General features: G+C 35.3%; 3 long non-coding RNA genes across 3 annotated transcripts; all 3 read left to right on the top strand.

Moving 5' to 3' along the window:
- The first annotated feature begins 21,482 nt into the window (after positions 1–21,482).
- On the top strand, positions 21,483–26,493 carry LOC135295427 (uncharacterized). Its single transcript, XR_010357520.1, has 3 exons — positions 21,483–21,914; positions 22,907–22,996; positions 26,136–26,493. It is a non-coding gene; the product is annotated as an uncharacterized LOC135295427 (long non-coding RNA).
- A 403-nt stretch (positions 26,494–26,896) lies between these two features.
- Positions 26,897–31,875, top strand: LOC135295428 (uncharacterized). The gene is made up of 3 exons (XR_010357521.1): positions 26,897–27,306; positions 28,252–28,383; positions 29,837–31,875. It is a non-coding gene; the product is annotated as an uncharacterized LOC135295428 (long non-coding RNA).
- A 15,833-nt stretch (positions 31,876–47,708) lies between these two features.
- LOC135295429 (uncharacterized) lies at positions 47,709–51,095 on the top strand. The gene is made up of 3 exons (XR_010357522.1): positions 47,709–47,886; positions 48,594–48,742; positions 49,121–51,095. It is a non-coding gene; the product is annotated as an uncharacterized LOC135295429 (long non-coding RNA).
- The last annotated feature ends 20,994 nt before the right edge of the window (positions 51,096–72,089 follow it).

The following is a 72,089-nucleotide window of genomic DNA, read 5'->3' on the forward strand; positions in this document are numbered from 1 at the left end:
TGACTTTCAGAAAAGACATTAATTGCAGAAAGGTCTCATAATAATTATAGTATCTTGAAACATTTAAGTTATCTTGGCTATAAAACGGGGCCTACACAATCAAATTATTACAGGCACAATATTAAACTGCCTATTTTTTTGTAGTTTGCTCCTACTATTATCATGTTCTCATTAGCCAAGTAAAAGTATTTCATTTCTACAGATTTTGTAGTAGGTGGGGTTTATATTGTACTTTGGGAACTGCAGGACTAATAACACATCTCTTCAAAATGTGCAGTGAAGCAGCAGCACCTTAACTACACCATGTGTGCATTCCTGCATTTTGAGAATAACATAAAATCAAACAGACCCTATAGTAAGAAACCTTCTGAGCTTACTGTCCCATTAAGAAAAAATTATGTACTTGTCTTTTTTTTTTCTTTTTTAATGTTTCTTTTTTTCTTCTTTTATCCTTTTGTCCTTAAAGGTAAGGCAGAAAACAACGAGTTAACTGATAGACTGACATAAGTGGGTGACAGGGGTAGTCTATAGTGGTCCAGAACTGTCATGAACTTCTGGAGCAAAAACCTCTCATTGAGCTGAGGATTAATCATGATAATGTTCATGATAACACACAGGAGATTTATAGCCAGGTTAGACCACTACTGTAAAATCATCCTGGTTATTTCCATTCAGGAAACAGATTGAAAGAAATATTTTTCTTCCAAAATAGCAGCCATACAGAAAAATCACCTTTTTTTCTTTTCCTCCTCAGAAGGTAGTAAAGCAACTAGAACAAGTTTTTAGCTAAGAGCAAATGTAAAATAATTCAACCAATTTGACAATCAACTGCATTTTATTCCGGCTTTCCTCTGTGCTTTTTCTTCCAGGATAGCTACTTATGCTACATTGAGCTCTACTCTTTCCCAGCTGTACATCACTTATGTTAATACTTCTGCTTTTTTCACAACTTTTAAAAAGTCCAGAAGATTTTAAAGACAGCTTTTTACCTCCAGCTAGGTCTTACAAATCAGGGTGATTTTGTAAACACAAATATATTTTTCTTATAAAAATCTTTTCTACTGAGGTAAAGAGCTGCAAAACTACACTAATAATAAATTTTCATACATTTTTTGATGCTGTTATGATTTCTTTAAAGAACTGTTTAATGCAAAAATTCAGAGAAAAGCATTACTCTTTAAATCAGTTTTATTTACAATACCATGATATTTGAAAAAATCTCTTGAGAATGATTTTGTGATATGTTCAATGTATTAATTCTGAATGAATTGTTTTGATTTACAGACTTGTGAAAAAAATGAATTTGCAAAAAAAGGTCAATATTATACCTAATGTCATCTAGAACTAATTAATGTTTCTGCTTAACCAAAGCAATTTCTTTTCAGTTCTTCTCTGATCAATTGGTGAATAAAATTATTACCTGTTTTTACTACTAAAATATAGAGCATACCTTAATAGTATTCCTCCTGAGTTAGTTCTGAATATTATTAAACTATAAACAAAATAGTTCAATTCAATTGTAGGTCTTATCTTTAGCTGAGTATTGTTCACACAGTGATGTTGTTTACCATAACTTTAACAAGAATTTTGACATTGTCTTTTGTAGCATCTTTATAGCAAAAATGGTGAGCTATGGTTTGGACATGTGGCTTTAAGAGAATTCAATGTTTGGCTTAAATTGGGTGTTCTAGTAATCTGAGAACAAAGTCCACCTGGAGGCCAATAATTATTGATATTCTTCAAAGGTATCTAGAACTCTTTTTGATACTGGCAATTATAGGGTTTTTATGTCTGTATCAGGGTAATGTGAAGGAAATCTCCCTCAAGGAATTTGTGGATAGTATCAAAAATTGCTGTCAGTGTGAGCATTAAATGCTGCACTCTTTGAGGAAGGGATGCTGCAATGATAGTCCGTGACAGAATAGAGAAATTACCTATCAGGAACTTCAAGAAGCTTGACAAAGTAAAATGCAGCTATGACTGTGAAGTGGGTTGTGTGCTGGCCAAACACCAGTACACTCATTAGAATTATTTACTCATTTTTCATTATCTGCAAGATAAGGATTAGGAGAAGGACAAAAGCAGGCCAAAGCTTTAAAGAGTATAAAGAAAACTTTATTAAACAGAAGAACTAAAGAAGAACAGAACTAAAAGAAGAATAATAATTATCAGAATAAACCTTCAGAACATTTCTCCTCCCCTCAGCTTTTCTTTCCTCTCCTACTGACAACATAAAGAGAAAAAATCTGGTATTTTCAGTCAGTTTACCACTCTAAAATAATCCTTCTTCAGTTCATTTAGGGAGAGGAGTCTCTCCTGCCATGCCATGGAGACTTTTCCACAAGACACAGTTCTCTCATTATTTTAATTTTCACTAATAGCAGCTGCCTGGAAATCTGCAATTGTGAAGTCCCTCCCACAGTTTAGTAGTTTTCCCACATCTACCACCGTGGGTCATTTCAGCTTATTGTGGTGCAGCTTTAAGAATGAGATGTTCTAGTATAGAAACAAAAGTTCTCTTATTTCTGGGAATAGAAGTTTCCTTCTCCCATCCATTGGGCAAGGTTTCTCATCCCTCTCATCTCTGTTCAAGATTCTCATTGGATCACAGCTGCTGCAACATTTGCTTGCTTCAACAAGGGTGTCTCTGCTCACAGCTGTGGTTAGAATGCTACATTCCCCCGATGCATTCCATGAGTTACAGGGGGAAAAAAAGAGTCTGATGTACCAATTATATCTTACAAGAGAATTTCAGCCCAAAACTAAGGTAGCTCCTCATTCCTCTCCCATCTGAGATTTGACTCCTTCTTCACTGACCCTGGTGCCTCCATGTTGTTTTCTTTATGTGTCTTCAGCCTTTCCTTTTTCTCTCACTCAAGAGAGGATTGATGCCTGCAAGTTTCATCTGTGCACTGAAAGACTTAATATCTCACCCCGACTTGCAGATGGTTATCTGATCTCTGCCGAGAGGCAGCTGCCCTGGTTGCATGGCTGTTTTCCAGCTCGTGCTGCAGTCAATCCCAGCTGCAGGGCGGTTTTCTGCATGGGACTGCAGGGCTGCCTCTGTTCTCAGCTGCATGATTTTCCACAGTGCCAGCAGCAGGATGGCTTGGCGGCTTGCAGCCAGAGTGAGGCAAGGCTCGGCTTTGGGCAGAGCGAAGCTGGAGCCAGCTTGGCCCTCTGGCCCTGGTTAGAACTTGGCAGCAGCAGAATCTCAACGGAGCCGCACCATGGGCTGAGCCAGCTGGGTCATGCAGTGGAGCAGGACCCAGCCCGGCCAGAGCTGCAGCTCCCCAGCCCATGTGGTGGAGCCAGGCCTGGCTCTGCCAATGTCAAGTTACTTATTCAAAGGCTGGAATCAAGACAGTTTTTCCCAGGGTTTGTTAATTTTAAAATGTGATTTCACAGAGGTGTGTTCAGGTTTCTTAAGTGCAGGGTGTCAATGTTCAAAACTAGCTGACTAGTTCTGTTGGGTCCAGAGGAAGCTGGCAGCAGTCCTCACTGAGAATCACTTCCGTAACTGTTGGATTTTCTCATTAACTAAAAACGAAGCTATTAAACCATGATGTACTGAAACACCCCATACAACAATATAGGCCGAATACTTACTAGGCTCAGTGGTGAAATTAAAGCAGGTTATGCAGAGTCTAAGCCAGACAGGACCAAAAACCTGACAGAGATGGATACTTCAAAACCTTCCTAGGCAAACTCCTTTACTCTTTGTCCTCAGAGTGAGAAAGTTTTTGTTCATGTCTCTTTTGAAATTGTCTTGTTTCAACTTATGCCCTCCTACTATGCACTTTTGTGAACTGCCTGGCTCCCTCTTCTTGCTAAACTCAACTAAGTACTGTAGGGTTCCTGTTAGGTGCTCCTAAAGCCATCTGTTTCTCTTCTAGAGTCACCAACCCCAAGTCTTTTTGTTCACATAAGGCAAGAGTTCCAAAACAGGGGCATGGGACACTTTGCTTGTGAATGCTGACACAAGTCTTTCAGGCACTAAAAAGACAGACATAAATTTATTGAGTGTGCATAGGTAAAAAGCAGAAATAAATATGTATCATGACAAGTTCCAGTTAGATAATAGGAAACACTGTGTACCATGAAGGTGATCTATCAGAGGCGCAGCGGGTGCACTGTTCTTGGAAACCTTCAAATACTAATTGGTTAAGGGTCTGCACAATATGATTTGCTTTAGTTGGACCAGATAATTTACCCTCCATCCTTAATAATTCTACAATTTTTGGAGATTAAAGTGAACAAAGCCATTGTTATTTCTCATTTTTCATTGAGATTCAGATTTATTTTTGTGCTTATATTTTTAGAGAAATCCTTAGAAAGAGACAGTGAATTGATGAGGCAGGTGCTTCTTTTTCCTGTGTCAAAAGCCAACTAACTGTGCTGTGCTGCTCTGCCATTTGGGAACTTGCATTCAGGTGAAAAAAATGCATCTCCACAGCTCTCACTTTTGTGTGGATGATTCAGCAAAACTTTTGAGGAAAAGAGCGAAATGGTCGTTATTTGGGCACAAATGTAACTATATTGGAGTCCGAATTCTAGAAGAGAATACACATTAAGAAATTCACTCCCATACATGCATAGTTCATTTCAAAGGGCTGACCAGCATAATTTTAGAATGTACTATTTTAACTAAAAGAGAGAAAAATTGTAGCATTCTCTGACTCCTGTTTTGCTAATTCAGAAGTCAAGCTTGTACTTGTTCAAAGTTAGCCAAATACTTAGACTGATCCTTACCATTATAATGCCACCTACATGTGGATTAGACTCCGGAGAGAGTATCATAAGGTATTGTTTGGACACATATAGTTTATATATTTCAAAACACAAATTCTTTTCTAATTAAAGGTTTAAATAATTAATAAATAATATAGAAAATTATTTGTTGTAGTTACAAGTCAAAAGTTGTGCATTACTGCTCAAGGACGTATTTCCTTTTATTTAGTGTGCCTTACAATGCTGAATGAACTAATGACTGAATTTAGAGACAATCTAGAACCACTTCATGCAAACTGTATTGGCTGATTGCAGCTGTTAATGATCTGTAAAAGGAAAGTAAATTTACCCTTGATAGATATTACTGTACCAAATGCAGTAAAAAGCTAAGTGAAATGTGAAACAATTCCTGCTCAGTGGAGAAAGATAGTATTAGTGTGTCCAGTTTCTTTTTTAGAGGCAAAGAAAATAGGTCTGTGTTCTATTAATTTGCAGGTTTGTTTTTTTGGCTGTTTACTAATGCAAGCATTATTTTTATACATGAGCTTATTATTATGTATACAATTTCACAGTTTATTTCAGCTGTATTTACCACCTCTTAGATCAATAAACTATTTAAATTGAGAAAAATTTTAGACATGGTTGGTATACTCTCAGACTGATTAATTTATTAAAGAACACAATATTCCCACATACCCTGATTGGCCTACCTTGTATTTGTAACTTTTCTTCACTTCTGCTAAGCATAATGTAGTTCTTTGTAGTTTTGTATTTTAGTCTTGGATTTTGTATTTTAGTCTTGAATTTTTCACTGAAGTTAATTAATGGAAAATATATTCCATGTTTCTCTTTTCACGTTCTCTGGACTCCAATTTTGATTTTTATTTGATGCGGGGTTTTTAATGAGGATATCTTATATTGGTCAGAGTAGTGAGGTAGATATGCTGACAATACTTTTTTTCCATAGCACCACAAAATATACTGAAAGAATTTTGAATCTTTAGAGCGAGCTCTATTTAGCAACAACTAAAACATCCGTGTGTTATCAGCATTATTCTTGTTCTACACCCAAAGCATGATAGTGTCCCAGATACTATAAAGAAAATTTGCTCTGTCCTATCTGAAACTAATGACAGTGTGGAATAATGATCATGTAAGAAGAATCTTACAGACAGTAGAGCTTTGGGACCTTCCCTTCCCTTCCCTTCCCTTCCCTTCCCTTCCCTTCCCTTCCCTTCCCTTCCCTTCCCTTCCCTTCCCTTCCCTTCCCTTCCCTTCCCTTCCCTTCCCTTCCCTTCCCTTCCCTTCCCACTTCCCGGAACTTCCCTTCCTAGAACTTTCCAGAACTTCCTTTCCTGGAACTTCTCTTCTTTCCCCTTTCCTCCATCTCCCTCCCTCCTTCATTCCTTCCTTTAATTCCAGCTCTGTCTCCTCTGTTTTGCTTACAAACACTTATGAAAGCTATGACTCATAATTAGCTTTTTTCTAAGCTAAGAACTAATTGCTGAGTCATACTGCAACACTAGAGACAAAGTAAATATTACAAAAGTTCATATATCTGTATTACATTTGCATTTTGGTGAATACTCGGCTGTTTTGAAAGCCTTGAAATACTGTGTCTGCTCTTGGATCAGTTTAGGCACTTTACATAACAAATATGTAATGTCAACCTACTCTATATAAATAGAACTGCTGCAAAATACCACTTCTGTATGTATAATCTCATGAATAAAGTTTGTATTTTTTTAACTTCTCTCCTCTTCTTTCAAAATAAATTAAATTTGGGATATACTTCACATGTAATATACTGTCAACAAATAAAACTTGCCAGTATAGTACATTGTAGACAATCTTATTTTTCTCAGCGCACATTGTCATTTTTTACATCAATAGAAATGTTCCTGCAATGGGTTTTTGCAATGTTATGCAAAAAAATAAGAAACAAGTTAGTGATAGACTTTGATATTTCAATTCCTTTCCCTTTAAAATTGTCTTGGTTGACTGACTGTATTCTTAGAATATCCTCAACATTACTTTAATGATTTAATTCATTTGCCATGATGATATTGTCAAGCACATTTATAAGTTCTATTTCTACAATGAATTAATAAGTTTTTTTAGGTGTTTAAATATGAACTATTTTTACCAAGTGCTGAGTATTTTTTGTATTATTTGAAAAGGGGCTGATAATTTATAAGTATATCACTCCATGGCCATGAGTTAGAGGTTACATCTCTTTTCTGGTATGTCTTTGTTTTGACTTAAAACCTCATGTCATGAAAGTTGGACAGTGCTTATCAAATTATATTTATTACAATTATCAAATTTTTATGACCTTCATATGCATGGAGTAAGTGATGAAGCCAGGAAGTGTTTTACTACAGCTAGAATCTGAATATAATGATATTGACTGTCTGAGGTCATTACTGACACTGCTTAGTCAAAGTTTTCATATCTGCTCTTTTAGAAATTCACTGTTGTGGTTTAAACCTGACCATCCACCAAGCCCCCACACAACCACTTACCCATTCCCCACACCGGACACCAGAGGAGTTAGGGAGAAAAGGGGAAGGGTAAAAGCCATAAAACTCATGGGTTGAGATAAAGACAGTTTATTAGGGAAAGCAAAAGCTGGGCACACAAAGAATGCAAAATAAGGAATTAATTCAGTGCTTCCCATGAGCAGGCAGGTGTTTAGCTAACTCCACGAGAGCAGGGCCTCATCACATGTACCAGTTACTTTGGAAGACAAATACCATCATTCCAAATGTGCCTCTCCTCCTTTCTCCTTCTTACCTCTCTTCATATAATGAGTATGATGTCATATAGTCTGGAACATTCCTTTGGTCAGTTTGGGTCACCTGTCCTGGCTGTGCCCCTCCCAACCTCCCACAAAACCCGAACTTCCTTTCCAGCATGGCACTACAAAAACCAGAAAAAGCCTTGGCCCTGTGTAAGCCATGCTCATCAATAACAAAAACATCTCTATATTATCATTATGTTCAGCACAAATCCAAAGCATAGCCCCAAATCAGCCACTGTGAAGAAAGTTAACTCTACCTCAGCCAAAAGCAGTACCCACATTTGTTGAATATTCAGTGTTGTACACTTACAAAGTTTTAGCATCCCGGGTCTGTGAACTCAACTCTGAAATGCCCAAGAGTGATTCTGTACTACAGCAAAGGCAACCCATTTCTTTGGGCAGCAGTCTGCAAAAGGAAATGTGGTACAGAGTGAAAATGGGGGTGGAGTGGAGAGGAATTTAACTACTCAGAATGCCTACTCTGAAAATCAGTATGTCAGAAAGCTTCCATTTGCAGGTGGGAAGAAACTAAAAAAAACCCAGGACTTGTTACTGATATTCACCCACAGAAACTAAGGAAAGAGGAAACACTTGCCTCCTCCTAGGAGTCTTCAGATTAAAAATAAAATAACCCTCATCACCTTTTTAGAATAAAATAGAACACAGTGAAAGGGTAGATATTCTACAATCAGGAGCGTGACTGAAGCAGTAGGCTGTCAAGTCATGTTTCATTTTGCTTGATTTTCTATAGATCAATTCCTTACAGAAAGCTCAAATTACTAGACAATTATGTTAGAAGCGGTAGAGGGGTGGATCGTCACAGAAACACCATCTTCTCTAATTTTGTTTTGACAAATGCTCTCAGTATGACGTGTTCTTTTAAGATGTCTAGCAAATTGAATATTTCAAAAGATATAGGGAGACCGTCAACATAGCATTCAAATTGCTTACCATTTTACATGTAGGCTTTACACATCTCACTTAGACTAGTCAATGCAAATAAATAAAGGTTTCCAATGCATGATTTGAGAAGATAACTAGTTTGAATGTTGAGATGTACTTTGTAGAACTCAAAACTTGGCTGAGATGATCCTGTTTCTCTCATCAGCCATAGCTGTTTACATGATTAACACGTGCTTCTGGACATGTTTACCAGTGGGACTACAGGCTTTTGTTTGTATAGGCTTTGTTGGGACACTAATTCTTAGACTGCTCTTCTGAACATAGACATTAAGTTCTGCTTTAGTAGTCCATGTAATTTTCCGCTTTTTTCCCAATAGCTTCTTTGATTCATCTTCTGGCACAACTTTTTGTTTCCCCTAAAAAAAACTATACTAAAATATGATCACATCCTTGTATCATAGCTCCAACAACCTTGCAAGCAGAGAACCTAATAATGATTGAAGAAACTCTGGGAATAGAGCACTATAAAATTTTTTTTTTTTTCTGAAATATCTGAGGATTCCATTCCATTTTGAATAAAATAGAGGTATATTCATTGGGATATTTCTTCTCTCCAGCTGGGATCTCACTCTGGATCTAGGTGTATTTAATTATTGCACGCAAAATGGAAATCCTTGGGAGAAATGTTTGTCCCAGATTAGTCAAAAGTCATGGGACTGCTACATCTTCCTCAAATTTAGAAATTGTATACCATAGTTACCACAGAAGTGGTGGGATTTTTTATTTAATTCTCCAGATTTTCATAGAATTGCTCCAATAATTTATGAATTAGAAGAACCACTTCCATTCACCAGTCTGGTGTTCTCAAATAGCTAATTAAACATGATTTATCAATATGATCTAATAATATCTCTAAGGTGTGCTAAACAGAAGAATATGTATTTTGCAAGTCATATCTGTTTATTTTGTGACTGAGGTAGTGAAATATTTTGATGTTGTTACTACTTGTCTACTTCTGCAGATGGACAGATTACCTGTATTGACAGTTCAGGGAATTTGTTAATTTTTATTAAGGCAATAATAATAGTGAAAATTGAAAGTTAGTTGCTATTGACTCCTTCCACATTTCAACTTAGACAATATATGAAAAGGTTTTGGGCTTTTGTTTGTTTGAGTTTTTAATTTTATTTTTAAATTTTAATGTATTTTAAGGATATTTTGTTCTCTTTTTTGCTTTTAATTTCTAGTGGCTTCTGTCATGACAGCAAATCCTAATGAATATTGAAAATAATTTCTTGGTAAGAAGCAAATTATTTCTCACCTGCAAAAGTTCACATTGAGGTTTTAATTTAATTAAGGAGAGAATTAACTAATACTTAGGATATTGCTATAATTTATGAGCACTTTTTTTGTGCGTGTTGATTCCAGTCCAGATTACCAAAATCATTGGATACTTGTATTTGTCACTAGAAAACTCATAGAATGGTATCCCATTTGCAGATTATTCTGCTAATAGTGACACTGGATCACCATGTAACAAGATTTCTGAAAACATATTCATATGTAGTCTAGGTAATTTGGTTTAGACATTCTCCCAGTCCACAGCAGAGGAATAATTTTAAATAAAGTCAATATAAAGATGATTAAGAATAGAATATCTATCCCCCAAGACTGAATTCCAAAACAGCCCCAAAATTTTTTTTTTTTCATTTGTAGGTTTCTTGTCATGTAATTGCCAAGTTGTTTGGATAATGGAATTAATAGAAGGACATATTATTCATGATACCATAGAATTGATATTGGAAAAGATTTCTATGATCGATTGCAAGTGTTAACCCAGGCCACCATATTAACCAGTAAACTGTGTCCCCAGGTGCCACATCCAGGCACCTTTGGAATGCCTCCTGGGATGGTGATATCCTCACTTCCCTGAGCAGCGTATTCCAATACCTGACCACACTTTCAGTGAAAATTCTTCTTGACATCCAATTTAAACTTCTCCTGGTGCAAATTAAGGCCATTTCCTCTGGATCTCTCACTTGTTAACTGGGAGAATAGACCGATCACCACCTCACTAAGACCTCCCTTCTAGCAGTTGTACAGAGTGATATGGTGGTGTGTGCACACACATGATGATGTTGTGCACACACACACACACACACACACACACCTACACGCTCCTGTGAGCCTCCTTTCCTACGTGCTCCCGTGAGCCTACTTTCCTCCAGGCTAAAGTTCCCTCAGCTGCTCCTCATCAGATATGCACTCCAGACTTTTCACCAACTCCACTGCCCTTCTCTGGACGTGATCCAGAACCTCAATGTCCTTCTTGTAGTGAGGGGCCCAGAACTGGGTTGCAGGATTTGAGATGCAGCCTCACCAATGCCGATGATCACTGCCCTGGTACTGCTGGCCACTATTGATGCTAAAAACTATTACAAACATGGTATGCTAGAACTCTTCTGTCAGGAGCTATTACTAATTTATCAATTAAGGCAAAGAACAGGTATTTTATTTCTATTTAAAAATGCACCTGATGGAAACATAGGTTATAAATAAATTACAAGAGAATCTTTAACTCTTAATGTGCTGGGGATACAATCATAGCCACAAGGTGAATAAGCCCAAAAATTTTGGGGGTTATGATCCATAAATTTTTGATAACCAACTTTTGAATTTGCATAGTAGGAAGATGGATTAAGTATATGGGAAAACACTTTGCAATCTTTGCTACTGAAAATAGAAATTTTCACTTCAGAATTAACTCATATTTATCTTATTTATTGTACCTCCTGTTTGATAAATCAGATTCTCTCTTATAAGTAGAATCAAAATCTGGCAGATATTTCATCCGGAATATGGAGGTATATATCTTTATTTAATTAAGTATTTGACACTTACCTATTATATTTAAAATATAATATTTAATGCAGCAACATGGGTTAACTTTAGAAACAGAGTCTGCATAAGAAACTTAACTTCTATTCAACAGAACCTTAAGCAGTTGGCAATTTATGTGAGAAATAAATGGCAGTATTCTTTATTGGGCAAAGATTGTATCTAGGTAGATATGTGTACATATGTATCCATCTTCACTCTCCTGTTTATTCTTTGAATTTATATTTTAACTTGTGAAATATGAAACAGATGTTACCCCTTATATATTTTAATTAGTATGCCAAAGAAAAGACTGATAGTCATAGGATAAGCAATATCACTCTGTACCCACAACACCTACACAGCCCAGGAAGTTCCAGAGTAATAACAGATTCCTGGTTCTCCAGATAAGATCTATGCAAGAAAATTAATAAGAAAATGCCTTCATTTCATCATGATGGCATTTGGGAGTTTTAGTACCCTCTAGTCCATTAGTCAGTTTTGTTAATGATTGTGCTCATCCTTTTAATCATGTGAAACACATTGACTGAGCTTCATTTAGTTCAAAGTGCCTTTCAGAAGCCTGAAGAGAAACTGGCTGGTGTGAAACTTTACCTTTCTCATTGTAACATCAATTTGCTAACATATAGGTAGCTTGGTTTATGACTTATAAGAAGATACAATATATCCATAGTTTTTGAGGAAAAGACCCCACCCATTTGAATTAATTAAAAAGTGAACATTTAGTGCCTAATATGTTGCCAGATTATCTATTTTATTTGTATTTCTAACCTTTTTTCCTACTGATAATCGTGGAAAAGTTATTGATACCCACACTTCTTTATTTTCATTATTCTTGCACAAATATATTGTATTTACAAAATTATTTCAGTTCTATGAACAAGTCTTTTTGCCCAAAATTAAAGAAATTCCAATACCAGATCTCAGCAACAGTCTTGGAGGGTTGTTCTTTGTTTTCAGAATGACTGCTTGATAATCAACTAAATGAGCAGATTTTGGATTTTTTCCAGCATGAATTTGAAAAGCTATATTACAGAGAGATTTAAATTTTGTAAAAAACACCAAAGCATTTTTCTATTAAATGTACAATATTGTTTATATATACATATATATCCCTTTTTTCATTATGAGAACACAGTGTGATATGTTATGACAAGGTTAAACCCTGCATATGGAAAAAAAATAAAATAATTATACTTAGTACAAGCAGAATTGTGGCATCTGATTAAAAAAAAAGGAAGAAAAGAAAAAGAAAAAGATCCTGTAGAGCAAAAGATCCTATAAAGCTTTGTTTCTGCATAACTTTGGAAGTGTTTAAGCTGTGTAGTTTCAGGAGCTGCTTCACTGTCTGAGACTTTTACATTTGTAAATGTCAATCTTTTACATTTTAAGCCAAATTCAACACTATCTCAATTTTAAAAAAAACTATGACATACTTCTGTTTTGTTTTGGGACACATTCATAATGCCTTCCAAACACATCTGACAGATACTAATGGTACTGGACTCACTCATTAAGAAGTAATCAGTGATATTTCCTCATTTATTTGAAAAAAGGGAAAAAAAAAAGCTATCACCCTCTATATGAAATGCTTATAAAACTTAGCCAAAAACCCAAGTATGAGGAACACATCCTTAGTTTGAGAGTGTTCAGAACCAACATCTCTAAAAATTTCCCTGCTTGACATGTAAAGAAAGCCTTTTGGAGGCATAAGAAATCTCCCATCAGTACAGCATTTCTGTGATAGGAAACCAGGAAAGAAATCAAGTGGTTCTGAGGGTAGAAACAAAGTTCTAAATGGCTGCAAAATTTTCTGTATTTTTTTGATGCTCAATGCAAAAATGTAACTTTTTTTCCCCCTCATACACATGTTGTATTTTAAAAGTAATTATAAATGCATATATTTTCAATATACTAGTATCAGGAGCTAATTATTTTGGTGAGTTCTGGTTAAAAAGACTCTAAGAATTGCTTTATAGCTATACTAGTTCTGATATATTTTAAACAGTAAGTTCTCCATGTACAAATTAAAAATATTAAAATTTAAATGGGTTCTTTATGTGTTCACTTGTGATATGTTCAGAATTTCAGTCATCTCTGAAACACAGAAGTACAAAGTCTGTCTGCTCCTTGCTATTATGCTTGTTTGAATTCTTGAAAATCAATCCATGCTGATAACAGAGAAAATAATATTTCTGCCAAGAGATTAAGTAGTTTTGGATAAAAATACAAAAAAGTATTTTCTCATCAGGCAGAAGAAGACAATAATTATTTTAATGTGTTTTCAATAACAATGTTAACTTCATGTGATATTGTTCTTTAAGGGAAAACATAGTTTATTTACAATGCTTAACAAACAATGAGTTTGCTTTTTTTAATAACTTCAAAAACCTTTTATTTAAGTAGACTCTTGTTTAGATACTAGATTCATTCTAAGCATTTTAAACTGAATATGGAAAAAAATCCCATGTATTCCACCCTCATGTGAATTTTCATATTTAAAGATCCTCTTCAATGGTTAACTGTGTAGAAATTACCTGTTTTGTGTTCATTGACTAATTTTTCCAGTTCTAATTCAATCCACATTTAGGTAAATTACTTCAGAGAGAGCTGGGTCAATCTGTTGTGTCTTTCATAGCATCTGATGTGATTCTTCTGGTGCATTCACAGAAAATATTTTACCCCTCTTAGGAAATTTACAGTAGTAGTTGCAATTTTATTCATCATTTGTTTCTTATTATATACTTATATAATTATGCATACATAGCATTACTTGTCCTTTAAACCAGCCTGTCTCTGACTTGTATGGGCAGTTTACAGTAAACATGCTGACCTTCATGTTGCTGACATACCATTTTCTGATTCTCTACTTATTTTTAAGGTATTTATATGTTTTCTTTTTCACATTTTCTCTCTTGAATTCTTGACCTGCCAAATATTGCCATCTCAAAAATGTGTTTAAAATTTTAGCTTTCTCACAAATCACCAACATTTTCCTAAGCACAGCTGAGCCAAATTCACAGTGGTGGCTCACTAAAACATTCTAGTGTGTGAAACTATTTATCTTAGTTCCAAATAGTTTTGGATATCTCCTACTATGCATGCAGATGTCCACAGCATGACTGAACTTCCAAGACACAGAGATTCAACAGTCCCACAATACTACAATTGGATTGCTGCAATGCATGTGCTGGAACGCACATGAATAATTCCTTTCTGCTACCTGTCAAATAGTTAAGAAATCAGAATAGATAGATCATTTTTCAGTGATGAGCACCATCCCCTGAGGTTGGTACTGGGGCTGGTGCTATGGACAGCATATTTTTTGACAACATAAACAGTGATCAAATGCACCCTCAGCAAGTTTGCTGATTGCACCAAGCTGTGGGGTGCAGTTGGCACACTGGAAGGGAGAGACGTCATCCAGAGGAACCTGGACATGCTTGAGAGGTGGGCTGATGCAAACCTCCTGAAGTTCATTAATGTGAAATGCAAGGTCCTTGTTAAGGAAACTTCCCTCTGTGACAATCCAGGAGCCATTCTGGCAGTCATTCTGGCACCACCTGAGCTGGGACTGAAGCTTCTTTGCACCTAAAACTCAGGATCAAATCAGGTTTCCTGAACAGCTTGACCTTAGGTTTTCCATAGCAGATGTCCCTATCCTTAAAATAATTTACTTGTGGTGACATAATTAAATGATAAAATCACGGAATATCATCTGGAGCTCAGTGTGTCTGGGAATGGACCCTGAACAAAGGAATCCCTGGGCTTCTATGCCCTGACAGTCTCAGTGCAGTAAAGCCTGGGGTGTGCTGGCTCCTGACACATCACTGAGTGCTCAGTCACCTGGCTGTGCCACAGGTTCCCATGCCCTTTATTATGCAAATAACCAGCAGATCAAGACCTCTTTCCTCAGCCCGGTGTCCTACCCCTAGATCTCAAACTGCCACCTGCACTGCAGCTGCACCCTGAGTTACCTGCATCAAATGTGCTCCTCAACAGTCCTACACGGGATCATGGCAGTCCCAGACACACCTACAGGTTGGGTGGATAATTGATTGAGAGCAGCCCTGTGGAGAAGGACTCAGGGTTGATGGTTGATGCAAAACTCATCATGAGGCAGAAGTGGGTGCTCACAGCCCACAGAGCCAACCGAATCCCTGGCTGCATCAAAAGGACAGTGGTCAGTGGGTCAAAAGAGGTGACTCTTCCTCTCTACTCTGCTTTGGTGAGACTCCATCTCAAATACTGAGTACAGTTCTGATGCTCCAATGTAAGAAGGGCATGTAAGTGTTGGAGCAACTCCAGAGGAAGGCCAAAAGCTGATTAGAGGATTGGAGCACATCCCCTGCAAAGACAGGCTGACAAAGTTGTGGCTGTTCAGCCTCAAGAGAAAGCTGCTTGGAGACCTCATAACAACCTTCCAGGAGCTGAAGGGAGCATACAGGGAAGATGGAGAGGGACTTTATCAGGAACTCTAGTGATAGTGCAAAGTGCAATGGTAGCAAACTAAAAGAGGGGAAATTTATGTTAGATATGCAGAAGAAATTTTTTAAGTGAGATACTGAAACAACTTCTTCAGGTAGTCTTGGGTACCCCCATCCTGATAGCATTTTGGATAAGGCCTTGAGTGACTCTTCTAGGGAAGTATCCCTGCCCATGGCAGGGTGGGGGATAGCTGGAACCAAATGATCTTTAGGTTCCTTTTAAACACTTAAAATTCCATTATTCCCTTTCTGTTATGCATCATATATATATTTCTTAAATACTTCATGTATAAATCTTATTCACTTGTTATTTTTGTCATAAACTACTGAAGTCCTTATAATGTTTTGTGGTAAAGTTAGATAATGAAATCCATCTATTATATATAAGTACTTTTTCTTAAGGTCTTTTATTTTATCTGTTTGTCTGCTTAGTGTAAAGAAAACTGAAATAATAAAAGTGTTGAAAACCTATTATTATTATTAGTAGTAGTAGTAGTAATAATAATACTAACAGTAGTTATGCCTATGAACCCAAGAAACAATTATTTCACATCGTGAACTTATGAAGCTGAAAATACTATAAGTAGGCTTCAAAAAAAGCCTGTATGACATTACATGCATATTCTCATTATTATCATTTTATCATCTCTGCAATTTGTAAGTGAAATTTAGAAGACGAAATATTATTTCTCCTAAGGAGATGGCAATCCTATTGTAATTCCACAAGTTGTTTTTTTATCTGATTTCTAATTCTGACACACAAACAATCTTTCACAAAGATTTAAGAATAACTGTCTTTACTTTCTACAGTAGCAATTCTTTTTGTTGTTTGTTTCTAGAGGAATATATTGTTAGACAGAATTATTTCTTGACATTGCTATGGTGTTTTATTAAGCAACAGATGATTCTACAAGTTTATCATGTGTGTCCTTCATCAGCTATAACAGCAGGCATTGATGGATTTTACTCTAAATTAAAAAACAAACAAACCCCAACAACAGCAAATAAAAATAAACCTGAGAGGATTATGATGGTAGATTTATGGAGGAAGGACAGTCTTCAAGTTGTGAGCAGTCTTTTGTTTCTGTTCTTTTTTTTGTTTTGTTTTGTTTTGGTTTTGGTTTTGTTTTTTTTTAAGGTTGTTGTGGCTTTATCTGTTCATCTGGAAATAAAGGCTTTCTTTCCATAAGTAAAACAAACAGTGCTACTGACACATGCTTTCCAATATTCTGTGTAATATTTAGTTGGAAACCATGCTAAATACATAATTAATATTTATCAGGTGTAGTTGATGAAGTGTCCCCTTGTTTAGTTTAATGTTATAAATACCAACACATCCCCAGCCAGTATTTTTCAGGAAAGCTGGTATTTTTACTATCTTATTTAATTGCCTATTGCACTATATCTGCCATTAAAACTCTCACTTTTGTCTTCTGGTGCACCCAGAAGTCTATAACTGTTTCATTTATTGAATTCATTAGAAAAGGTGACAGAGAATTTCTGATTTCAAAACTCAAAATTGCTAGTTCGTAGACATTTGTTAACAAATAAATACTTGTGGTCGTCTAAGGGGTGTGTCAGATAGATATTTGTGCAACATCACAGAAGCTATTTTGTTGTTATTTCTGATAAGAGCTCTCTAAATACCTGGAGGTATTTAAAATTTTATTTTACCTCCATAAATCAAAAAAAAAAATCAATAACCACTTAAAACAACACTCAAATTTAAAACACAGAAAAAAACCCCCAAACTCCAAAATATAATTTATACTGTCAATCATCAAAAACTCTGCAAAACAAATGGCATTAACATGTAAGTAACAAGAGAAATAAGTTTTTGTCAATAATTTCAGTTATGAAGAATTTGATTATTAAATGTCAATTGGATTTTATTTATAGATAGGAAGTAGATGGATTGACAACCTTCTACCTAGCTAAAATTATGATTTTTATCTCTGTGATTTATATAAAACTCTTTATATCTTCAAATGCTTTATAAATATTGAAAACAAACAATGTTTTGTGATACAAATGTACCTAAAAATGTTAATGTTCAAAAAAGAATGTGTAATTTTTGTCTGAATAATTATTTTATCAGTTTAGTTGAACATATGGATTTTACCACATATATTTCCCTGGCAAGGAGATGAAACAGCAATTTTATAATTTTTCTGATGTTATAGTTCTACATGCAGCTTCATGTATGCAATTCTACTCTGAGGACTAAACAAGAGGTACACAATATGTTTAATGGGGCCTTGTCATGATTTGACCCTGGCACAATGCCAGGGCCCCCATGAAAGGTGTATTTCCAAAATGGTTACTGTGAGATGTGACCTGGAAACAGAACAAAGCAGGCTCCAACTTGGGGATGGAGGGAAAAACACAACAATTTAATAATCTACAACACAGAAACACAAGGAAAAAAAAACAAAACCACACGCAACAATCCACAATGGAACACTCCCAAAACACTCCTCCTCCCCCCAGTCCTCTAACATTCAAATCTCAGTCCAATACCGTCCTTCACACAACTTCCCCCCAGTTCATCAGGAGAGAGGAGTCTCCCTCTTGCACCATGGGCGTCTCCCGGAAACACAGTGGAACCTCCTGTGCTTCTGTGTCATATGCAGCAGCTGCCCAGAGAAAATCTGCAGTGGTGACCATCTTCCTTCCATGTCCAGTGCTCTCACCACTGGCCATGGATCCAAACTGCTCCTTAGGCCCTTTTAAGAATGCATCGCCCAGTTCCAAGAAGTGGCAGCCTCTCACCATTTGGGACACCTGTCCCCCCATATTTTTACTCCCCTGGGGCCTGGGTCTCAGGAACAGAGATCCTACTCCTCTGAAGGCAGAGGGCTCCACCACACCCTTCCCCTCTGTCTCTGTTCTCTCTACTTCTCCTCACGGCCTTATCATTCCTGGCCCACTGCCATCCGCCTCCCCCAAGGTACAGTTTCTGCATTATCGAAAGAAATTGGTTTCGCCCGTGGCTATGTAAGAGAAAACTCCAGCCAAAGCCACTCCAATCATCTCCTCCATCTCGGTCACTCTTATCTGTTAGCATTTTCTTCAACTACTCAAACCCTCTCTTCTTTCCCATCCTACATCCCCTCTAAACTCTCGGCTGGGGAGGATCAGTGTTTTTACAGCTTCCATTGTTTCAATACCAAAAGAGTTAAAAGCTCAGTCCGGTCTGCCTGCGGCCGGGCACCTTGCCCTGCCCTTCTCCTCCTGGCCGTGGTGCTGGCACAACATAACAAATTTCAAGCCAGCACAGTCTCTATCACTCTCTCCCAGGGTGAGGGGCTGCCCAAACCATCCCAGGTCTCCTCCACCCCTGCACCTTGCAGGGCTCCGGCCTCCTCCCCACAGGCTGCATGGCCTCTCCCTCCCACATCCAGACGCAGCTGGGCAGGGGGAGGAGGTCAGACCAGCTCACCTGCCGGATCCAAAGAGGGAGTTTCTCTTGGAATGCTCTGCTTTTAATCCCTGTGTGTTCTCAGAGGTGTATCCAAATCCCAGTGGCCACACCAGGTGCCAATTTCAAATCTGGCTACTGATTGGTTTGACCACAACCCTTCCAAAAACTCACTTCTGGGTCAAACCAAGACAGGCCTTTATTTAAAATTTTATAAACCTCATCTTTCTAACAAATATCAAATGGGTTGTTTGGTAGTGATTCGATTGCCAGCATGCAAGTGAAGGCATGATCACAGAATGGCAGAATAGTTTAGGCCTAGAAAAATTTCTAGGTTAAAGATCATCTAGTTCAACTCCCTTCCATGAACAGAGACACTTTCCACTAGATCAGGCTAGTCAGGAGTTCATCCAACCAAGTTGCCGTGGTTTGACCAGGAAATGAGTTTCTGGAAAAGTCGTGGTCAAACCAATCAGTGGCCAGATTTGAAATTGGCACCTGGTGTGGCCACTGGGGACCACAGGCCTCTGAGATCACACAGGGGTTAAAAGCAGAGGATTCGCAGAGAACTTCCTTCTTGGATCCGGTGGGAGTCGAGTCTGACCTCCTCTCCCCTGCCCAGCTGCGTCTGGGTGGGGGAGGGGAAGGCCATGCGGCCTGTGGAAAGGGAGGCCGGAACCTGCAAGGTGCAGGGGTGGAGGAGACCTGGGATGTTTGGGCAGCCCCTCACCCTGGGAGAGAGTGATAGAGACTGTGCTGGCTTGGAATTTGATATGTTGTGCCAGCACCATGGCCAGGAGAAGAAGGGAGGAGGTGGGGCAAGGTGCCCAGCCACCGGCAGACCTCAGCTGGAGTTTTAACCCCTTTGGTGCTGGGACAGTGGAAGCTGTAAAAACACTGATCCTCCCCAAATGAGAGTTTAGAGGGGACGGAGGATGGGCAGATGAGAAGGCTTGAGTGAGTGAAGAAATACCAGCAGATGAGAAGTGCCCTAGATGGAGGAGATGATTTGGAGTGGCCTTTTGGCTGGAGTTTTCTCTTACATGGCCACAGGATGGAACCAAATCTTCCTGTAATGTAGAGACTGCACCTTGGGGGAGGCTGTTGGCCAGAAGCCAAGAGTGACAAAGCCATTGTGAGAAGAAGTAGAGGGAACAGAGACTGATGGGGAGGGTGTGGTGGAGCCCTCTGCCTCCAGTGAAGGATCTCTGTTCCTGAGGCCCCTCGGCACCAGAGGTGAAATATGGGGGGGACAGGTGTCCCAAATGGTGAGAGGCTGCCAATTCTTGGAACTGGGCAAGGCATTCTTAAAGGACCTAAGAAGCAGTTTAGATCCATGGCCGGTGGTGAGAGCACTGGACATGGAAGGAAGATAGTCACCACGGCAGATTCTCTCCGGGTGGCTGCCGCGTGTGACATAGAAGCACAAGAGGTTCCAACTGTGTTTCCTGGGGAGGCCCATGGTGCAAGAAGGAGACTCCTCTCTCCTGATGAACTGGGGGGATGTTGTATGAAGGATGGTATTGGATTGAGAATTCAGTGTTAGAGGGGCTTGAGTGTTAGAGGGGTGGAGGAAGGAGGAGTGCTTTGGAGGTATTCCATTGTGGATTGCTGTGTGTGTTTTTTGGTGGTGGTTTTTTTTTTTTTGGGTTTTTTTTTTTTTTTTTTTTTTTCCTTTTGTCTCTTACGTTGTAGATTAATAAAGTGTTGTGTTTTCCCCTCCTTTCCCAAGTTGGAGCCTGCTTTGTTCTGTTTCCGGGTCACATCTCACAGTAACCATTTTGGAAACATACCTTTCATAGGGGCCCTGGCATTGTGCCAGGGTCAAACCATGACACAAGTCTTGAACACTTCCAGGGATGAGGAGGTTGCAAGTTCTCTGGGTAACCTGTTCCAGTCTCTCACAACCCTAAAGTAAAGAATTTCTTCCTCATCTCTATTCTAAACTTCAAGCTGATACATTTTTAGTGGCTTTTAGAATATGTCAACAAATCTGGGAAAGCCAGTCACCCTGGCACAAGAGATAGGTGTACTTCTGGAGCAAGTATGTGAGCAAGGAACTGGAAGCCAAAGAGGATACCGTAGAGCAGCTCAGCTTGTGCTAGACACCTACATTTAGGAGACTGATCTCCCATTCATTTGTTTTTGGTTTTTTTTGAAAAATATTCGCAGCATATTCCACAATTTAGGAGAAGTTCACCTTTTGAATTAGAATTACTGTCATATTAAGAGTTACAGCAGTTGTTCAGTAGCAGTTTCACAGTTATTTTAGATTGTCATAGTTGCTTTATCACCTCACTGTTTATCTAAAACAAGCAAGTGGAGAATTTGAATGGAATACTGAATGTGTCAATTTATTGTTGGTAATGAATTTCTTATAATTCGATATGCAGTGTAATGGTGTGAGTTACACTCAAAACTATTTTTGGCAACACAGAAGACAACAGGGCATAAACTTTTATTGGCTAAGCTGCATATTTCCTCATCTGTTCTCTTGTGTGGACAGGCTATTTGTTTTTGTATGCAAATGTTCTCAGTGACTGGGTAACTTGTATAAAGAATTATGTATCGTTCACATTTAGGACACAACATCTCTTGCTAGTCAGAGTTGAGAGTGGTAAAGAAAGCAGAATCGTCAAGAAGGATCCAGAAAGGGATAAACAGGAGTCAGGTACTTAACCAACAAATTTTGGAAGAATGATGAAAAAAAGTCTGAGTCTTTTCTACAGCTAAATTCTTTCCTTTCCTAGTGATAGGGATTTTCATCTTCTTTGTAACCCCATAATTATTTAGGAATGACATCTACAACCTAGAAAGAGTCAGAATTTAATCAAAAATTTTAGGGATATAGGTGTATCCCTTAAAACACTGCATCCTGTTATTTTTACATCCTTCCAGGAAACTAAAATTAAAAGGAAAAACAAAATCAGTAACTTTGCCTTGCTAGACTGTTAAAGATATATCACAGATGAAAAAGTTTTAGAAGATTTCTCATCTGAATTCAATAAGAATCAGTTAGAGTATTACAGTGATTTTGGTAAATATGGCATACAGCCTAACACATCATAACTAAAGCTGCACTGCTATAATTTGCTCAAAGGTTCAAAATTTGAAATAGATTCCAGCATTTCTTAAAACTGTGTTTGTCTTGAAGAACAATATTATCATATTTTGCTTTCAATTTAATCACAAAAATTCCAGTAATTTGATTTCAATATTTTTGATTTGTTATGCATGACACATCCTTCAAAGTATAAGCTATGAATATGTAAGTTCATTTAGTGTTTTTTTCATGTACACCCTTATGAATTACTCTGATTACATATGAGTAATTGCTATGCATTTTACTAAATTTCTAGAAATAATAGGCAAATTTGATAATTAAAAATTACTGGATATGTTGCAACATTAGTGAGCAAATATGTTTGATGGACAGCATTAATTGGCTTAATAGCAAGGGAGATGACTGGGTTTAAATGATGTGTTTTCAGTGTCCTATTAGGATGTTTGACCAAGACATAGATACAGATACTCAAGTTAGGAAGCAAACACAGCAGTCAATATTTGGAAGACTAAAAAACTATCTGTTTTATTCCCTAGGTTTCTGGAACACATCTTTCCATGAGAATAAAATAACTTTTTTCATTACTTTCTTATTTTTAGTATCCTCTCACTTCAAATTGAACTGTATTTGATGAACAGTTCATATCTCAAAAGTGATGCTACACAACGCTTCAATGAAAATCCATGTTGGTATGTTTTCAAAAGTTCCACTAAAAAAAAAATCTTGTCAGCCTGCTGGCTACCTGTAACAAGTGACTTGGGAGCAAACAGAGGCTTTTTTGTTTTGTAGGAAGAAAGACTGACAGTTTTTATTTTTTTCACACCTTCCATTTTAACTATTTGAATAGTTTAACAAGCTACAGTTTATATTATGCTGGCTACTATGTTGCCTAATGCTTTATAAAGTGTCAAGGGAACTTATTCCTGAAAGGCAAAATTCCTATAGATTGCCATGACTGAGTCTCATTTCTTCCTGCCAGTACTAGAAACATCAGATGACAGAATGTAATGAATATATAATCTTCTAAGTTGTGGTTTTTCTGTATGTCAAATAACTTTTCTCTTCCAATGGAGACCTGTTTTCCTTGCATACTACTTCAGCCTATTAGTATGAAGTGGTGGGAGAGGAAAAGAAAATAAACACATAAATAAAAGGGAAATAAGATTTTGTGTCCATACACCAAGACAAGGAAATGGAATGAGATAATCGAGAGCAAATTGCATTTGCTAAAATATTGCTTCGGAGATGAGTTCAGAGCCAATTGTCTAACTCCCTTCCCAGAATACTCTGATTAAATTATTTGATCATCCAGTTTAAAATGTCAAAAAAAAAAAATCTATTTTGGGTCTTGGCAGAATATGAGGGTTTTATCATTTGCAGGGTCCACATTCAAATTAAAAAGGGGAAAAGATATTGTGTTTGACTGTATTGCTATTTCGATATGGTTATTTTAAGACAGGAAAAAGTAATTTCTCTTACATAATATATTTTGCTACAACAGTACCTTCCCACCTTCCCCAGGCTTCTCCCCCAGCAGGGCAGCATAAGAACTGAATTATAAACAACTGGCTCTTCCTCTGCTTGAGCAAACAGCTTTGCTCTTCCATTCCCAAGCATCCCTTCTAATATTAACCTGATGGCTAGGAAATTCTATAACGAGATAAAAACATTAGTTTCAATAAATTTTAATCTTTCACTGTGCTCACATTTCCTATTTTGTTGTTGGGTGGGTGAGATAATATGTTGTGGGAATCCAGTTTCATCCTAACTATTTCCTTTCATTAAATATTTTGAAAGATAATTAGACCCTGGGCCCTGTTGTTTCAGATTCATTTTATAATTTTCTTTATTGGACTCCAGTTGTGTTTGTCTCAAAAAAACACTGAATACCTCAACCCAGGCACTTTCCTCAATATTTCTTCCTCAAATTGTAACTTTCCTCAGTGGCTTTGTGAGATTCTCTGTTAATTTACTGAGTGATTCCAATGACTGTATAGAGTGAATGCATATAAAAAAAGGGACAAGAGATAAAAAATGTAAATCCCACAGTGTTTGGTGTATTAAAAACTCCTTTAAATTTAACATTTTTTACTGGTATTTAGCAAATTCTAGACTTGTGTGAAAAAAATTTAGGAGATGCTCTTGGCAAAGATTTAAGTTTCTAGGGAATTAGATGTGTAAACAGGAGTTTTTCCAATCTCAGTTTTGTGTGTCAGGACCTTAAACATAAACAGAACCCCAAAACTGAAGGAGATCTAGCTCTACCTATTTTTAAAAAATTCTGATTCTATTCACACTATATTAATACAATATATGTCTGCCAAACAGTCTTTTAGGGTACAATGCTGAACTACTTGTTTTGGAAAAATTGGAAGTTACTTTTCTGTGTGAAGGGCAATTTTTTCCCTATTACTTGATTTATAAATATGTTACTTCTATGTAAGAGCTTAGTGCTACTATATAATTTTCATTATGATTGAAAGCTTAATTGGTTGTAGAACAGCCAATATTTTAATTTTTTTTTTATTGTCACACAAATCTAAATGATGGTAACAACAATTTTAATTGCAATAATGCACAGGAAGCCTGTTTTTACATATATATACATATACATATATGTATGTGTGTGTGTGGACATTCCCAAGTCAGGGCAAAATACTTTTATATATATTAGAACTTTTTAAAATAGGTATTTATAAGTTTGAATATAAATTTATTCTGAATTTTAAATGAAAAAAGCCTTATTAATGAAATTTAGAAAGCCTTTAATAGAAGTCAGAACTAGGTAACAAAATGCAGTTCATTACATTTGCTCTTATTTTTACAAGCTAATTTATTTGATGGTACCACAACTTTGACAAGTATTCTGGCAAGAACTGGAAGCTTCACACCCTTACAGACTTTCCTGTCAACATGCTTAAGTTTCATAGCATCTGTCAGTAGCAAGCATTAGTTCATAAATACATAGTAATTGAGAATGTTTAATATTCATTAGCTAAGTAAAGTGACATTCATCTACCAAGATGCTGTCTAAAACTTAGGCACATAATGTAAGCTATTTGTCTGGATGTCCTCTAAAGTCAATGGAAAGGGGCATCTTGCAGAAGGTAGCATTTACACTAAATGCTATTGACAAAGCAAGGAGGGTTGAATAATTTTCTACAGGAGGTTCTGTAGGTAATTGAATGACTACTGTGCACTACCAGTGTAATTTCTATATAGTTATAGGCCAGATTAATCCCACTATTAATTAAACATTATTTCACTGTTACATGCTTTAAAGATACTGAAAATATCTGACTTTAAAAAATCCAGGTGTCTTTCCAAATATATTGTTCCAAGGTATTTTCTCAACACTATCTTTTTCATTAAAGTTTTTTGCTGATAAATCTGCCTGTTCTCAGGATATTTTACAAACTAATGGTGCATCCATATTCATTGTGAGATGTTATGCATTTTGTGTAATTAAATGCAAGGTATTTCAGTGCCCAAGAAAATACAAGGTACTCTCATAAATAGAGAAAATATGCAGAAGTGCTGTAAAAACTCACTTTGAAAATAGGGCTATAAACCTCTGTGTGTGTGAAAATGAGTGAATTACAAATCCTATGGATTTAGGAATAAACTTTCCAGAGATTTAGCTTTTTGACTCCTTTTTATTTTTTTCTTTCCTGTTATGTTATGCCATCTTTGCTTCATGCATGTTACCCTGTATCTTCCTCTGCAACACCTACCACAAGTAATTGAAACTCAAAGATAATGATATGGTTTTCTTTTCTCTGTATTTTTTTCCATGTTGGGACATACATTCATCAATGACATGTCCAGAGAAGGGCAATGGAAACTGGTGAAGAGCCTGGAGCACGAGTCTTACAAAGAGCAGCTATGGGGGCTGGGTCTAAATAGCCTGGAGAAAAGGAGGCTGAGGGGTGACTTTATTGCTCTCTACACCTATCTGAAAAGGAGGGGTCAGTCTCTTTTCCCAGGTAACCAGTGACAGGATGACAGACCTCAAGCTGCACCTCTGGGGAGGGTTAGTCTAGCTATTAAGAAAAAAATGTCTTCACAAAAAGAGCTGTCAAATATTGAAGCAGACTGCCCAGGGAACTGGTGGACTCTGTGCCTGCACAGAGTTTTTACGCTTTCTTAGCAACATTTTCCCCAAGGCACCATCATCTTGGCTGAGAGACTCAGATGTGCCCTGAAATGGTAGATGATGTTAGATTGGTGAATGATGTTAATGAACTTCTCATGTTAGAGAATGCATGTAATTTTAAAAAACAGTTTTCCATTTTAAGCCAATTTTCTATAATAATATATGGAAAACTGTTTATCATGACTGCTGTTTTCTATGTTTATTTCATCTGCTTTACTTTCAGAATTCTCACAAAATATTGTTATCCTTTTTAAGCTTCTGTAAGCCATATTTATTTTTTAAACTTATAAGTAATTATAGTAATGCACAGAATTTGAAAAGAAACATTGTATTAGTTGTAATTTGACATTTTTATAATTTATCACTCATCATGAATAAAACATTAAAATATGTTATAAGAATAAATTCACAAATTCCCAGACATTCAGAATGGGGAGACAAAAGGTAAAATACCAGCCTGGTTATGTTGTATAATTATGACTGAAGCTGCTTAATGTCAAAATTCACTTTGAAATGCTATATTTTCAGATATTTATTTTGAAAATGCTCAAGTTCAATTTTGGTAGGCATACATAAAAATCAAACCTTTGAATGTGGTTAGATAGAAAGTAGGAGAATAGAAACAAGTAGTGAAGGTAATCTGGCCCCTAAGGAGTTACAGCTGTGCTAATTATCAAGCATTAAGAACAAGCCTGCTCTTAATAGGCCACAGCTGGATCCAATTAAGAGGGGTGTTATAAAAGAGAAGGTTGGCTGGTCGAGAGGGGTGATGGAGTTTGTTGCCTGTGCTGAGAAGAAGGAGTCAGTGCTATGAGGAGCTGCTTGTGAGAAACCACCGAGAAGGTATGAAACCTTTGCAGCAAGTTAACAACATTTGAAGATACAATTTACTGTGCACCTTAATTTCTGAAATCAGCAGGCATTCGATTTAGACAGGTGAACATATCCTCACAGAATTTAATGACTTTAAACATGGAGGAGAAAATGTATAAATACTATTTCTCAGTTATTTTTATATGATACTTTGGGTAAGGATTTACTTGGGCCTTCCTCCAAGGTTTGCCAACACTGTTGAGTACCCAGACCCCAAGTGGCTGAATGACAGGATTTAAAAAAAGGTTTAGGATGGGCTACTCCCACCAACTCCTAGAATCTCTGAGTAAGGGGAAAGGAAAAGCTTTCCCCAAAAGTTACACATGCAGCAGCTCAAGCATTTCATTATCTGGTAGTATTTTGTGGCGTTTCTAAAACATCCATAACCATGACCAAAAAAAAAAAAAATCAGCACAATAAAATAAAAAAAAAAATTAACATAAACCCAAACCAAACAAAAAACCTATATGGAAAATAATTTACAAAATACATCCGTCTTTATGAAAATATTATGAAATATATAGTGGTAAACCCACTGGAACAAATTTAGCATAAATTAATTCAGAAAGACTAGAGAAGAAGAAAAAAAGGAACTTATTTTTTGCAAACATAATAGGTTTCATCTACAGTAATAAAAATTGTGTAGTGAAAATAGATACATACACTTAACAGCTTGTATTGTTTTAACCAGTTTATGATTTTTACATTCCTTTAATGAATGAATATATAAATATTTTTATCAAAGACAATGAAAAACATTTAAAATTCAGGCAATTAATTCTTTTTAATCCTTAAAGACAAATGGTAATGGGATGTTAGAGACATGATGATGTGTTTTTGATATTGCATCAATCAATAAAAGCATACTAATATAATTCCAGGTAAGATTAGTTCTCTTTTGTTCTTTTGTTATAGGAAAAGAAGATTAAAGACTTGGTTAATATACTTTAGAACATCATTTTACGACATATTTTAATTTCCATGATGAAAGATGGAAAACAATAACTGCTATTCTTGAGTTATACCATTGAAGGACAGAGAAGAAAGGTCACTTTTTTCTGTTTGCTGATCTTCAAGATATCTGAAATTACACACACACAAATTGTATCCTTTTCTTTTAATAAAATTATCAATAAAACGAGGGGAAAACCAGTAAATAGTCAGAGAAAAAATCATAACTTTAGAATTTGGAAAGACAAAAATAGATTTTAAAATCTTTAAAAAAATCTCCTGTAAGATGAGGTCTAGTGTATGTTTTCATGGACTTTGTATTTCTCAGGAGTTAGTGTTGCAAACTGAACAAGAATTTACAGTTTGACATGAGAATATTCTGAAGGCTGTTATCCATCTATATATGTATAAAAAGTAAGATTGTATCACTTGAAAAGTATAAACTTTTTCAACCTTAAAAAAAAAAGAGCTATTGCTAGGAAATCACAGAATAATCTGAATTGGAAGGGACCCACAAGGATCATCAAGTCCAACTCCTGGCCTTGCATAGGACCATTCCCAAGAACACCATCATGTGTCTGAGAGCATTGTTCAAATAAATGCTTCTTGACCTCTGTAGGGTTGATGCTGTGATCCCTTTCCTGGGGAGCCAGTTCCAGTGTCCAGTCACCCTCTGGGTGAAGAACCTTTTCCTAATATCCAACTTAAACCTCCCCTCACATGGGAGCTTCAGAGCATTCCCACACGTCCTGTCACTCGGCACCAGAGAGAATAGATCAGTGTCTGCCCCTCCTCTTCCCCTCACAAGGAAGTTCTAATGGTTTAATGCTAAATTAGTTTGTATATATAAACCAACAAGAACTTGAATAGTCTAGACTGAAAAACTAAAATGTTTAACAAATGGATATTGAAATCTTAGTTAGAAATTAAGATAAATGATGAGTACATATAGCTTAATGTAGGAAACATTATTTAATTTTACCTGAAATGCTCATAATAAATATTATGAAAATATTTAAAAATACCCTGAAATTCTCATAATAAACATTTCAGGTTGTGAATCTTATTTTAATCTGTTAGTTATGACAAATATGTTTGTTTAAGCATAAACACTTTGCATAATAACTACTCACAGTATAGCTGCACTTTTAAATATGTTGCTCTAGGCTACTTTGCTGCTGTATTGAAATTTAATTGGTGGTTTTACCAAAGACATTAATGAATTGATACTATGTTTTCATCTTGCTCACCTCAAAGTATTTTCTGAAAGAAAGCAGAAAATGTCTATTAAATATTTTTAACCTGAAGACAGAAATATCCATATATACTCATATCCATATATGCTCAGTGTCACTGCCATACATACACCAAGCATAGCTTAAATTTCTGTAGCCTATTGATTTTAATTTATTTATCCAAACCTTGTTTGTGATAGGGCAGAGTAAGACAACACCTCTTCTAATTTTGGCTGGGGAATAGTTAATTTTATTCATATTAACATGTATGGAACTAAGTTTTGGATTTGTGATTGTGAAATATTTTTTCACAGCACAGGAATATTTTATTCACTGCTGAGCAGCACTTACACAGCCTCAAGGACTTCTCTGTCCATGACCACTGAGGAGTCTGGAGGTACACAAGAAGATGAGACAGGGCACAACAAGGACAGCTGCCCTCAGCTGTCCAAATGGATATTCCAGACCCTATGATGTCATGCTTCGCATGAAAAATTGGGAGAAAAGGAAGGTGGGTTGTTCGGAGCAAAGATGTTTGTCTTCCCAAGTCACCATTACATGTGATATAGCACTGCTTTCCTAGAGATGGCTGAACACTTGCCTGTCCATGGGAATTAGTGAACAAATTCCATTTTGTTTATTTTGGCTTGCTGTGTCTATTAAACACTCTTTATCTCAAACGATGAATTTTCTCACTTTTGCCCTTTCGATTCTTCTCTCATCCCACTGGGGTAGAGTGAGCAATCATATCTCTGGGCATTACTTCCCAGCTGGGGCTAAACCACAATAACAACCGTATATGTGAAATCAGGAATTTATTGTCTAATTTAAAAAAAAAAAATTAAAAATTGCAGTTGAAATTCTGCAAATTATTGATACTGTTAATCAACATAAAGTAAATACTGACAATACTGACAGTCCACAAATACCTTAAATTGATCCAAATAAAAACAAACAAAAAACCAAAACAACAAATTGCAAGAAAAGTCTTCACTCTGGTATTAATGCCCACTCTCATTATTTCCCTAACCCCAAGACTGATGGGTTTGTCTACACTAAAAGGAATATCGGTTTGGCACCAACTTGGAGCTCCCCTTCTAGAAGACTGTGATGCTAATGTGGGGATTTACTACATTATTTTCACCAACAGAAGCACAGTTGCAATATTGTGGGTTTTTAGGGTTGATTGGTTTGGGTCTTAGGAATTTTTTTTTTATATATTCTGGCTGAGTTTTTTTGGAATAATTTCTGTGTCTTTTCTAAATTTCTTTACACCTTCTTTCTTCATCACCCCTGCAACTTAGTGCATGCTAGAAATATTAGATGCTTTATATTTGTCCTTTTCATAATCCCTGAAATTATTTTTCACCCAATTTCTTAGTTTGTGAGCAGTTTTGAGTTATTTGCCACCCTGTGACTTCCCACATCATCCTACACTCAGATATTTGAAGCATCTGATGTCATCCCATGTCTGTACTCCTTTATTCAGCATCATTAGAAAGATTATAGGTGGGTCATTTTACACAGCATAACTACTTTTTTTTGGCATTTATATAAAAATTATTAACAAGAAGAGTTAGGGCATTCAATTATAGAAATACAAATAAAAACTAGACAAATTGGACAAATTATGTTTTAGCCACCTGGTCATTAGACAACTGTTACAACCAAGCAAGCTAAAACAAGCTGCAAACAAGATAATTCAAGCTCAGTCAGAGCTTGGCAAATCCAGAATTCTAGCATATGCTAATAAAAACCCTGTCAATTGATACTAATAGAGAGAGTATTATACTTATCAGACTGCTGGGCTACACCCTGTACTCCCTCCTTGTGCCTTTTAAGAACGCTTTCCATCATTTGCCTGATGAATTAAAATTGCTTGTGAATTAAAGTTGCATCTTGTACTCTTGTTATACTTTTTGGTTTATACCTTCTATTACAAGGACATATGTGGATGTTATGTTTTTCTCTGTTGATCTCTCAAGCAAGAATGACAATTATTTTCAGAAATTATTCATTATATTGCATAAGATGTTAATTTTTATAGATGGAGGACATAAGATATGCAACACAGTCAGTATAAATACACAGTGAAGCCAAGGTACCTTAAAATGTCATTGGAGCTCTTGCAAACATGTCAGATTTTTATGTTAGTAGTTTGTCTTGAGAGACTTAATCTGCCTCAATTCTTTAACAAATCTAATCATGGCTCTTCCAAGAAAAGGTCCATTTCTTTTTCTAACCCAAAGAATTGCCAGCAACCAGTAAAAATTTGATGAGAAACTAAATTAAAGCAGAATGGATGTGCATAAGTGGTGTTTTTTGTTAAATAAAAATATTATTTCTAGTAAAATTTGATGACTGGTCCATATTATATTAAATTGTATCTGACACTAGCAGATGATTCAACATAACAGGGGTTGGTGCTAGTTTGGAACAATAATAGTATGATTTAAGAGGTCTGGAAAAAATGGTGAACCTGTAATTTTTCCTAATCTGTTCTGGAAATTTGCCCACATATAAAGTAATTTTTAAAGTGAAAATGTAAATCAGTATAAGGATGAACCAGCTTTTTCTGTGATTCGGTGAAAAGTACATTTCAGAATATTTGGGCAAAAATATGTGACAGGATACTATCAGAAAGACATTACTAAAGACATTACTAAGGTATAACGTCTCTGTCTTCCTTGCGTACCAAATTCTGGGCACTGAGTTAATTGCGAAGTATAAAAAAGAAAGACAGTAATCTTGACATATGAGTCCAAATAAATCTGTAAGTTATATGGGCATTGTCCTTGTATTCTCACGACTACTGTGGCTTCAAAAGTCTGAACATTTCTATTCTTTGGTCACCTCACCTAATATGCACATATTTTGAGAAATATAATGGCAAAAGCAAAAACCTTTCCAAGATCTGCAAAGCCTGCTAAAGAAGCTGAGTAAATACTTGGATCATGGTGGTGATGCCAGATCCATTTTGCCTTAGTTACCTTTATGCTGTGTAGTTATTTCAATAATATCTCCTTCTCAGCCATCTCTCATTCTGCTAGACTCAACTCTTTAAAAAGAGATAAAAGGGTAAGAGCACATTTCAATTTTTTTTTCACATTTAGATTATTCATAAGATAGCAAAACTGATGCATCTATATAAATATACTCTGCCTAAATATATAAGCACATGATACTGAGAGAAACTCAGTGAGAGAAAATGTAAGTAGTAGAAGAGAAGGAAAAAAAAAACAACCCCAAAGATAATAAAACCATTGTGGCATTAAACTCAGTATATGTTTGTCTCCTCAGTACAGCTGAGATTTGCTTACCTAGTGGATAAATTTTAATTGTTATTACTGAATCTATTCTTTCTGACCCAAGATGTCACATCACTATGTGGCTGAAGCTATGTTTGCTAAGTTATTCTGGCATTAATCACATTTATTGTTTGCAGGAACACAATTCTCTTATTTATGGGCACTACCCTGGGGAATGCAGGTCACTGTTATCTAACAGCAGAATCTACATCTGCTCTTGCTGACTTCAATTTGACTCTTACTTCCTCAACAGAGGTCATATAGAAGCAATTGAAGTTAATTTTATGAGACATCTGTTATATTTGTGGTTATACTCATTCTTCAAGATTGCCCTCTTAAAGTAGCAGCTACTAAAAAAAACCAGGCACCATAAGAGAGAAAGAAAACTAACAAATAAAAGACAATATCAGAAATTACCTGATGGTTTCTATTTAACATGACAAAGTAGGAAATTATTTTAAATGAAGAATACCATAATTTGAGGCATTAAATGTTTTTGTGAAATAAACACAACTCTGAAACATTTCACCCTTTCAAATCTGGAAGAATCCACTGACTGAAAAGCATTGCAGTACCAAAACATAGAATTGTCAAATACCTAAACAATAAATCTATAACTACAATGTTTGGGGTTTTTTTCCAAATTCCTACATAATTTTGGTTTATGTTAGAGGATTATAAATTTATGCTTGCAAAACGAAAGAAAGAAAATTCTGAATAGAGTTGTTTTGTTTTGTTGTCTTTTTCTCTCCATGACTTTGAAGCTAATATGACTTCTTCTTTGTATGAATTCCTAAAAATACAGAAATAAGCAAGAAAAAATAATAAGAAAATATATACTCATTACAAAGAAAATTATCCTCTGACTGTAAGCATCTTGATACACAGATTTTTTTTCTCTTAAAATGTAGGTGTTTGCTTTGAGTTTGTAAGCCGACAGTCTATATTGTCAATAAACATTTCTCAATGAAAATTTCTTTCACCATCTTTGTTTATTAAAGTAACTCATACATCATTATTCCCATCTTCAGTGCAAATGCCTAAGAAGCAAATCTTAGCCAAATTTTTGTCAATTTCATGAATGTAAATAATAGCAATAAGATATTTAGATATTGAAGTAGTAGTGGTTGATTAATAACATGGTCCCAAAAGACAAACTTAGGTGGACAATTGGATGTGGTACAGTATTTCCTCAAAATAAAGATTTCAAGAATGAGTACCTTTATTTTTAAAGATTTTATTCCTTAGGGATATTTACTCACTTCTTCTTAAGATGTGTAAATTTTGCTGGGTCTGTTCTCTCTCTTATGCATGTTGCTACCATTTGATTTTTCTTCCTTAAAAGAGTTACACTCCAATATTTTTAAAGGTTTCTATTTATAAATGTCTTCCTTTCTCCTTTCCTATTCCCCACACCATTTCCACACCCCCCCCACCCCCCAGATATATTCTACATATATTACTATCTGCACATTGAAGTACTTATTTTTATTTTCCTATATAATTTTTGGAGGGCAAAAAAACCACACATGGCTGTCTATCAAAACACTCTTTTAGGACACATATGCATGTTTTTTTCTGATGGTATCAGTAAAAATACCACTAAGGTTAAAAAAAATAGCATAATTTCCACAAAATTTTCTCTCAAGTAGTGCCAGTTATTAACTTATATACATATTTGATTATTTCAGTTTCTTCATAAATAAAAAGTCTTCTAATTTTTCTGAATGCTTCAATATGGAACAGGCCAACAGCAAAATGACCCTACCCAGCTCCCTTTTCCAGCCTTCTTTATCATATTATCAGAATTTTCCTGGGAGTACAAAATGTAAAAAATCCCAGTTGGACAAGCCTTAATGCAATGTCACATTCCCACCCCTGCTCTGATTGGTTTTGCTACACTTATCCCTTCCTGACATGCCTTTGTAAATACAGATGAGGTCTCTTTGTAGATATCTGGTATTTTGAACTGGAGACAGAGATGCTGTGTTACTTCTCCTATATTTCTTTTGACACTAGCTTAGCTTTGAATGGTTCATTACTCCTTTAGTAAACTTCCTACACAGTATTACTCCTGTTTTCATGTCTTGCTCAAGCATCAGTCTAAATTACTTATTTGAAAAATCAATGTTGCTGACAAGGAACATTTTGAACATGTTGTTTTGGCTTTGGGTTTGTTTGCGTTTGGTTTTGGTTTTTTTTCAGATTCAGGGTTTTGAAATTCTAAATGAGGCTGTTCCAAATTCAACTTATGAAGTATAGTTCACTACTTTGCTATTTAGTTACCTGAGAAATACCTATATTTTGGACAAACTTAAATTTTAGACACCACCTACACTAAGGAACATATAATTTCATAGCATCAGTGAATATATCAAGTTGGAAGAGACCCACAAGGATCATTGCATCCAATCCATATTCTTTCACAGGACCATCCCAAGTATCAAACTATATGCCTGAAAGTGTTTTTTGAATGCTTCGTGAACTGTGTCAGTCTTGGCGCTGTCACCAAAGCTCCCTGGGAAGCCTCTTCCAGTGCCTCTTCCATGCATGAAGAACTTTTCCTAATATCCGACATAAATCTCCCTTGATACAGCTACATACCATTCCTTCAGGTCTTGTAGCTGGTCACCAGAGAGAAGTTATCACTATCTGAGGTTTGAATATACATTACCTTCATTTCATATATCAGTTGTATGCCTACCCACCATTACACATGTAATCATTCTAGTTGAAACATTTCTACATTCTGAGGATGCATCTGCATGTATCACTTGCATCCACATCACCTGTTTGCCAAGAAAGTACTTTAACTACCAGGAGACTCTGCTTTACTCATGAAATATTTTCTATTATACCGCCCTTCTTGTTGGGACCAAATAAATTTAGAAATATGTGTAATGTGCAAACTGAAGGGGATCATGTTCGAATTATGATTATGACTATGACTGTGCAATTAGGTCTTCCTGCATGAAAGAAAAGATACAAACACTTGTTTTAGGTTGTATGGAGATTAACATTATATGATACAATTCAGGGCAACATTGACAAAGAAAGTAAAACCATCTCTCCTGGGACAATCATAGGTCCATCTGGCCCATGACACCAAAGGACATCTTGAGAAGGATGTAAGAAGGGGACAATCAGGGAAGATACTTCCTCTAACCATTTATGGAGATTGTCTAAAAATGAAGTTACAAAGTTGCTATATAATTACTGCATAATGACCCAAATAACTGCCTAAGTACTCAACTGATGAAATAAACCAAAGTCCTATTTCATAAGAGGAGTAATCAGTGGGTGGATGATCCCAAAAAGATCTGAGGAAAGGGAGATAAATGTCATAAATATAGAATACTTTGAATTTCAGAGGGGAAATTACAGTTGAAGAGATTTCTACTCGAGTTTCATTCAGATTCAAAACGACAAATTTTTCCTAATTTACTACTGCTTGCCACATGAGCATGTATAAGAACTGTAGAGTCTTTATTTATATTTTCCTTTTCTATTTCATGCTGTAGGTAAATCCCTGGACTATCATAAACATAATTTTCTATGCTTTTTATTATAACCTCCTCTTTCAATGACTTTCCAAACTGGTTAAGCTTCTAATATAAAGAAATTAAGACAACAATTATCCCTTTCTCATATATGTACAAGGAACAGTAATCACAGTCATTCACATTAAAAGATAATAATTGTTCCTGCATTCAACCCACTTTTTCTCTACTTTGTCCCACTTATATTCTGCTGACAGTGTTTTAAGAACCCTATAAGGCTTTTCCAGTGTTTCCTTTTTGAATAATTTTTTTTCCCCCTTCATTAGCAGTCTACTCTGCTTATATTCTTCCATCTGCACTTACCATGCAGGTATTAGAAGCTTTTAACTATTGCCATTTGGAACAACATTCCCTTGCTTCTCTGCTTCATCAACTTGCCATCTTATTTTACATTTCAAACATATCTTTTTCTCCATTGACTGTCTTTCTTATTTTTTATCTTGCTCTAACACTACCCTTTTCTTTAGATGTACAAATGAACTCTGAAAAAGTAGATATTAGAATCATAATGTTATAACATGGTAAATATTCAGAAGAATTTGTAACACTATCCACTATCACAGGTTTTGATTGTTAGTTTTAATTACCTACATAATTTCAATGTGCTAACATAAAAGGCAACAGAAGAAAAGCCATACAGACATCATGGTCTCAGTTCAGTTGCCCATGTATTTCCTAAAAAATATCATTTGGGATGTCCTATATTATCCCACCTGGCTTCCAGCTGCCACTTCAGAAGGGTTTCTGTCTCCACAATCATATGTGCCAACTGTCTCTGAACTTTTTAGAAAACCTCAGATGTGTCAAAAATACTGTGTTCAGGCAGCTGAACTGGTTTCTAACTGCCAAAAATTTAAACTGAATGGATTAAATTATATCCCTGAATGTCCAAAATAGTTGCACACTGGTTAAAATGAGAGTTAAGACGCCTACTTCATGTGAAGACCTTTTGAGATGAGCTTCTAAGTGCGTAAATCTGGACCTGAGTCAGAATCATGACTCAGCTTGTACAATTAAGAATTATTTGTAATTTTGGAGGGACAAACCCAGAAAAATTAAGGAATTATGTGAACTAGTCCTAAAGCTACAAGGCGGCCTTGACCCATTTTCCAATATTTAGCTGTCGGATGGCTTTTCCAATACCGTTATTATGTCCTGATCTTTAGCTACTGCTGTGTCAGGCCACAGGCCTCTTCTATGTTCTCATTTTTTCTGACATACGGATGTATTAGGCTAGGGAGCTTTGAATTATTTCCATGTACCTAGATATATCTATAAATCAATTGAAATGACAGTCATCAAATTTAGTAGTCAAATACTGGAGGATAACCTCCTTTGTGTTGTTAATGAGAAATATGGTTTCATAGTAGCCCAAATGTGCCTGAGTAATGAACCATTAAAATTTAGGAGAATTCTGGGGAAGTATAAAGGAAAATATTTCCTGCTCAGTAGATTTAAAAATAAAAACTTCATGTTGGTAGCAGGAAAGGTAGCCTTTACATGTTTAAATCCAGGCATTAATGGTAGAGGGACATATTAGAATGCCTTCTAGAGAGAAACCATAAGAAACTAATAGCTGTGCATAAGACTACAGTAATTTCTGGTGTATGCAAAATGAATAAAATTTGGAGGAGTATAGTGACTTAATTTTTTGTTCTTTAATGAAATAAAAAAACAACAACACTGTTTCTCTTTTTAATATGTAGCTATATATTTTAGATTTGGACGTTAATTTCCTGAAGAAAATTTGTAATAAAAAATGTCCAAAATAAAGTATTTGTTACGGAGAATCACACTTTAATACATAGATAGCTTATTAATACCAAATGTTGCCCTAACATAAGAAATAATATCGTTAATAATTTAAACAGCAATAATTGTATATACATGGATTCATATATTTGTTTTAACTCTTTTTTTCCTTTTTTTTTTTCTTTAATACTTTGATCACACATTGGTTCTGATTTTCATTTATAGTCTCTCTTAGTTCCACTATTGTAAGGCTTTTTGCTTTTAAAAGTTTTCTGTTCCCAAGCTTACTATCTTTACTAGACCCCACTCCAGAATTGCATTCCTTCTGTTAAGGCCTTTTATTCCAAAGTTTCTGCTTTTGACATCTTTTTCTTCATCTTCTTCTTCCGCTCTTTTCTGATGTTGCTCAGATGTTAACATCACACTTAAAAAGAGTGGTTTAATCTTACTTTAAAACTAGCAGAAGAAAGCAGGCCATCTCTATGGCTAATATTCGAAAATTATACAGTTATAGGTGATATAGATGAAATTAATAAAATCCTTGAAGTATTAATTTTTTTTCTCCAAATACTGCTTTTTGTCTTTCTAATTGTTTCAGTTCTTTCTTTGTATTTAGGTTCTGTGACAGTACAAATAATATCATGCCCAAATTGAAATATTCTTTTGTGTCTCTCTATTCATCAAGAAAAAAACTGATATTTCTTTCTTAGACAAAGTGTCAGATATGTATATATAAAACACTGTCCTACAGTAAGTTTTAAAAAATAGTTTACATATAAGGTCATATACCCTACTTCTGAAAAAAAAAATGTTCTAATGCTACAGCTTATGCTGCAGCAACGAAATATTTCCATAACTTTACATGTTTGCTCCTAATTCCTTTAGCAGTATTTCTTCTCTCAGTCCTTATTTAGGTAAACTGTACATTTAGCAGTAAACAGAGTAGAAAATATGATACTAATGCAAAAGCTTTTGCTAATGGCATGATTTCCTCTCAGTCTCATTATTTTCTGAATAATAATCACAGCTAATTTAAACTTAATGCACAGGCAATTTCTTAGAACATCCGTTTCAACAGCTTCAGAAAGACAATGATGCCAATGCTGAGTTAAGGAAGTGAAACACAGATTTTCAGCCCACTGAGCAAAGATAAAAATTCATTCATGAGATATTGCAGTGCTGAAAATGAAAAGTCATTTATTTTTCATGTAACATATAAACACTTCAAGGATTCATTGTAATTTTAGAATCTTTTTCTATCAAAAGTACTTATGCATAGATATCTATATTGGTAATGTTTTTTGTGTACTTGAAATTGCAAGAATTGTTCGAAATATATACTTGGAAAAAGCCACCATTTGCCTCAAAGTTTAAAAAAACCAAAATCAGGGATCAGGAAAACTGTATTAAAACAAAAAAACAATTGTGAAATGTACATGTACTAAACTAAATTGAACTTGTTATAGAAAAATAAATTAGTATTTTAAAGTTTTTGCTTTATGTTATTCTTATTTCTCACTGCTTCAACAGGGAGCTCTTAGGATTAAATTTTGGACATTCTGAATCTTAACATAATAGAAGTTGAGTAGTGCTGTTGAATTCAATAAAACTAGAATTTCAAAGCAAGAGTAATTGAGAAATATATGTAGCAAGTCAATACAGGAAACCACAATCTTTTAATTAACTTTGGATGTTAAGTTTATCTAGAAAAGATATCATTATGAAAAGTAGATCTGAATATTCTGTCAAGTTTTATTTGAATAGGAATAGAGGCTATTAAAATTAGTCCATATGTTTCTGATGAGAAACAGGGACTTAGCAGGCAGCATGAAGGCATAAATTATTTATTATGAGGGTGCTGAGACACTGAAAAAAATTCCCAGAGAATCTGTGAAAATCCATACCTGAAAAGATTCATGATCAGGTTGTACCAAAATTGAGAACCTAACTTAGTGGAAGATGTTTCTAACTACAGCAGGAGCATTGCAACTAGATGATCTTTAAAAGATCCTTTAACCCAAACCATTTTATGACTATGGTCTGATTCTAAGAAAATTATTTTCTGTTTGAAAACAAGGCCAGTTTTCTGCTTCAGCTACTTCCTGACACAGTGCTTCACAAGTTAGGTGATCAGGCAGTGTCAGACACACATTCAACAATGGTATGAGAGTGCTGTGGAATGATGAGTGTGGCAACCAGGATGAGCAAAAACTTTGACAGTAAATGCATGAGAAGACATGGAAGAGACCCTAGAGGAGCTGCTCAGACAGCATGGGACTGCTAGAGAGAGACAGTAAAACAAAATAAATTACTTGCAGTAGAGTACAGTTCCTAGCACTAGCTGGACAGTATGTCTCTGCAAATTAGAGAGCTCATCCCAAATGAGGGTCCTGAGGGAGGACTTTATCTGTTTGAGTCTCTGACTGCAGGAAACGTCCTCTGCTGCTCTTTGTGTCTGGGACACCAGCTCCTAAACAGGAACAGACACCTTTCAGAGTTGAACTGACACAGACTAAGTGCAATTTCATGCATTCATTCACACAGTAAATCATAACAGACTGAATGGTGGTATTCTGTCTTATAAGCAACACCTTCAGCTGTTGCATCTGAGATTCAAGTGATTACTGAACTAAAGATGAAAAATATATATATATATATATAAATATAAATAAATTTATATCACAGTCTTCAAATAGAAACAAAATACTAATCATAAAATATTAATCATATAGTGGTAATATTATGACTTAGAAGGCTCTTTCTTGAAAGAAAAAAAAAAAAAGGAGAATGCTGGTTCTTTTGAGCTTGGATTTGTAAATTACCACCTACTTTTCTTTCATTACCAAAATTACAGTGTGAAGTACATAGCAAAAAATTCTATTTGGTCCAAAATCAGTATCTGAATGCACACTAAAAGCTGAAAAAAATCAATAGCAATATAAAGCTATTTTTCTTGTTTTGACTTTTTTCTTTCAAAAATTTCCACAATCTATCATTTCCACTATTTAAGTAAATTCCAAAATAAAATGTATAAAAACAATATGATGGCAAATGAAATACTATGTTGATGGCTGAATCTGAAGGAATCTATATTGTTCTCTTTCTATTCAATGATGATTGGAACTATTTTTGGGCCTTTTGGCCTTAAGGGAATCTATTTAACAATACTACTACTCCTACTAGTAATCATAGTATTGTTAAAATCGTAGTAGTAGTATTGTTAAAACAACCACAACAACAATAATAATAACAATAATATTAGTATTAATAATAATAATAATAATGGTACAATCCCCCAGCATTATAATGTTATGGTGTCCTGCAAGTATTTTTTAACACAGAAAACAATTACAGCTTCTTGTAATATCATAATACTTGCTTTACTCAGTAGCCATTTGTTGGATAATCTGTCCTTACAGAAGACTGTCTTACTCTATGTCGTTGCCAGAATCTAGGTTTATGGGAAACTCTATTGTTAAGATCTGCTAAATGCAGCTGTAAAGCCCTATACTAACAAAGGATTCTGTCCTAGTTACAGAGATAGGAGTGGAGGTTTTTTATTCCATACCTGTGGCAAAATGTTTCCCCTGCCACAAGAGACCTTATCTTTTGTGCCTATCAGCTGGTTTGATTGCTCAAGGCATCTGCCTCCTCATATGAATTTGCTAATGGCTGAAATAGTTCAATGAGGATTGCTTGTCTGGTAGTGAGTTATTTCAGTGCCACAGAGGTGACATTTCTAGCTGACAATAAAAATCTTACCTTGAAAGCAACATCATAAGAAGACAACACTGAATTTGTGACTGACAGACACTTCACTTTGCAAACTATAAAAACTCTCTAAAAACAAACTCTCACAAAGCAGAAATCTTCTGCGTGTTCTCTGGAAATGTGTGGGGATCTCTTCTCAATGTTTGGGACATCTATAGCTAAAGTAACTCTCTCAAGAGTTGAGTGAAGCAGCAGCCATCACCAATTCAGTGGTAAGTTACATTCACTACCCATTACAATTTCTTTGCTAGTTATAACATAGGTACTTTTATGTCAATGTCATGCACTGTTTTATGTAATCTTTTTATAGGAGTAACTCTGTTTGAAAGGCTTTTTTTTTTTTTTCCTGTTAGTATCCTGTCTATCCAAAACATAACTCATAAGAGATCTGATTTGCCTTTCCTAAGAACTTGCAAGCCAGAGTGCTTTAGGTGCAGGTCACCAAAGTAGAGCTGCTGTCAAAATCTGAGCCTAAGGCAGGGCTTATCTAACACTCTCACCCAGCCCGTAACAATGTCACGCATTCAATGCGAAAGGGAAAATCCTGATTTTTTTAGTAAATGGGGACTCCAACATGTAATCTCTCTTAATTTATTTTGTTTTGTTTTCCCCATCATTATCAAGAGGATGCAGCTTAAGAAGTCTTAGTTTCCCCCCAGAGTTTTTAAAACCATTGTATGTTTTTATGAAAATCACAGGCTGTGGCAGAAAATGAGGTGATAGTCTGAGTCATGGATGGCATGATGATCAGAAAATCAAAATAATTCCCTTATGCATCTAGAAAAGAAAACATAAATAAATAAAAAGCAAAATCATATCCAGTGAATATAAATAATTTGCACCAAAGTATAGGTGACACCAGGGTATCACCTGGTTATTAATTTAATACCAAATAACACTTTGCAAAACATTTTTCTGATGTTGGTCTAGAAATATTTTGCAAGAATGACCTAAGCATGTGTCTCATATTCCAGTTGTCAAGAAAGGCTTTTTTCCTAATAAAAAAGATAAATCAGTCATCCAGTACTATTCAAGACTGTCAGCATATCCATGAACGGCACAGGCAATCCTGAGTGACTCTTGCTGGGAGTCAGAACTGCAGCCCACACATCTCTTCATCCATGCCACGATGTTTGGTTATACAAGATTCACTGGTGATAAACCGAAAGTCTTCAGAGCTCATCTAAATCTTATATCTGCTTCTTTATTTTCTATCTTTGTTTATCTGCTCTTTGTTTATCTCCTCTTAGGTTTTTCAGTTATAAGGCTAGATCCTTTTCTCATGGATGTCTGAGAGCCTTTCTTTAACCAGAGAAAATCTCAAATCCTAATCAGTATTCTTGACTTAAGATCATGAACAGAGAACTATGAATATCATAATAATTTTTAAATATAAAAGGAAAAGTAGAATCTTAGAGTAGGATATTTGTGTTTGGGATAGGATATCTTGGGTTCAAAAGACTGTTCTCAAGACTCTTGAAAGCATTGTAATGGAAAAAAAACCCCAAACATGTCCCTGCTAAAATACAGGATACAACATCCCATACTGTTGGAATTATGAAAATTATATTCTATTTCAATATGTGTCTTAGATAATATTTGTTTTTACAGAACTTCTGAAGTTCTACAAAATCACTAAGATTTGAAACAGACTTTCAAACCCAACAGAACTAAAACCTCACTTGATAATTCGCATAATGTTTTATATAAAAAATGATGATGAATATTAAAAAAGAGATTTTTCTGACTTTCTGACATATAGACCATAGACCACATGGAAGGCAGTAACTAAAATGCATTTTCTCACTGTTATGTTAATATTACAAATACTTGAAGAACCAATTTCTTTTCCTCAACTTCCTTTGAATAACTAGCCATAGAAACAACCAAATAAATAATAACATGTTGCAGGGATTGCTGAAGTTGAGACAGGAAAAATTGCCAGGGTGGTTTAAAATTTATGCAGGCTGGAAGCACCAGCTAAAATGTGAGTACATTCACACATGTGGTCTGCATAAGTGTGTGTGTGTGTTTATTTATTTATTACTTTGTATTATGTGGAGCTTTTTTTGAAGTGATTGTGCCCTGTCTCCTGCACTCTAATACTGTGTGAAAATAACATGAGTTCTCTTTTCTGCTGTCTGCAGCCCCAAGGGTAAATAAATGAAAAAAAAAAGGTGAAAATAAATGATCTGTTCTTACTTCTAGTCAATAAATGCAATAAATGCAGGAACTGAACCAGAGAGAAAAAAAAAATACCCTGACTTGCTGTTATGGGGCTTCAGATCTTATAATCATTCATGAGTACAGGTTTCCCAGGGAATTCCATAACAAGGCTGTCTTTCACTCTCTTTACTGCAGTAACTGAGACAGATTTCTGGAACTGAAGGTTAGGAGTATTGGTTACAAATTCCTGCAATGTTCATATGCTTGACATTAGAGACTCGTCAGACAAGTGTCTGTTCAGACACCACAAGGGAACTCCTGACTGGATCCAGTGCAGATGAACATTTGTGGGGTGGTGAAGCAAATACACTGTGGTAAGAAATTATAAAACTAAATCCAGATGTGCCTAAGGCTGAGGTGAAAGACGAAATTACCATGAGGCCAGCAAAGAAGTCAGTGGTGATAACTTAATGTAATCCTTCACCCTCGTTTTAGAAGGAGCCTACAATGGTCATTCTTAGTAGGGACTCAGAGAAACACTGATCATAAATACAGGTGAAAAAAATTGATAACTGAAAACTACTTGTGGAGCAGAGGGGTGGAAGGACAGACATGACAAAACCAACCAATAATAAAAAACCAACTAACAAACAAAAAAGGTCAAAACAAAAAAACCAAACCCAACCAGAAAAACCTCGTACGCAAGTTTTTTGCGTTTTAATGTGACTTTTCTAAATAATCAGGCAATATGAATTATTAGACTACTAAATCACTATCCAGACCCAAAAAAATTAAAAAAAAGGTATATGTTGTTTTCTCTTTTATTATAAAATTTGTAGGTAAAACAGTAGGCATGTCAAGAAGTTAGAAACCCAAAGTTAACATCTCATTTTTCTCCTCATAAAGCAGATGAACTTTCATAGAAAATTATTTGATAGAATGGCTATATATTTTTTATAGAACAGAGTTGGAAGTCACTCAGATTTTTGTCTTATTTCTAGCTCAACATTTTATTTCTGGAAAAAGAAAAAATAACCCCCAGATTTATCTGCCCTTTATGCAGGCATAGTATTTGTCTTCCTGTTACATAAATGCTGAATTATTTAATAAGAATTTATATACTTAATATGCATCAACTTTTTTTTAAGTTTAATAGTAAGGAAATGATAAATGTTAACCATTAAATGGATAGTATTCCTGGGTGCAAATATTATTCTAATAATATTATTTTGAAAGCTGGGATTAAGATCATTTTCACAGTTTTAAAAATGTCAATAGCTGTAACTGCTATGTTATTACAGGTGAGTTTATATTAAATTATCATTGTTCTATGATAAAATGTTTAAAACTTAAATTGCAAGTATCAAGTGGTAGTACTCTCAGTGTAATTAAGTGGAAATTAACCTGTGGTGTTCTAATGACCTCTGGCAAAGCAATAATTTATGTTTCACATTCATAGTTTTATCATTAAAACCACAAGAACTTTTTCAAAATTATTTTTATTGTTTGGTTTTGCTATTGTTTCAATTGCTCTCTTTTTTTTTTTTTTTTTTTGAGATACTGTTGATTTCAGGAGAAGTTGCTGATAAAAATCTCTAAAAATCCCACAATAAATTATGTTCAGTTTGTGTATTGTGGCACCTAAACAAATTTCTGAGAACCTGGACATAGGAGATACTGAGTTCTAATCTTGTGTCATACACATATTTGTCATTAGAAAATAGTGATATGAAATGCATGCTTATAATACCAACTGTAGTGAGAAACACACTTATCCTATTTCACACTGTAACAACTCTTTGGTGTAAAAGAAAATCAGATCACAACGTGCTTTTTCCTGTCTGTGATCATAGATTAATTTCTGCACAGGAAATGATTTCTCAGCAAGTGAGAAATAGAGGAAGTAGACTCTGACTCAGAGTTTGACATGAGCTATTGCTCTGGAACATTTGTCTAATGAGATTAAACTTTTTATGTTTATATACTGCATATATAATGCAGTATATAAATATATATTATATAAAATATATAAATATATATATATATATAAATATAATTTTTAAATATATATATATTATGCATAAGACAGGACAAGAGAAAAATGCTTCAAGTTGAACCAGGGGAAGTTTAAATTAGGTAATAGGAAAAACTTCTTCACCTAAAGGGTTATCAGGCAGTTGAACAGGCTGCCCAGGGAAGCGATCAAGCCACCATTCCTGGAGGTGTTTAAAAATGTATAGGTTTGGCACTTAGGGACATGGCTAAGTGCTGGACTTAGCGGCTCTAGGTCCATGGTTGGACTAATTGCTGGTGATCTTAAATGTCTTTTCCAACTTACACAATTCTATGATTAGGTGTAAATCATGAAAAGAAGTGCCGCCTTCAAGTGCGTTCGATAAAGAGCTTAAATTCAGCAATTTAACGTTGACAGACTGGTTGGGCCTGAGGGTCTCAGCTTTCCTGGGGCACTGGCAGACAAATCAAACACTGAGGGTCAAAGAAATCTCCCCTTTTCACATGACAGAAATGCACAAAAATAGTTATATACTTCAAGAAGAAGCAGGGTTTACTTCATTGTACTCTTTATTCTTGGAGTATTATCATGACAAAAGTACTGTACTAATAAAGCCAGCAGGTACCAGACTAGATTGGATCACATCTGACCAATATGGGACAAAAAGTGAGTAAAAGTTTCCTCTAAAATGTGTCCCTCACTAAATTGTTTCCTCTAAAATGCTATCTAAAGCTCATAAAACACATCCATCTATGCTGTATCAAGCTCTTACTAAACATGAGGAAACACACCAAGGATGATAGCTAAAGATTAGGAATTTACTGGATAAGAAAAAGAATAGTTCTTCTAGGAACAGAAAGAGAAGGAGAGGTTTTGAGTGACAGATAAATTCATACCTACTGCTGAGACTTTTAGTCTGATATGCCAGATGTATATAGAATGAGAACTAAATGACTGCAAACCAAGATTTCTTTACACAGGTAAAATTCCATAACAAACAGACTTTAGAATAAGATACTCTTTCTGCTTCTTTCAATAAAAATCTCAGTAAAATAGATAGAAGTATTCCTAGGGCCTGGGTACTGCCTTAAATCTGATGGGTTAAACTTCTTGCAACAGGAATGAACTGAATGCAAGCTTTGTTTGCTCAGTAAGCTCTGATTACCGCATATGCCGTATATACATGTAGATATTTTTAAGCGATAATCTTCTCTATATTTCACAGGGATCTTGATAAGGCCTCTCACAGGACTTAGGTAGAAGCATAATTGTTTCATAAATTGAATATAGCTTAGCATTAGGATCCTTAGGCCTGTTAAAACTGCTCAAAGGTCAAATTATAATAAGTAGACAGCTGCTGGAGAAGAAGACAGAAAGCTGAAGTTTGAGAGATACAAATAAATGTCACTTAAGTCCCACTTCAAGTACTGTTGTTCCCTCTAGATCCTGCCCCAAGGCATATAATTACCTATTCCCTGATGTCAAAGTTTCCATTCAGATTTCTGCAATTCTATTTTCTATTTGCTTTAACTGCTTTAAACATGGCAAAACCACTTCAGGGCTGTAAGCAAAGTAATGCATATGAAATCAATTGGCATACGACATGGAAATGATGACACATTTCTCAGAGGGGCTGAAGGTTAAGAGCTAAATTAAACTTTTCTTTTTTTCTTCTTGTTGTGGTAACAGTGGGGAGGAAAGGCAATGCCAACAACTGGATCAGAATCAACAGCAGCATCTGTTACTGAGCTAGCCAGAAGCTTCCCTACGTTTTTATTTTCATTCAAAAAGAGGTATAGACATCTATTCTGTAAGCTGAGGAAGATTCAAAATACTCTTACTGTTCTGATATGGCATCATAATTTTGCCTGGCAATTAATTCCTCCATAATAGATAAAGCTCTTATTGAAAGACAGAAGGAAAGACAAGGAAAGAGATGTTTATTTATGACAATAAGATAGAAGATTACTCTTACCCATGTCTTCTCTGGATTTCAGTTTGTGTTCCTCCACTGGTTTTGATTGGAACAGAATTTATTTTCTTCATAAAATAAAACCCCATATATTACTGTCTTTTGGATTTGTGAGTAAAAGAGTATTAATAACAGAGAAAAGTTTTAGTTACTGCTAAGCAATGCTTACACAGCCTCAAGGCCTTTCCTGCTCCTCACCTCACCCCATGAGCTGTAAGGCTGGGAGTGCACAAGAATCTGGGAGTGGACACAACTAGGACAGCTGATCCCAGATAATCAAAAGGATATCCCACACCATATGGTGTCATGCTCAGCACATAAATCTGGAGGAAGACGAAGGACAGGGAGGATGTTTGAACTGCTGGCATTTGTATTCCCAAGTCACTGTTATGCCTGATGTAGTCTTATTTTCCTGGAGATGGCTGCACACCTGCTTGCCAATGGGAAGTGCTGAATAAATTTCTTGCTTTACTTTTGCTTTACCTATTAAGCTGTCTTTATCTCAACTCCCTTTTTTATCACTTTTAGCTTCTCAATTCTCTCTCCATCTCACTGTGGAGGAGTGAGTAAGCAGCTGTATGGAGCTGAGCTGTCTGCTGAGGTTAAACCCTGACAGGCTGCTGTGATATCTGCAGTACAGAGGTGAAAACCAGCAGTGAATGTACAGCCTGTTCCATGTAGGTACCAGCCTGGGGACACTGTCTTCAGATAGCAAAGAAACCTGCATGTTCCAAAAACCCTTTTTCTTGCAGTTGAAACTGCAGGTTTTACTAAAAGTAGTTAGATGCATGTTATTGCATGTATTATGTATTCATTGCTTTTTTTTAAAGTGTGAAAATGTTCTAATTCATAATATTTAAACTATGACAATAATTTCGTACTCATATACATGGGAAAATTGGCCAAAGCTCTTGAATGAAACATGTTTTAAAAATTGTTGCTACAAAAAGAATGAATTAGAATAATTATATATGTTTTAGTGCAATTTAAGCAGAACTCTTAATCTAAACTCCTGTGAACTCTGTAATCTAAAACAGCGCATTGTTCATTTGCAGTGATGACAGTCAACATCATACTGGGCCACTTTTGCAAGGATGTTGTACAGCCGTTACATCAGGGATAGTGCAATACCCTTCAGTCTGTGACTTATGAGGCTGAAAAACTGCAATGTGATAGGAAAGTGGTATCCCATATTTGATGTCTTTGTGTAAGACACATGTTGACAAACTAGAGGATGTGATGAAATTACTAAAGGAGCTGAGTCTGAAGAACAAAAGGATAAAGGGGGGGATTGACTTGTAGGTGTCATTACACAAATCAGGGCCATAAGACAAGAGTTTCTCCTGTGAAGTATCTAGAAGGATAAGAAAATAACTAAATAAATGAAATTGTGTTTGAGAAGAAAATTCTTGACAGTGAAAGAAGATGAGCATTGGAGGCGGTTGCCCAGAAGGACTGTGAGATCTCCACCCTCTGATATTTTCATAACTCATCTAGACAAGACATGAGCAATCTGACCTGTCTTTGAAATGAACTGTGCTTTTAACAAGAGGTTGGATTAAACAATCTTCAGATATACCTTGCTATTTTAATTTGTCAATAATTCCTTAAGTCTAAACAAAATTTATCGCATTGCAAAGTTATGATCTTCCATTCATAGGAATTATAGACATCTTATTTTCCTAGATGCTTCCTGTAGAAGAATGCTTTCAGTTGCTCTTAATTTTGCCAATGTTAAACCATTTAAACTTAAATTTCCATCCTGGACATTTGCCTAGTAATATAGCAGTGCCTGCACTTTTCTTAAATGAAATTTGAGGAAAAGATCTTGCTCTGCATATTTGAAGAACTGTCATGCTGGTTGGCTTTTTACATTTGCCATTCTTATGTTTTAGTAGAATTTTTTAAAATTTGTTTAATAGCTGAAAAATTGATTGATTAAAATAAAAAATAGTCTCATTAATTAATAGGGATTTCTGTATATAAAATGGAGATATGTGGGCTTGTGTGCTTGAAAATATCAGGGGAAAAAAAAAAGACCAGAGAGGAATATTAACAGAGGGGGAAATGGTATAGTTTAGTAGAGAGAGAAATTGATTGTGAAAGAGGAAGGTCAGGTACAGCAAAGAAGAAGAAGCACAGGTACCAAAATAGGCAATGGCAGGAGATAGTAAATATATAGTAAAACCCAGGAAGTGAATGGACAAAGCATGGGATTGTTGGACTGGCAAGAGAGAAAAAAACCAGGAACAGACACTGAGCATGGAAAGATAATGCCATAAAAAAGTCAAATGACAATAAGGAGTGTAGAAGTCTTTCACATCAGACAAACTTCTCTCCAAAGTTTTAGTTGAAAACTGTTCTTCCTGAATGTAATATTCCCTTTTAATTAAAAAATATATCTATCATAGTGTCTCACAACTCCAAATGTCTCAATTCTTCTGTAAAGCTAGGCTAATGGAGAAGGTAAGAGCCACCTTAGCGCTATATTTCACTCAATTAATTCATATGATAAGCAAACTGAAATTCTTGTAAAGATCCTGAGTCTGACAATTACTTCAGGGGGTGACTATTATTTTTCTGTGCTATGACATTTTTCTCTTTGGTGCATAAAATGATACATTGGTGAGTATTAGAGTTGCAAAGCAATCAAAAAGTTAGGAAAAACAGAAATAAATGTTGCCTATCTTACAGCAAAAAAAAAAAAGCTTCTAATGGTATTATTATGACATATTACATGATGTTTATCTGCCTGGGGGCTGAATTATATTTGCAGGTGTAACCTTTATTCTCACATTTTGTAGTCACCTTAATGATTAATTTTTCAACTTTCGTATTCTTTTAACTACATACTTATATGGACATATCCTTAGCATGCAAATATAAAAACCATAATTAATTCAGCTTTAGGCTATTTCACATTTCCCATTACAATTATTCATCAGTACACCGAGTTTTTGAGGTTTAAAATATTATAGTAATCAGGAATAGTAATATTAGCACATCCTGAATGTAGAGAAAAAGTTATACAGTCACAGCTTGTCAGGTGTTTTCACAAGGGAACTTAAAAAATGTTCATTATTCTCAGAAAGTCTCTGTTTCTAAACATACTGTGTTTCTTCAATGTATTTTTTTTGTTCGGATTTATAGCTAGTATATTTATTTATTACTGATAATGTCATAGTTTGAAACTGGGATAATAAATATTTTCTGTGGAAAAAAAAGTCTTAGAATGTTGGTATTTTTCATTACAGTAACAGTAAACACTTTGCATGTCAACTAATAAAGAAATAAAAAATGCAATTAAGCACAAAAATCTTTAGCGGCTATATTTTCTTAATTTTTGATTGCACAATTTGTATTAATTTAGACATTTTTACCTTGTTATTGGTCTTATAGTTTGGCAGAAAAATACTTTAAATATATTTTGTTCTCCATAGAGGTCATAAAGCTGAGATGTTTTATACCGCTTCTACATCACAATCTTAAAATTGAAGCAACTATTTTTCTGCATAAGTATTGTTTCTTATGTGAAGCATGACTTCATGTGATCCATCTGAATTCCTGAGCAAATAGAAATCTTTTATTTTAAACTGTAAAGATTTGAGTAGAGAATATTGTCTCAGAGAGAAATAGACATATTTTCTAACATAAAGAAGAATGTTGCTAGTATAAAACACATACAGCAGCATAATACTGGCAGCTGCTGAAACATATGTAGTTATAAATTATATATGACCTTGCTTGAAAAATTATTTTGGTCCCCATCAATAATGAGTAATTATCCAAAAAGTTATGAAATAAACATGTTTTATAAAATAAAAAGAAGAAATGTTGGTCTAAAGATGTTTTTGATAGCTTACTATTTAACAGGTATCTGCAAATAAATGAAAGAATTATTTCCCTGGGATTTCCTTCTCCTCCAAGGTATCAGAGCTTATGCTACTGTGTTGCTGTTTAACAAGGAGAAATATCTAATTGTGAATGTATTTATGCTGTCTACATTTTCATTCTCCATGAAGCCATATAAAATAAAATCCATATTTCTCAAACCTAGTACATTTCTTCTGTTCACTAGCTTACATGATTCTCAAAGAGCAAGAAAGTAAGTACCACAAGGTGAAGTGTTCTTTGTTCTCTTCTTTGAGAGCTTTGGGACAGGAGCATGTAATGTTTTTGTTCTGGGAAGTCCATTATATATTAGTCGTATCAGGTAATTGTAATACTTAGATAGTTATAATGTAAGGGAGGTTTGGCTTATTTTTTATTTAACCAGTGTCCAGCTAATTTATACCTAATCATAATTTAATCTTTTATTCATATGAGCTCACAACACGTGCATCATTAATGTTATACCTATTTCATTGGTTCTACCTTTGCTATTAAAATGATGCTTGGGAGATCATGGTTCAGGTCCTTTTTTGGAAGAATCTATACAACTTTCTTAAATGATGTAATGACCAAAGGTAGAAGAATAAAGGAAGAGGGAAGAATGACAGGAGAGGACCAAATTTTTTTTTTCTGGAAATTGATTGAGATAAAACCATTGTGGTGTTGTTTAAAAATTTTCTTAACTATATAGCTTCTTAGTATTTTCATTTACCATTACAAATTCTTACTAGATATTTGCCTAATGTTCAAATTAGTTGGGAAACAACATTGTGTATGCATGCAAGACAGAATTTTTCTTGTGCAACTGGTCTCCATAGACTTCTCCATTATTGAAGAGAGAAAGAACCTCATTCAAAGGCTGTTAAAAAGTTTCATTTTATATGTTCTGCATGCTTCTTTGGAACTACTGACTTTTCTCTTCTAACCATAGAGGAATTTTTATGGACCAACCCTCCATAGTTAACATTTGTGACTACTCATGTCTACTCAAGATAAAAGGAACAAGCTAAGGGTAGGTCTGAAATTGATTTCAACATTTCAGTATTAACTATACTGAAATTTGTAGGGCTCAAATTTCAGGCACCTTTCTATTCAGATCCAAAATACCAAACCTGAGACCTGGTTGGTCATAAAATTATTTGTAAAGATTTTTTATACCTACTTACTGAAGGTGTAATTAAAATTCTTTTCTCACCATAGCAGGTAACTGCCATGAAAAACCAGCAGAATCTGACTTATATTGTCACCCCATTAATTACTTCTTACAAGATGCAGCACTTTCAGAGGGTGGAGAGATAAATCATATGTGAAATACTTTTTTTAGAAAGAACTGAAATTGGGATATTGAAATACCAGGCTGAGAGCGCTGGTCATTGAACCAAAACATGAAAGAGATAGGAAAGTGAATTTATATATTTTGTTAAAGATTGTTAAGGGATCTAGAGAATTTACTGGTGAAGTCTAGAGACCCTACATATCTTTAAAATTATGTGACTGTTGAACAGATATTTAAGGATCTAAATTTTGGTTTACTGGTATATGTGGCATCATTATATATCAGATCTAGTAATTGAAACCTTTTTATAAATCTCAACCTTAGTTATTTTAATTACTCATGCTGTTACTTGTTCACAGTAAGAAGCTGTTATCTGCATCCATTTTTTTTAGTGTATTCTTTTGGTAAAAAGCAGGTACCTTCCCTATTCACAAAGAGTCCGTACTATCATTTTTTGTGAGGGATTGCTCCAAAACAAATAGATCTGGTCTTAATGTAGAAGAGCCAGTACAACAGATGCAACCGACCAGAATGCAAAAGCCAGGCCACCTAGAACTGATTGCCCAGAACTATAGCCATATGACTTTTAAATATCTGCATGGAATGAACTCCACAACCCTCCTGGGCAGCCTGTGTCAGTTCTCAGTCACTATTACAGTGATAAAAGATAATTAGATAAAAGGACACTTTTTCTTAGTTTTGGAGGGCTTATTCTAGATATATCACTTAGATTTCATCCATCTGTATAAAAACATAGCTATAATTAGGGTGATTCATCCAATCCTAGAATAGAACAGACACAAAGAACCAATCTGTGGATGAAGAATAATACAATAGAGAGTTCTAACACTATTTTTTACCAGATATTTCACTTTTAATTGGACAAAACCACATGAGACAAGTTTGAAGAGCAGCTAGTTTTTTTACAGTAAATACAGAGAAATGAGCTGTGGTGCAATTTGTCTTGTCCAGAAATAAATTATTAAACTATGTTAGATGAGCAATGTCACAACAGTATCTATTTCCATAGCCTGAGAGAACTGAGAAGGGAGTCAAAGTTAATTAACTCAGATGTAGATTTCATAAACATTTCCATTTTTTCTGTTATTTGTTCTTCCCTGAAAGATCTGTGAACTGGCAAGAGCTTGGGTTTTAATCTAGCAGAGTTTAGAATGGTACTGATAATATTTATGTAAATTCTACTGAATATTATATAGTTTTTGAAAGTTTACCACACCTGTTGAGTAGCATGATGTTAATTGAATCTCCATAATTTCTGTCTGAGAAGTTGATTATTTTGTGAAATTACATGCAAACCTGACATTTGTGCTTATCATCTCCTCTAAAAGCATTATTTATGTCAATATTTTGAATTAATCAAGTGATCCCCTCCATAGCATGATGGGTTGAGAGTCTTATTTGTACTTCTCTGTAATGACAGGATGAAGCGAGATGAGTTCATTAATTGCAGATTCATTAAACTTGTTGCTACTGACAAGACATATATTGAACCCTGTATTATAATGCTTCCATTTTCTCATCTCATAGATTCTGGCTTATATACTATGACCATCTAATTTACTTTTACTGATATTGTATTTATTTTTTATATATATTTTACTTATTTTGCTGATAACTTTTTCAGCTCCAGGCTACCATTATTTGTCTGTTTGTGAAAATGTTAAGTATATAAAATGATTTAAATATTAGACTGAACAATACCACACAAGATGAAAGGATCAAAAGGAGTCTCACAGAAACCTTGCAGAGATGAACTTTTGAATGTCTAATTGTGTATAAAAGCAGAAGACCAGATTAAGCATCACATAGAAATTCTTGAGGCAATCTAGAACATTATGATTTCTGTCAACAGGCAAAAAAGCCACCTTCTCCTCCTGAAGATATTAATCTCCATAGGTCCTGTGATCTGGTCCCAAAGATGGGAGAAGAAGTTGTGTCTGAGAAGGTATGAGCCAGATGAGAACTGGACACTAAAATCCGTTGGAGAAAACAGCATCTGACAGCCTGCATTTTGGCTGTAGAGATTTGCTGCTTTGCTTGTGCGTCCATAATGGGGATGTTGCAAAGAATCAGCTATGATTTATCTGGTCTTCATATTATCAGTCACTTCATCTTACTGAGATAGGAAGCAATGACAATACTGGCAGAGACTTCTGGTGTAACCAAAGCACCTACTTAGCTCTGGGAATAAAATTGAGGGTGAGTGTGGTGGTCCAAGTAGTTTCTTCTCCATCTTGTTGGTGAAAGATCAAGACATGGGGAGGATCAGGTGAATTCTACACATCAATTCCTGGTTGCATAGTTCATGTGATCAGCAAGGATTTAGCATTTGTGATCCTAAAGACCTCTTTGAAGATGAAGGAATGGTGGGGAAAGACAAGCTCCACCTGATCCATACTTCTAAAGCAGCAGTTCAAATGATGAAGATCTTTTGTGAGATTGACAGCCAGTTGGCTGACAGTTTGTGAATCTCAGAATCTGAGGAAAGTAAAAGTGACATCATAGTTGGGCATTTTCTGCAGATACTTGAATAACATACAGATTTTTTGTTAGGTTTTTGAAGAGCCTGATGAAACCTTGCCCATGCATGACATGAGAAAAAAGAAGGCTCACTTAGAGCTAAGTATGTGCAAATGGTGAGTTGCTTATACTGTTATATTATTCAGTAAAGGGCTAAACTAAGAAAATTTGGGCAAGCTGCTAAGTTGGAGGCTCATTGTTGCCTGAGTGGCAAAAAACTCGGGTAAGACTTAACTCATAGCTGTACCATACTGAAGAACATCTAAGAAAAATGCCATTATACCGTTGAAACAAACAGACCTCAGTTACAAATCCACCCATTAATAGGCAAAAAGATTCAAAAAGTAGTTACTTACCAACTTTCAAAAAATATTCTCTTTAGGGTTTCTTTTCAAATTGCTCTGTAAACTAATCTGAGATAATCTAAGAATTAATTAAGCAGCATCTGCTTTGTAGAAGCACCATGTAAAAATCAGTATGTAGCTTCTGACAGTCTTGATTAAGACTACAAAGCTACTTTCCTGTCACAGTCATTGCATGAAAAGTCATAGAATTAATATGTTGGGTCTCTCCTGGGATTTAAAGTGTGACGTTGCTTGCTGACACTTACTGACAGCCTGGAGTCTGTTCATTCTCCTTCCCCTGTGCTATATTATTTCCCTTCTCCTTCTCTCCCTTCCTCAACTTCCCCTTCTCAACTCTTCCCCTCACCTTTCCCACTGCGTGATATCTGTATTTCCAAAAAAAACCTAACTAACCAACAGTAGAAGTCAATTTGACAAGAGTCTATCAGACAAACCTGATGCCAAAGATTCCTGCCACAGTCAAATGCATACTTTATATTCATTGATTAACACATTTAGTTGCTTCCTACCCTGCAATCAGATGTGTGACATCTTAATAGAGAAACAGCACAAGTATATAACTGAAGCCCCTAAGTGTGAATCCCAACCAGATGGAGGAGTAAGGAAAAGAATGTTGATAAAGAATTACTTTCTATATCTCTAAGCACTAAGTACAGCACTTAAAAACAATAGTGATAAATCACAATCTTTAAATCAAATACTGTTTCTCTCATTTGTTTCTGAAAGATGAAAAGCTGACTTTTTTAGAGCTATTGATATAATATTCTTTAGAAAAGCCTTTTTTGAGACAACAACTACTGAACACTTACGGACTTAGTTTTCTTATTTAGCCATGTGCAAACCCTTACAGTACGGTGCTTTTTTCTGCATGTAAATCTTCCTCCCAGGACTATTTGCTGAATGAACACAGCCATGCAGCTTCATGTAAGGTGTCTGCTAGCATGTGAGATATTCACATGGGCCTTGTGGAAACAATACAGAGTACATTATGCTCTCTTGCAAAGTCAGTTGATGGTCACATAGCAATCTGAAGCAGTACTAATTAGCCATTAACTAATTAGCATCAACCATTGAACTAATTGATGCAAGCAATAATTTTTCAATGCAAAACTTATTGGGACACAACATCTCTGTGAAGGCATATATGTATATTATATATAAAAGAAAGGCATTGAGAGCATGAGCATAATATCAGGGGAAAAGCTAGATACTAGAAAAATATTTTATGTATATTTTTAAGTGTGTTCCCTATTTTCTATAAAAAGATTTTGAGGGTAACAATTTCATGAAAATATATCCAAGAAATTACATTTAATACTGCAAAAATTAGGAAAAAAAAAGTTTTCATTAGTTTCCAAAAAAAAACCCAAACAGATTTTATTTCTGAAGTCAATAAAAATCCATTTTTAATATTTTTGTTGTTTTTTTAAAGCTACATTTATCTTTTTTTAGTGAAGACTTTTCTCTTGAAAAGTGTTCAGCTTTAAACAAATTTTTAACTCAGTGATATATGAACAAAGGGTAGTTATCCACCATTACTTTCTAATATTTGGATGGTTCTGTTAAGAGATGCCATCAGATTTTCAGGCAAAATATGGGCACCAAAATAAATTTGTAAATGTATTTATATGTTATGTATATATTTTTTCCTATATTGCCTGTGTACCTCATATATGCACAAAGAGAAAAATTATTATTTTGTAAAAAAAGTAGAATAAATTGGTGCAAAAATTAGGTAATATTTAAGAGATAGGAAATAAAAGAAAGGATAAAAAAAATCATGTATCATTAAGCTTTTATGAAAAAAAATGGTGCTATAGAACAGTACTGCTGAAACACCCCCGTCAGATTGTGAAAACATATATAATGCTCTGAATGTGTTATTCAGAGCTTAATGTATGAAATGTAACACAGAGACCTGATTTTTAAATTTTCTTTAAGGAGCTGTGTTGCAGGTATTCACGTGAACCTTATAAATACAAAGAGGCATTTTAAATGGCCCTACATATGCAGCAGCTGTAATACACCATCAAAAGAATTTAAAATTACTACATTTTCTCTTTTGTATGCTTTAAATTATTTGTTCCAGTTCAATTAAAGCATGGACATTCTAAGTTAAAACAAAAAAAGTGGAAAATTAAGATGATTTAGGCTTTCAATATGAGGTTACTTAAGCCAAATGGTGTCCAAGCCCTTCTTTGAGGCAAATGTAGTTCCCAACCATTTTGAGAACTGGAGATCCCATGCTTACTAAACCTAATAGATCTGATAAAAACTGTCTAAAGTCTTGCATGCATCAGATGTACGGGCTTTCTTAACTCTAGTATTGAGTTTCCAGATGCCATGTGAACCCTGTCTGAAGTTCAGGTATAGCTACTGCCATATTACTTATCAAAAGCTTCCCTCTGACCATGATTCAAGTAATAACTAATTATGATTAAGTAAGAAAGTATATAAATTATATCCACATGTCACTTAAGGAGTTTTAGATCACTGATATATTCACAAAACTGATAACGCAATGCACTTTCAACCTCTATACCAAAACTTTACTAGGTTTTTATTAGTATAATTTATGTTAACTGTTACTTTTTGCAAGTCATGCTTTCTATTCCATGTCAGACATTCAAAGTAGAAAATCTCCAAATGTTTTAACTAGACTAGCTGAGAGTGAAGAGTACCATGGAACTGATGTCCTAAAGTTAGCATCAACAACTGTGACCCTTGATTGTTGTTAGCCATTGAAGTGACCAAGTAACAGAACTCTTGATGCAAGTAAAGTGGAGCCAAATTATATCAGAATACATTACCAACCTGTAATTATCAACATCTTCTCCCCAAATTTGACATTTTTAATTATTTAAACTTAGTTAACATCAATATCTTATAATGGAAGCGCTCTTTGAAACTTAATTAGGAAAGCTTCTCTGTTGTTCTTTGCCTTATAGAAGTTTATGTTTTCACTGATCTCTGTTGTTTTTGAATGCATAATAGAAATACTTATTAGAAGCTTCCAGCTAGAATTTCTGCTTCTGTGTAGGCCTTATTGAAATTACCTGCAAAAACTCCCACTGTTTTTCAGTAAAAGAAGGCATATCCTCCTTCATATCATAGGTAGCAACAATATAATGGGTCAACTATCACTGAAGTCCATTTTGCTAAAATTCAGAAGAATAGTGAAGTCCATTTTATCTGTCTAGGAGTTTGCTGGAGCAGAAAAAAAGGTAATGTTAATGCATACAGTTATGAGGGAGGCATGCTTACTTTCTCTACGCTTAGTGTTTTACAACAAAAGCATTAGTGATGTTCAGTGGGTTTCCACATACAAATAGTTGTAAACAAATTAATTTTCACTAAAACTATACTTTCAGGGAATGTCTTTACTTATTGACCCAGATGGCTTGAAATTGCATTATGTAACATTCCAGAAAGCAGTAATACAAAGTACATAATATATATATTCACAAGCAGTGAAAAGGCATACCCTTACCTGGGTAAAGACAGGACAAATGACACATAGAGACGTGAGGAGTAGGCACAACCTGAAATAAATAAGACTTTGCTTGATCATCAGGAAACACGTTTTTCACTGTGATTGCAACTGAACGTGGGTTGTTCAGGTAGGCTGTGTAGTCTCCGTCCTTGGAGATATTTACAAGGTGTCTGGACATGGTCCTAGGCTACCAGCTCTAGGTGGCTCTGCTTGAGTAGCATGGCTGGACCAGCTTTACATTCAAAGGTCCTTCCAATCCCATCCATTTAGTGAGTTTTTGATTACTAAGACAGTAAAGCTTCTCCATCTACCTGAGAGAGAAGCATAGCAAAATGGCAAAGACATAATGTCATTATGATTTTCTGTTTATTTTATATTTTGGGTTTTTTTTTCTTTCAATTGAAGACACTGAAAAATTAAAGAAATATATTGAATAGAAATATATTGAATAAAATTTACTACTTTTCAGTGTAAGATTGTATTATTGCAATTGTAACTAATGATTTTTTGCTATTTGTGAAAGAACCACAGGCATATCTGATACTTGTCGCTCAACCTCAGAGGCAAAGACAGGGAAAAAATCCCTACAGGGACAAGAAGAGACTTAAAAAGAGGGGAGAAAATACACATATTAAATAATTTGGTTATTTTTAGATTGTTGGTCATGTGGTAAAAGAAAAAAATGTTGGTGGCCAGTAATGATGTAAAAAATAAAATCATCTTGTCTCATGTGGTCTTCCATCCATTTCTTTCCTTTGAATATCTTGGGAATGTACCATAATGAAGGGCTGAAAAGATAAGCTATTGTCTTTTTTCCTTTAAGCAATGAACAAAGAGTGCAGCTTGACTATGGCTTTCCACTACAATGTGGAGGAACAGATGCATTCTTTCCCCTACCATCAGAAGTGAAAAATGCTCCTGATGTTTTCTTTGGCAGGAATGTATGCTCCAAGGTTGCCCTCACAACACATGGCACAATCTTAGTTTAAATACACATTGATGGTTCTTAAAGAAAAACAGTCTGAGGAGAGTCTAGGAAAGAAGTAAGAACTAGGTGTTAAAAATGATGGTGTAGTGGTGCTAGACACAAATTTACTTACCAGTGGACTAATGTCTTGAGAGAGTCAGGCTTTGCAAATCAAATGCAGGCAACACCATCAACAACATACAACGTACAAATCAAAATGGAAGTAGGTCTGAATTCACTGAATGAATCTTCGACTGCATGGTAGTTTTAGCTACTCATAGGTGACAGTGTCTTTGATGCAGCTGAAAGATGAAGCCTTTCATCCTATAACAGGCAATGCCACTCTGTTGACCATTTAACTGTTATACTTGGCCAGCAGATTGACAGGGACTCACTAAAGGGTTGGACTCGATGATCCTTGTGGTTGCCTTCCAACTCAGTATATTCTGTGATTCTGAAAGATCAAATCTGTAATTTGAACCTTCTAAGTACTCATGGACAAAATTTTCAGCACTTTACTATGATCCTCTCTCCATTCCTTAGACAGGTAAAAACACTTGGTCCAGCAGTATGACTCTAAAACTCTTGTGTCTCAGAGGGGTAGCTCCTGCACAGAGTCAAGCAGCACTCTTGGGAATGGTTAGCTGCCATGAACAAACCATGTACTTTAAGATAACCCTACTGACTGAGAGTAGTACTCATTGATCTTTCCTACTAGGATGTTTCTAGTTTTTTTTATTTTTCCTTAGCCATCTAGTGTTGCAATGTAAAGGCAGTAAAAGCAGATAGAAAAATAAAAGTGTCTGTGAAAAGAACAAAAACATTTGTAGTCCTGCTGTGGTGAGACGATAAAAGATCCTCAAGTACAAAGAGACAAGTGGTGAACTCCCGTCACTCATGCAGCTACTGTCTCATTTTACTCTCCCCCAGACACTTTTAAAAAATATTTCTTGGGGATTCAGTTGTAAACCAGAATTTATCTTGTGGAACAATGTGTCCATATGTTTTATTAAACAGCAGAAGCAAAACAACTCAGAATGTGAAATTCAGTCAACCAGAATTTCAAAAGGGGCTCTTAGCCAACCTCCAATGTTTGGATGTGCAATTTTGTGAAGACAAGTCACTTGAGCACACAGGATGCTTAATTTGTAGCACTTACATTAAGCTTCATGAACTTACACATTAACTTGGGTGGAAGAACAACAACATTTTTAATATTTCAGCCAATTTATAGATATAATACTTTTGTAGCATTTCATAAGCACTTTGCTGAACTAGACATATAGAATATTTTAGTTTAGGGGTTCAGTCCATGGAGTCTACAATAAATTCACAATCTCAGCAACCCTCTCTCTTGTAAATAGCCTCCGAAGACTGCATTGAAGAGTTAATGCACTAATTCATACTAATTCTCATTAACACATCACCTTCATTAGCACATTAATTATGCTTTAGTCATGTCAATTTAAACCTAATGTAGGTTTAACAGGCAAACCAAGTGTCTAAGGCCCTATTATACATGGTGTATATATAAAGAGGGTTTTGACTGCTTAAATATAAATATCAAGTGCTATTTCAAATTCCTAATTGCTTGAAATATCCTCATAAATCTGGAGGTATGATGCAGGCTTAACAGCAGACATACTCTTTTGGTTAAAGCACCTGAGGGCTCGGTGGAATGCACTAGGTCATAAAATGTTCCACCAGTTCCTATGCTTAAGCAACTGAATTCACACCTAGACACTCATTGAATACAGTGAGAATTTAAAAACATCTTTCACGTACTCTCCTTTATATGTAGATGCCAAAATCTACAAATCTACATTCCAGATTTGAACACAGATATGATCTTGGTTGCACAAACTAAGGGTCTAGAGTAATTTGAAGTGATCAGTGGTATTTCATCTTGCTTTCAGTCACTACTGAAGGAGAGGCAGGGATACTTTGCACATTCACTCATATTGATAATTTCTGTGCTCATGATTCAATCTCCTAGAATCACAAATTAGGAGGCTATGTTCATGGTACAGTGTACCCTGGAAGTGTGAAGTCCTGCATATGGGGAGGAGCAACTTCAGCACAGTATTTTTTTGGGGACAGCCCAGCTGGAGATCAGCTTTGTAGGAAAAAGTATGGCAGTACTGGTGGACAGTAAGTTGAAAATATGTCAGCCATATGCCATTGCCACTAAGGTTAGTGGGCTGCATTAGGAGGAGTGAGGCCAGCAGATCAATGCAGGTGATCCTTCCCTTCTACTCAGCCCAGCAGAGGCCACAGCTGGATTGCTGTGTCCAGTTTTTTGCTTCTCAGTGCAGCTGAAATGTCAAAGAGTCACAAGGATGATGAAGTGACTGGAACATCTCTCTTATGAGAAAAGTCCGAGAGAATTGGGACTGTTCAGCACAGAGATGAGAAGGTTCAGGTGGAATATTTTCAATGTGCATAAATACCTGAAGAGAAAATTTGTAGAGGACAGAGTCATGCTCTTTCCAGTGGTGACCATGATAGGTAAGGGGTGCAAACTGAAACAAAGAAGGTTACATCTGAATATCAGTAAACAATTTTTCACTGTGTCACTTAGCACAGGTTGCTTGGGTTATGGATTCTTCTTCCATCAAGATATTTGAATATTGTTGGGAAATGATCCTGGGCAGCCAGATTTAGGCAGCCCTCTTTGAGAAGGGTGATGGGACCAGGTATCCTCCAACGGTCCCTTCCAACTTTGTCTATTCTGTGATTTTTGAAAATTGTGTACAAAATAAATTTCCAGCTTTGTTCTGATGGAGGTTGGTGACAAATGGTGCCCCTCAGGGGTCCGTATGGAGATCAGTACTATTTAATATTTTTGTCAATGACAAAAGGATTAAGCACACCCTCAGCAAGTTTGTAGAGTACACCAAGCTGTATGGTGCAGTTGAAAGAAGGGATGTCATCCAGGGGGACCCTGAAAACTTTAGGAGCAAGTTCATGGGATCATCATGGCGTTCAACAAGACCAAATTTAAGGTTCTACACTTGATTCAGGGAAACCCCAGGTACCAATTCAGGCTGGGGGATGAATAGATTGAAAGTGGCCCTGCTAGAATGACTTGAGGGTACTGGTCATTGAAAGACTGAACAAGAGCTGGCCATGTGTACTTGCAGCCCAGAAAGTCAACTGTATTCTGGGCTGCATCAAAAGAAGAGTGGCCATCAGACTGATAGAAGTGACTCTGGCTTCTGCTTAATTCTCAAGAGACCCTGCATGGAGCACTGCATCCAGCTCTGGGAACCTCTGCGTTTAGAAGGGTTGTTAGAGTGGGTCCAGAGGAAGTCCCTGAAGATGACTGGAGGGCTGTAGCATTTCTTCTAGGTGTAAAAGCTGAGAGAGTTCACTCTGGAGAAGAGAAAGCTCCAGGAAGACCTTGCTGAGGCCTTTTCATATTTAAAGAGTTAATATGGGAACAAACTTTGTAGCAGGATCTGTTGCAAGAGGACAAGAGGAAATAGTGTTAAACTAAAAGTGGCTAAATTTTGTTTAAATATGAGGAAGAGCTTTTTCAGAAGTATGGTGAGAAACTGGAACAGGTTGTGCAGAGAAGTTGTGGATGCCCCATCCCTGGAAATAGTCAAGGTCATACAGGATGCTGCTCTGAACACAAAACAGTTCAAACAAAAAAGAATTATATAATTCAAATCAAGGAGTAGAAGCCTCTTTTATCTTTCTCCTGATCTTTCTTACTGATCTCAAGAGATGTAACATGTAGGATATGCTCCAAATTCAGGGAGGACATTAGGCATCTGGAAATTAGGAATTACAGACTAAAATATTAAATATAAATAATACATAAATTTTGAGCATAGAGACTGATTCCTAAAATTACATTTGACATTTCATGTTGTCTTTCTAACATTTTTCCCCTCTGGAAGCACTGTTGTGCTTGACCTTAAAACAAAAATTGATTAAACTTTATAAAAAATGCAATGAAAAGTTAATTTTTAATTTTTTTTTTTATTATTGCTTAGAATGACACTCTTTATAGGTAATCATGATGAAAACAAATAATTTTACTGTGCAGGAAGAAATAAAAAAAAAAAAAGAATTTTATGATCGGTATCCAAATTTTATACAAAATGTGTTTCTGACCTTGAGAAATAACAAAATTTGTTGTTATTAAGCTGCTGGCAGAAATATTTACATGGCAGCTTGCATTTTGCTTTTCTGGGAGAACAATTTGGAACTTAGTATATATGTCCTTTTTCTACTTAACCAACAATTAATAGGTTAAAGAAGCTGTAATCTTATTTGGAAATCTAATTCATTAAACGATATCACAGTACTCTTGCAGCCATATGCAAGGCAAACATGTGATTCAAATTCTGCCTAATTTTTTACCATAAGACAACATATCAGAAAATTCTCTCTTCTTATATTACAAATTAACTCACCCACCTAATAACAACATTCATGAGCGTTATTGATATAGTAAAGAGAAATATTGTGCTACTAGTAGTAATGTGGCCTCTTTCTTTCTCTCTTTCTCTTTCTCTTTCTCTTTCTCTTTCTCTTTCTCTTTCTCTTTCTCTTTCTCTTTCTCTTTCTCTTTCTCTTTCTCTTTCTCTTTCTCTTTCTCTTTCTCTTTCTCTTTCTCTTTCTCTTTCTCCTTTCTTTCTGTCTCCTCTCCTCTCCTCTCCTCTCCTCTCCTCTCCTCTCCTCTCCTCTCCTCTCCTCTCCTCTCCTCTCCTCTCCTCTCCTCTCCTCTCCTCTCCTCTCCTCTCCTCTCCTCTCCTCTCCTCTCCTCTCCTCTCCTCTCCTCTCCTCTCCTCTCCTCTCCCTCTTCTTTTCCCTTCTTGTGTGATTAATTTTGGGAACCTAGAAATGTCAATATAAATCTCATCCTATCTCATCTTTCATGTAAAAAAATCTGGACATACAGATTAACACCACTGTTCAAAATCTGTCTTCTATGAAGATCAGACAGTAGTCTCACTTCCCTCCTCATGCTCTTTCTTCCATACATCTCTTGATCTGTGAGAACAACTGACATTGACTTGGCTTTTGGAGGTCCCCCAGATAAGTTCATAGAATTTGGAGGCAAGATTGCTAAATCAAATCTGATAAACTTAGTGTTACAGCCGCATCCAACTGAGCCCCATGCTCTTCTGAGATCTACTGGCATCTGAGTAACATATGAACAGCATGATTTATTAGATTACACAAAGCAAATTTCTGCAGTCAAGTCATATATCTGGTGCTCTATCCTTTATTGCCAGGGCATTAACTTTTCTCCCTTAGTTTCCTGTGAAGCTGAGATAAAATTCTAAGTACTTAACATTTGTGAAATACAGTATAAGTAACACCTGGCACCAAAATGGCACACTGCCTTGTAGCTGGTATCCTACAGATTTGATTCACTTTTTCTTTTAGGAAGCTATAAATTCATTTTAGAAAGAACAAGCCAGGTACATGAATGTGCCTCATTTCCCTGCTCACAAGCAATCTGGTAGAAGTGGAACCTGCATTTATTATATTCTCTTTGTGAAAGCAACACAAAGTTCTAGTAAGAGTTGCCAGATCTGAAAAAAATCAGTGAATTCTTTCCACTGTCAGGCTAGGAGAACACACAGTGCTGTGACTGTAAGATTGACAGTGAAAGTAAACACTTCATTTTTAAAAAAATTACTCCTCTTGTCTTCTACAATGTGTTCTAACTAATTGTTATAATGTGTATTTAACTATGAGTGCCCAATGAAAGCAGTAGAATATCTTTTATGGGATATAATATGTTTCAGATTCTAAAATAGTAAGACTATTGATCCTGATGAAGTTATTCTTGTTCTTTATCTGAGTAAATCAGAAGAGGGTAAGTGTCAAAACACACTGACCTTCCATATTAAAAAAAAAAAAAGTTTGGTATTCTCAGATGGAAAAAGAAAAATATGTCTGACCTTTAAACTTACTGCATTTGTGTGGTTTTGTTGAGTTTTGATTTTTTTTTATTTTGAAAATCAAGTATGAACAATAGCCATCTGCTTCTAATATCCTCTGACACATTTTTCCATAGGGATTTGACTTCAAAAAGGCTTATATCTATATCCTTAGAGGAATATATGCTTACGAAACTGTGTCATAAAATTCACTGCTTTACCCATGAGAGCCAGGAACAAATAAAACAAAATCTGCCTTTTCTACTCAAAGAAAACTTTTTTTTTCCTCTCTCCAATGAAAACAGTTGTGCACATAAAGATGTCAAAAACTAAGAAGGTTATGTTCTGGCTTTCAGGTGTAACACTATTCAGTTTCAGACTCAATATAATACATCTCCAAAAAACGTAAAGGGATGAGATCTCATATTTGAATTATTGAAGGAAAATAATTTTAAACACCTTTACAACATTGTTGCAATGCAGAATAATAGTAGTGTTTGCTTTCTTAAAAGTTCAGTAACTTTTAACCATAAATAAACATGATTGTGTTCTACTGACAGACCATTATACAGAAATTAACATACAGAATAAATGTAGTGAATTTTCCCAAATACTAGGTGTGATGTGAATTTTCCCCCATCTACATCAGCTGATAGTTAAGTTGCTTAGTATGATTTTTTAAACAGTAAATGGTAAGTATATAAATAGTTTATTTTAAAAATAATTTTAATTATGTCTGACCATTTTCAGGACTGATAAGTGGAATTTGCAGAATGCAAATTTTTATAATAACATTATCAACATTCCTTACATATTATTTTCTCATTTAACAATAATTGTTTTGATGGAAAGAAATTCATTATCAATGTAAATAAAATACTTAAAATATTGAAGTCAGTACCAGCACCTGGGCTACAACATTGGTGACTGTGTTTCATCTGCTCTTTACACAACTGATCACAATTTTTTGAGCCTGAAAATTCTTCTAGTTTTCAGTCCACTTCACTGTCCATTTTTGTAGTCCATATTTTTTCAGCTTATCTGTGAAGATTTCACAGAAGAAAGTTTCAAAGGCATTGCTGACATTAACATAACCTTTACAGTTGTCTCCTCATCCACATCACTAATATGATTATAGAAAGCTATTGGTTTGATTAAACATCATTCCCATTTCAAAAATCCATTTCACAAAGCCAGTTCCCTCAGTGCTTGTAGGTTCATCCCACTGAGCCTTGTGGATTTTCGTTGGTCAGATTTGTTTAAATATTCCCCAAGGTCATCTTCCTACAAAAATAGTAAGTCCTCTCTATTCCAGACCTTCCTTCTGGCTACAGGAATCTGAGATTCCAGAAGGCTGGATTTACCACTAAAGCATAACTCGAAGAATGTATTAAGTACTTGGTTTTTTTCCATTGCTTTTTATCACTTTGTCTCCTCTCCCATACTGCTGCAGACTCATATTTTCCATAGTTTTTCTTTTTGTATTTATATATGAATATATATATATATATATATATATATATATATGTGTGTGTGTGTGTGTGTCCATGCTTTCACCTCTTGCATGGTTTCTTTCTAGGTCTGAATTTAATCAGAATCTCCCTGTTCATCCATACAGGCTTCCTATGGCCATTGTTTATAAGTAGCGAAGTTGTTGTGCTCCTTATTATAATCATCAATAAAAAGTTCACATAGACTTTGTGTGATTATAGATAATAAAGTTTCAATTTTTTTTTTCAAAATAATATAATTTAAACAATTTTTAAATTTTTAATAGAGTTGTTTTAAGGTTATATTTTTGTTATATTCCTTATTCTATTGCAATACAGTTTTCCTCAGAGGAAGGTGTGTGTTACATTACTAAATCTAAACAGCATTAAATATAGGTATGGCTTGAACACTGCCTGAAATTCTTTGAAATACTGTTCTGTCTCGTAAGCAAAGAAACTGAAGTTAGGATTTAAGCCAGCAGAAAAATGTACAAGTTGTATACTGCTAAAAGGTTCAGCCACTTAAATTTATCTCACTGTAGCAGTCAATTTAGTTGCACACAAAAAAATCATAGAATATCCTGAGTTGGAAGGGACCATGACTGAGTCCAGTTCCTGGCCCTGCACAGGACAACCCCAAGAATCATACCATGTGCCTGAGAGCATTGTCTAAATGCTTTTTGGAAACTGTGCCTAGTACTGCATGAGATAGGCTAAGGAGACCTCAGCACTCATGAAAGGCATTCCAACACAACTGATGTGAATGTAATAGTCATGGGAGATTCGTGTCTTTTTGTCCTGGCAGCCAGAAGGCAGGAGATGGACCTCAGAATGCAGTCTTAAACAATGACATCTATGTATGGTCAAATGACTCAAATGGTTATGCTTCCATGAGAGGCAGTTTTCTTCTCTCCCATTACAGTCAGTGTTGGTGTAGTCAATGGAGTGATGGATCAGAAGGTGTGGTTGTCCCAGCATGACAGCTTCTGCCATTAAATCTGAAGCACCCCCAAGGTTCTTCTAATGGCACTTGGATCAATGTACAACATCTCCATCGTGCATACACAGACAGCAGCTGTGACATGGCTAAGAACAACCTGTGCTCTTCTGGAGTCAAGGCTAAAAGTCAGGCAGCGTACAGAATCCATTTTACCTGTCCACAGGTTACTAAAGGCCAGACTGGAACAAGAGTGACAATGTTCCATTGCACTTAAAAGGATGATAATACAGGCTTTATTTTTTTCATATAGTCAGACAATGACATTTACTCTTCTCTACGAGTGTATGAAATGCATGTTTCTCATAGACTTGCATCTCATTTTTCCATTCTATGTAGATGTCTCTGAAAAGGTAAAAAGTCTCATATGGCAGTATATGTTTGTGTCTAGATTATTGAATCAAGCCTAAAATTTGTACTACTATTTGGAATCACCCTGTATTCATAAAACCATTTTGTTGTGTTGGAAATCTATGGAACTGAGAGGAGTAGAATTAAGTGTCAACACTTTTGATCCTTCTCTTAGCAGAACAGAATGCTGCTGTTACTCCCAGACCTTGTGAAAATATGTTCCTTAATTAAAATGGGAAGGACTTTGAAAAACTGCATTGATAGAACTAGCTAACAGTAAATTTTGTTTCCTTCAAAATGAAAATGTGCTGCCTGGTCACCTATTAACTTGTCATTAAATTCTCTGTCTGAAGGTAGATTCAAATACCTATATTTATATACAAAAAATAATAAATTAAACTTTATGACCCTCTGAATGTTCATCAGCAGTAAGGGACATATCTAGCAAAGAAATAAAGGCTTCAGACATTCCTTTCCCTTTACTAGAATTAAGCTGCAACAATACCCTTAGGAAAACATATAAAAATTGCTGTGTTCCATCCTTTCCTTCTTCTAAGCACAATTATGAATGTATCATAAATTATTTGGACTGGTATTACAATTTTTTAGATAACAACTTCCAGAGGAAATTTAAAACAACTCCAAGAACCAAAAAAGATTTTGCTGATGTGTTCAGCCTTAAGGAAACATTGGTTTATCCTCCAGATAGAGAACAAAGATGAAATGGACAGATGAGAACTTTTTTCACTAATTCTTTTCCAAAATGTGCGGATGATAAACTTCTTACAGAAAACCAGAAGTAAAAGTATTCTCCTTTCATCCATAATTATTAGCACAACCCCTCCTCCCTTGCTATTTCTGTAAGTAGTATCTGAGGGAAATTTGCTTTTAATTAAAACTCGACCAGTATTAAGTAATACGCTATAAACTAAGAAAACGTTTTCAATTTCAACATAAGTTTAACAAAAATATGAACAACATTTTAACAGAACATGGGTTTTCAATGTCATCTCAATCTGCCTTGGAGATCAAAAGTTAATTCCATTTAAGCAAAGTGCACATCTTGGGTTTTAGAACCTGGTCAGTTGGCAGCTTCCAATATTTCTTTAGTAATGTCCTCAAGTACAATTACTTACATGGTTAATTGCAATGCTATGAAGAATTTACTAAGCATATAATTTTACTAGAAAAAGTAAAATCCGGTTTGTGAAAGATACAGAAAAAAAATAAGGAAGATCTTCAGGGAAGAAATAGCATTAATCCATGGCTGCTTTGGAGGCTACATTAAGATATTGACTCTGGGAAGCCATTAGTGTGAAAGCCTTGTTATATGGTTGCTTTCTATAGAGACTTTGCAAAACAGCTGCAAATAATTGCCAAAATGTTAGCTTTCTTTGAGATTTCTGTGCCGTATTTACAGAGTCTGGGATAAATATGCTATGTTACTGCCAAAAAAGCACTGGACAATATTTAATCACTGGGAAGGCTGCAGGTGAAATCCTGTCATCTTTGAAGTCAGTGGAGCCAGGATTTTACCTCATAAGTCTATTCAAATTATATGGAAATTGAACTTCCATGTGCTTCTCATGAGACCAGGATGTGAAAATGAAAGTCTAAAGCCTATTCTCAAAAGCCTTGTAACAATTAAGCAGCTTTATTTGTGCAGAGAATCATGAAAAAGTACAAATTACTAAAAAAAAAAAAAAAAAATTTAGAAATTCAGAAAAATCTGTTCAATAGCTGGTTTCATGATTGCCAAGATACTTTCTATACTTTGAGTGTTATCAATCTTTTGAAAGTCATATAGGAAGATTCGCAAGTGCCATAGGGTTTTTAAAACACTTCAGTGTAGATTCTATTTTCTATTCTATTTGCCTGGCCATATTGGAGTGCTAAGACTCTTTAGTGTATTTGTTTTAGAACTTCCTTTGCGTTATTTTGGGCATGTGTTCTTTTGTTTCTTTTGGGCAGAAAGCCTATAATGTTTCCACAAGAACAGACTTAGCATGAAAGTCAATGGCCTGAGGCACAAGTATGGAAATTAAAATTTTTCATTAATAAAAAAAAGTTTGCTAATTATACTTGATTTTAAATGCAAAAAACGGGTCAACAGATGAGTAAGCTGATGCAAGAGTCACAAGAGTCATCTGTGTGCTCCCTGTATTTCAGGTTAAGGTGTCAGATGTCAAATTTTTCTGTAATTTCATGTATTTAGTATTTATGGGGTTTTGTTGTGAGTGATTTTCCTATCTATTTATTTGGGATGTTTTGGAATTTTTTTAAAATTATTCATGCAAGTTAACACAGCTCAACTTGATTTGGAATACCAGCATTCATATCCAAGTATTTTGCCTTTCAATCTCTCTTTATTATTTAGAAGTATTAAGGGTTTGATAATGATAATAACTAAATAAATAAAATTGAATTCAATACATAGGAGACAAAACATGAATTTAAGATGACCAATGAATACTGTTAAAAGGAAAAATGTAATGTATTAAATGCATGATAAATGAAATTAAAATAAATTCAATATTTTATAATGAGGTAATTAATTATTTAAACTGATCATATTTATTGTAACCAGATGATCTTAACAGAAGAGATATATACAAATCAACTTTTGGATTCAATTTAAGCATTGGTTGCATATATCTAATTCTATACCGTTATCTTTAGTAACTATCTTGTTACTAAAGTGACAAAAATTGTTCCTGTTTTATAAAGCTTAAAAGATACAAAAGAAA

This window comes from Passer domesticus, chromosome 2, assembly GCF_036417665.1.
Source record: "Passer domesticus isolate bPasDom1 chromosome 2, bPasDom1.hap1, whole genome shotgun sequence".
Lineage (NCBI taxonomy): Eukaryota > Metazoa > Chordata > Aves > Passeriformes > Passeridae > Passer > Passer domesticus.